We start from the raw sequence: 72,089 nt of genomic DNA on the forward strand, positions 1-72,089 counted from the left end.
TCTCCAATATCTGAGTTGGTCTTTGCATTATTGTCTGTGACAAATTCTCACAGGCTGGACAGCAGAAATGTGTTTATTCATTAAGAATCATTAGGTGTGAAATTCTCACATATAGGAAAGCAGAAAAGTTTACTCCACTATAATTTGCGAGCTGTGTTGTAAGGTGTCCTCAATGTGAGAAATTTTCATATGCTGGACAGCTGAAGAGTTTTCCGAAGTCTTAACTCTGAAATGGGTTCGGAGGCGTTCTCTCTCTCTCTCTCTCTCTCTCTCTCTCTCTCTCTCTCTCTCTCTCTCTCTCTCTCTCTTTCTTTCTCAGAATTTCTTCTCACAGCAGAAAGGCTTGATTCGACTATGCATTGTGGTCCTTTCTTTGAGAAATTCTTACAGGTTGGAGAGTTGAAAGCATTTTCTCCAGTATGAATTCTGAGATGGTTTTGTAGTTCTGCTGTTTAAACGAACTATTACAGGTTGTGGAGCTGAAAGACTTTGTCTACTATGATTACTGTGGTGTGCTGCAAGAGCTCCTCACTGTGAGAATTTCTCCTCACTGGTTGGAATGTTTTTTCCACTATGAATTCTGAGATGCCTCGAAAGGTTTCCACTCTGTGAGAACTTCTTCTCACAGGTTGGGCAACTAAATGGTTTTTCTCCAGTATGAACTTTGAGATGTTCTTGGAGGTGTACTCTTATTGAGAACTTTTTCTCACAGGTTGGACAGCTGAAAGGTTTTTCTCCTGTATGAATTCTAAGGTGGTATTGGAGGTGATTTTTCAGCGAGAACATCTGCCGACAGGTTGGACAGCTGAAAGGCTTTTCTCCAGTATGAACTTTGAGATGGGCGTGGAGGTGTTCTCTCCTGGAGAACTTCTTCTCACAGGTTGGGCAACAAAAAGGTTTTTCTCCAGTATGAATTCTCAGATGGGTTTGGAAGCCTATTCTCGTTGAGAACTTTTTCTCACAGACATTACAGATGAAAGCTTTTTCTGTGCCATGAAATCTGAGGTGCGTTTTTAGGGTTGATCTGTATGGGAACCTCTGTCCGCAAGTTGGACAGTTGAAAGGTTTTTCTCCAGTATGAACTCTGCAATGGGTTTTCAGTTCTTGTCTCCTTGCGAACTTCTTCTCACAGGTTGGACAGCTGAAAGCCTTTTCTCCACTATGAATAATGAGGTGTATTGTGAGATTTTGTTTCTGTGAAAATTTCTTCTCACAGAATGGACAGCTGAAAGGTTTTTGTCCAGTATGAAGTCTGCGGTGTTTTGCGAGGTCTCCGCTATCTGTGAACTTCTTCTCACAGGTCGGACAGCTGAACGCTTTTTCTCCAGTATGGATTCTGAGGTGTTTTGTGAGGTTTCCTCTCTGTGAGAACTTCTTCTCACAGGTTGGACAACTGAAAGGTTTATCTCCAGTATGAACTCTTAGATGGGTTTTGAGGTGTTCTCTCCTTGAGAACTTCTTCTCACAGGTTGGACAGCAGAAACGCTTTTCTCCAGAATGAATTTTGAGATGGTTTTGGAGGTATCCACTCCTTGAGAACTGCTTCTCACAGGTTGGACAGTTGAAAGGTTTTTCTCCACTATGAATTGTGAGATGACCGTTCAGGCTGCTTTTACCTGACAACTTCTTCTGACATGTTGGACAGCTGAAAGGTTTTTCTCCAGTATGAATTCTGAGATGATATTGCATTGCGTGTTTACTTGAGAACTTCTTGTCACAGTTTACACAACTGAAAGGCTTTTCTCCAGTATGAATTCTGATATGGCCTCTGAGGTTCGCTAACTGGGAGAACTTCTTCTGACAGGTTGGACACGTGAAAGGTTTTTCTCCCGTATGAATTCTGAGGTGACATTGCAAGATCGTTTTACATGAGAACTTTTTCTCACAGTTTGGGCAACTGAAAGGCTTTTCTCCAGTATGAATTCTGACATGGCCTCTGAGGCTCGCTGACTGGGTGAACTGCTTCTGACATGTTGGACACGTGAAAGGTTTTTCTCCATTATGAATCCTGAAATGTTTTCTGAGTTTACCTGCCTTTTGCAAACTTCTCTTCCAGGTTGGGCAGGTGGACGGTTCCTTCTGAAATTCATCCTCAGGTGATTTTTTGGGCATTTTTCTTTGTGAAAACTTATTGGTTGAAGAGCCAAACTGTTTTTCCCACCTATGAATTCTGAGATATGGTATGGTATCTCGTTTGCAAGTGAGCAATATTTCACAGGATTTGGACACCTGAAATGTTTTTCTGCAAAGTGACCTTTGAGATAACTTTTAAGGCTTCCTCTTACTGAGAATTACTAAGACTTGTTGGTCAGGTGAAAATCTCATGAATGTATTATCTGAACGACGAGAATTTCTTCCACGTAAGCTCATAAATGAAACATATTTCCTTATGGTCTGTATTTGATGAGTTAATGCTTTTTTCCGATCACAATCATTATGATGTAATTTAATTATAATCTGATGGTACTATGACTTATAAAGTTTCTTATTTCTTTTGGGCAATATTTCTCTTTGATACTACGCACAATATTTCATTTATTTTTCTTGTTAAGTTCTTCAGTTGTGCCAATGTGCAGAAAAAATCTTCATACAAACCTTGTTAGAATTAGCGAAGCAGATTCTAACCATATAGTTTCCGGTTTGCCATTTCAATTATATCGAGTTTTTCGATTATCAGAAATTTTCAATCGTTTAAATATTTTCGAAATGAATCCGTTAAAACTGATAATTCAGCAGTGATTCAAGTTCTTATGATATTTATTTCTTTCCATTAAGAACGCTCACCTTAACTCTGTTTTCTATTCATATGTTCCCTAAAATAAACGGTAAAAAGTCATAAATACCATGTTCAGTAATCAAATATATACTCAGTGTCCAAAAATTTTGAAACCTTTTTACAATACATAGGTAGAGTTACCCTTTTCTCGAAATACTGTCCGTAAACCTTGTCAGCTGCTGTACTGTGGTTGACATAATACTGCGGTTGACATGCCCATTCCAACAATTCTAGACATCCCCAATTGGATTCAGATCTGAAAGATTAAGCAACCAGAGTAGATGTTTAATATACCGGTAATGTCCCTCGGACTATTCAGTTATAATATTTGCAATGTGCATAGCTGTGCAATTGCACTAAAACAATTCATTGCAATAATGTTAAAAGTGAAGCAATACAGGATGAATTTCGTCAGATACGAGAAAAAAAAAAAGATATTTATTGCAGGTAACCTGACCATCTGAACATGCCCAGATCGAAGCAACAGAATATAACGAATATTATAGTATACATATCTCCATTCTTTCAGTGCTGGACAATTAAGTCTGGATGCACGGATATACGAGGCTCACGCCATCGTTTCACACTAACACTCGTTCAAAAAAATGTTTGATTTTTGATTGTTATACCACACGATCTTTTTTTTTTTTTTTACTATTCGACAGTTCAGTCTTGGCATTGGTAGCACTGCTCAATTAATTTTTTTTTATCCCATTTTAAATACAGCATGGGCTTTTGTGTGAGCACAAAATTGAAAAATCCCACACTTCTCAAATTCTTGTGCATAGTTCCTTGGAAATCGGCATTTCTTTGCCCAAATTGAATTTTTCAGTAATTCGTAACCAACTGGACTCTACTGTGAAGCACAATTGGAATTAAACTTCTGTGGCCGCATCCTTAAAGTATCGACTTTCCGCTGTATTCCTTCGTTTTAGAGCTGCATTTTTATTTTTTCATCCAATCTTTGCACGCTTTTGATATAACTTCTTCTAACACGCTAGTGATTTACATTTTCGAAAATTCCACTCCTGCAAATCGCTCTCCAAAAACAACTTTCTGAAAATTGAAAGAACCTGTCTTGCTGATGACTGGATTGAGTAAGAAACTACAGGAAATCTTACAGTATTTACCAGATAATGAGGAACTTTTGTTCACATGAGAGCAAATGCAAAAGGTTTCTAATATTTTGGCTACTGAGTGAAAATTCTTTGGGTTACTTTTAAAATGGATAACACAATATATTATTTTTTCTATATTTAAAAGAGATTTCGTTCAAATTTGTTTCAACGTTTTCATAACTATTCTGTATTCATGCAACCACAATAATAAACTAATAAACAGAAATACAGAAGTGATCTTACCAATGACTTCAGACAGATTACAATAAAATCTCTTAAACGTATTCATTAACTCAAAAAATTTTGTGGCCTGTCAGGGCATTATTAGTGTGGGCATCGTTTTGATATCAACTTTAAAGTCAGGCCTTACTCTTCACAGAAGAAGAACAAAATAATTAAAATAAAAAGAAAAAGGCAAACACAACAAGATTTCGATTTCATAAGAGAAATTCGAAGATATTCTGCGTATAACGCAGTAAGAGACAAGACATATTACACTGAAACTTTCACTGTGCAATATGAAAGAGGGTTCCCTCCCGCAATTTATATCGTTTTATTGATGATATCCTGAGATACTAATTGGAAAATTTAAGGTTTAAATGAAAACTTGCATTTAAACGAGATAAAGACCATTGGCAGAAGAAAACATCTCCTGGCTCTTTCTGCGATACTCATAATTTTAGAAACTAAAGAAGGATTTAGCAGGATTCATCACAATGGTGAGATGGAAAGAGTGAAGCAATGGTGGTAACAGTAATAAGTTTTGCAACAATCAGATAATTTTGCAAGAATCACAGATCAGATAAATAACAAAAACCACTTTTTGAAATAAACAAACCAAGTTGACTCACCTTGGTATAAAAGATTTGATGATTATTATACAAATGTTCGTGTTCATAAATATACACAAATAGCCAATAGATTAACAAAACTGCTTTTATTAAATCTGCATTGAAAACATCATGACTGCCTTTATAATAGTGGTAATATCTTCGTCTTTCTAATGGTACCCACCACACAAACTCGCTAAGCCGCTGGCAAACTCAATGGCAAATTCAAATTCTAAATTTGCCAATAAATTTGCCAATAAACCCAATTCTGGAAATGTTCAATGGGATTCATATATGACAGCGATCGTAGTATCTGGAAGTCACTTTCGTGCTCGGAAAAAAACAAAACTCGAACAGTATTGGTAACGTGGTACAGCGGATTATTCTGCTGGAACGCATCTGTGCCATTTGGATAGAGAGGTGTACCTGATAAGTCACAACAGACGATAGATTTTGGCATTCAAAGTGACGTCTGAGGATATTCCTGTTCAAGTGAATTACCAGGAAAACATTCCCTCAATATTTTGCCAAATATTGCCGTTAGTTACTTGTGTGATATTGCTTGTCTCTGTTTCACCAGAATACCCTAAAAGGACAGACTTTATGGAATATCTGGTTCCTGGCTAACACAACGCTGTCACCCCTCTCACTAGTGGACGAACATGCTGCTTGGCAAATATATAGGTACACTTCATTCACGTAGATGGTAATTCGATGTCACTATGGATAAACCTAGTGAGTTAACTGACTTCGGAAGAGGGATGATAGCGGCTGACTGACGTATTGATCGTGTATCGCGGTGGTGGCACAGAAATGGCACTACCCCTGTTCGAAATCAACGCCAACTTCAACGAGGTCGGTTCCAGAAACGTCTCCACCAAGACATTCAGATGATCATTAGCTGCAATAGGTTATCGGAGCTGCTGTGCCACCAGAATCCCATTGCTAAAACGAAGACACAGGACGATATATCTTAACTGGGGGAAAGGGCACTGCACCTTGGAACCGGGTCTCCTAGTCCGACAAGTCCTGCTCCCAGTTAATTCGAGGGGACTGGAGGATGCGTATGTGGAGGAAACTGCGCGATGCTCTGCACCCGTCATGTGAACAATGAACTGTTCAGGCAGGTAGACGGGCGGTAATGACTGGGGATTTGTTCAATTGCCACATATTGGGAACTCTGAGACGTCCAGACGCATCTCTAAGTGGTCCAGAATTCCTGGTTGTTTTGTTTTTTTTTTTATCACAAGGCATTTTAAATAGAAATCATAAAAATGAAGACAAATTGTCAACAAATTAAGATCTCAATTTTATAATAGACATTCCAAGGTAACTTCATATAATTCAGTTCGAGTGAAAACATTGAAAATTGTTGATTTTCTGCTTTATGTAAAACAGAGGAAACATTGAAATTCCAACAGAATTTCTCGTTGTAATAAAATTTGAACTGTGTCGTTTGATTAAATTTACAAATTCTTTTATTGCTCCTGTCATCAAGGGAGTACCGTGGGTACAAATGCCAACACACGATCTCCATAATACACCACACATTTGCAAATAATTATTCATTTCTTTGAAAATATCTTGGCATGTTGTTATTTCGGTTCATTATAACAACAAAAGATTAATAATTATATCGTTTTCGATAAACTTGACAAATGCTATTATTTGGTTTTTCAGGCTAATGTGTATGGAATTATCTACTTGCAATGCAAACAGCAGCTCAAGATTATTAATATTTCGAACAAATTATCATTGAGTATCATTTTTTATACCTGCTAATTGTCTGTTCGAAAGTGGTACTGCCATTATTTCTTTTTTTTCCAGCTTCCTCTTCCCAAAATACATTTCACGATTGCCATCATCCTGGTAAAACCAGACTTTTTGCAATCAGGTAAGATTTTTTTTTCTTTGCCACCAGTTCGGCTACTAAACAGCTGGCTTCTTGCGCTTAATCAGATATTTTAGCCATATTATAAAATTCTGTACCTTGTTTTCTAATAGAAGCCTAAAGTCTTTTAAAATATTCCATGCTTTTGACGATAAATTGGTGTTTCATAGAAAAATGATGCTGCAATTTACTCGGCACCATTGATTCATTCGACAATTTTAAACCACATGCCACACATAAAGGTGGAACACAATCTTGGGGAATCATCATCGTATTTACGACAACACATTTTCTTCTTTTTTGATGTTGATGATTGTTCATTTTTGTTTTTATAATTTTCTCCAAGCTCTTTTGATTTCTCTTCTTCTGATTTCCTTTCGCTAAAAATTTATCTATCTCTAATAATTTCTAAAAAAATTAAAGTTACTTCTAGAATGTACTATTACAGTTCATTGAAAAAACACCTGTTCTATGCGAATTAACTGGATGTGACGTTTTAGAGATATAAAAACACAAAGGAAAGTTCTTACTATGCTACTTACAAGTTGCACTTATAGAACTGCAGGGTGCCGGGAGAGTTTCTCAAATGATAAGGATGGCTGAATAAAGGTGAAGAGATCTACTACTACGAATGAAAAGGTGAATAAGGTTAAAGGTGAACAGTTGTAGTAGTAGGAATCAAAACGTGACATTACATTGGTCGTAGGAAGGGGCTGGGATCGGTGCAACGAAAATAAACGATTTTTTTAAATTAATTTTTATTATAAAACTTGGATTTATCATTATTTTTTTTTTATTTGAGTAATAAACTCTATTTTTAACTTCTTGCTCTACCTTGTGTTCGACCTGAAGATGTATTTAAATATATTTTGGCCATTCGACTAGACATCTGGCTAGTTTTTGACTTAAGATGATACTTCTTGCATTTTATGAGTGCATTTTATAACCTGTTAGAAATTGTATTAGGCTTAGAAATATTGTTGATTGTTCTGTAGATAATTCTGTCTAGTTACATAGTTACTCTGCTATAACCACATGGTGTTAAACGGCGGCTAATGGGGAAAACCCTAATGGGGGTCTGTCAATCAACAAACGAAAATGAATGTAGCTTTGTTCCGTTTCTCCTCTTCCACAGAACTCTTCTTTCCTCCGTTCAAGTCTTCTCACCTCGATTCCACTTTTGCTCTCTGTCCCCCTCTCCAAAGAGCCCGCCTTTTCTTTACGACTCCTTAACTCTCACATTTTGGAGAGCCTTGGCATTCTGTTGGGTCCTCAGGATAGGACTCGGGTCTCTATTACTTGTATAACAAATAAAGGTCAGAGGGTAAAGGGCTGGTCACATAATCTACTCCTCTTCATTCTATACCTTCACAATTCCTGTGCGACACAGAATTCAGAGCGGGTTCAGATCGTATTTTCCCCTCACCCACGTTGCCTCCGAGGGCCAAAAGAGGTGCAACGTGATAACTATACGGGTTGCAACACTTATATAACAAATCGTCTATTGCTACATTATTTAGATATCTACCTCTTACTTGATGTAGAATTGTTCCGCTGCTTCGTTGGACGCATTAAATTCCACTGCCCCCCCCCTCTGGCCTTGGAGTTATTATTTTAAGAAATAGTTACAAACAAGGTTTGTTATGAGTTAGGTTACAAAATTGTATTAATTTTCCAAACATATGCTTCTTTTTATCAGTATGGGTAAGTATATATGTGTGTTGTGATGGTTGTTGTTTGCCGGCCCTGGAGTCTTAGCAGCCGGGAGGCAGGGAGCAAGCTACCTGCGTCCCGACTTCCGTCCCCAGCCACGTGGAGGCGCTCCAGGAACTATCTAAATTACACTTAGTGGGATTCCAACAAGTGGAATCCCGGTTATAATAAATAAGGAATAGGGAGAATAAAATAGGAGAAAAGAGAGCAAAACACTCTCTCAGGAAAAAGAAGAAAATGGAAAATCTAACAAGCGAGAGAGCTTGAAGAGGTAAAATTTTGAAGCCTGAAGGCTTGTAATTTTGAAAGAAGGATTCCCCTAGCCGGGAAGGAAGCCCAACTTGCACCGACAAGGGGAAAAAGAAAAGTCTCAAGGAAAGAACATAGTTAATGTACAAGTGGCTATTAGATAGCCACTTAAAAAATAAATTAAGATAAATAATAAATACTTATGTCACCGATATGAAACATAGCAGTAAACATATTAACAAATTACACTGCATAAGCAGAGAGTAAAATATACAATATTTACAAAATAAGTAATTAAAATCTTGGCTGAAAAACTAATCAACCAAGAAATTAATAGAAATAGTCAACCAGAAGAAATGCAGAAACATATATACAAAACACAAAGAGACAAACAGAACTCACCCAAGGCAAAGATATGCCAAAGGCAAAACCAATAAATACTGTACAAATAAATTAGTTAACCGAATCAAAAGCAATTCTAAATTTAAATCTAAGTATAACAAATTAATGAATATGCAGAGAAAACGTCTCTGCACAAGTAATCTAATCTATAAACATATGTACATAACCAGCTGCGAAAAACAAAACTTGTTTCAAATAACAAGACACGTAGAATTAACAATAATGCATAGGTAAGCAAAAAAAAAAAAAAAAAAAAAAAAATCAACCTGCAGGGCTGAACAAAAGCTAAAACTATACATTTCCAATGCAACTGGCAGTAGAAAAGAAAATAATGGCGAGACTGGAGGAGGAGAACGACGCCTCCAACCAGTCAGCCAACAAAGCAATTGGATCTGAGAGGGCGGGGAGAGGTCCATCCCACCCCTCAGAACCAAAACCCATTTACAACTAAAAATGCTAGACCAAGAACTATATGGTACTAGCAAAAAACCAACTGAGTGCAGCTGCAATCAGGCAGGAAAGAAAATACAACAAATAATCAGCCCCGCAGGAAAAGAAAATTAAATCAAAACACAAGCAGCAAGAGAAGCAGCCAGCAGTAAAACAGCCTAGAGAGGAAAATCATTTCACTCAACCAGAACAGCCAACTGAAGGTTGGATCTGAGGGAGCAGAGAGAGGTCCATCCCACTCCTCAGAGCCAAACAGACAACGCAAGAAGAGAAAAACTGTCTCTTCAACATAATAATGAGCTAACTACACAAGTAAGGTACAATATGAACATTTAAGATTAACAACTGCTGATTCAAAAACACAATAAAATCGGTTACTCGCAATTTTGAGAGCAAACAGCAAATCAAACAAAAGCACCATGATATTAACAAGATAATTACAGTATTTACAAAATACATACAATTTAACACAGAAAATCATTTCAGGCAACCCGGACGGAGTTCGAAGTGGGAGAGGGGTGGTCCATCTCTCCCACTCGGCCAGACGAAACCGGAAACAAGTCTCCAGAAAAAGATGCAAAAACTCTGCGTCCAAAACACAAGACAATTTAGGCAAGGAAGAAACTCCTCTCAAAAAAAAAAAAAAAAAAAAAAATCAATACAGTAATATATATAAATATTAAGAACAAATAACGAAATCAAGGGTTATTCCTTGATAAAGCCGCACTTCTCCGGAAGACACTATTAGCAAAAGAAGAGAAGGCAGAAAGAGAGTCCGCCGATCCAACCAGGCGCCAAAATTCATCTAAATTATATACATTTGTACAGATAGACAATTGTTGTCTTAAGTCCACATATAAATTACAATGTAGGACAATATGTTCAACCGTCTCCTGAGAGCCACAAGAGCAGAGAGGGGAGGGGACGAGTCCAAATCTATATAAACGAGAATTAATTCCATGTCCCGTGATTAACAAAGTGGGAAATAACCCAAGTTGGAGCCAATTAAAATTTTTATCTTTAATAAAAACACGAAGTAAAAAGGAAGGAGGAGGAAGAGAAAAAAGGAAGGAGGAGGAAGAGAAAAAAGGCGTCAACTGCGAACACTATTTTCTTCGCTTTAAACGTTTGAGTTAACGCAATACTTATGCTGAACCAGCCAAAAGAAACATTTCTGAATTACCCTGAGAGAGATGGAAATCACCAATAAAGCAAAAAAAAAAAAAAAAAAAAGGAGAGAATTGTGATATCCAGCTCAGGACCCTGGGTTTGCCAAGCCCATACTCACCAGGTGTGAGACCTAGGGTCTTCTTTGGCTTCCACTAAACTTTTGCGTCTTAAGTGTTTTGTAAAAGAAATGAAAGTGAGATGAAAAAGAAAAAAAAAAGCGAGACAAAAAGTGTTAGGTGACTAAAAAAGTTTGGGAAACGTTGCCCTAATCAGTTCCATAAGCTCTGAATCAACTGAAATATTTTGAACGGCTTGGCATAATTCCTCTCTTGTATTGTAGAGCATTTTCTAAATTGATGAAGACAAAGAAGGTATTGTTATTCTTTGATTTTCTTTTTCATGCTAGCCTAGAGAAAAACGGCATTGCGTTAATTCAAACGTTTAAAGCGAAGGAAATACAGTGTTCGCAGTTGACGCCTTTTACCCACACCTTTTAACTATCCTTCTCAATAATGCTCCTTCTGTTTTTTCGTTTTTTTTTTTTTTTTTTTTGTTCTCCGTCAAGCGATGCCTTACAGAGAGAACCGTGGACAGCTTGGCTCACCTCCCAGCGGTGGTGGCGGACAACGTGCAGTTCCACTTGGGGCTCAGCAGCCAAGAAGCCAGATCAGAATCCGACACAAAACTACACATACAACACTTTGCTGGCTTTTATAGAAGTTCTGTATTAATCACAAGGGTACTGATGGCGCCTGAACCAAACACTATGCCACAACACACAGAATTGGCTCGGCATGTCCCTTTGAACTTAAATTTAATCGAATTGTATACCCATTAAATTTAAGTTCAAATTTAAGAATCAAGTCATTATAAGTGTTTTTTTTTTAGAGATGAATCATTAATTAACCTAACTGCCCTCTTCTGAATGGAATCAAGAAGCCTGAGAGAGGTTTTGGGGGCACCACCCCAGATGTGGGAACAATATTCCTCATTAAGTTCGTACTTCTCGTTCAGCATTATCAGAATTAGCCTTTCACGCCATTAACGAAAATCATTTTTTTTTTTTTTTAACGAGACCAAAATGCATAATGTTCAAGGTAATTATACGCGACTGTTAATTGCAGAAAGCGTAGAAATTAAATTACACGAAAATTCTGTTAATGTTCGCCGACCATATATCATCTCCGATTCGTGGTTTTTACGCGCATGCGTGAAGACAAATCAATCCTATTTAAGTTCCATGTTTTCCCCTATTCGGCAATTTTAATTCCAGTGATCGCAACATACGATCGAAAAACATTGTCAGCTTCAGGTAGGAAAATCGTTTTGCAATTTCCTCCTTAAATTAATTTTTTCTTAATTCTTAATTGCGTTAAATTGATTTTTAATTGCGTTCATTTGATTTTTAATGATTTCTTACTGTGAGGTAAGATTTTCGATTTTTTAACTGTTTTAATTTCTGAAGAGTATCATACGTAGAACACTTCCGTATATTAAGGTAAACTTCTCTTATTCTTTTATAAAGATTGATATCAACGTAGAACGCATTGAACATCACAGCACTGGTTCATACATTCCTTTTCCCAAAAGATATTGTCATTCAGATTTTAACCGCATAACAATTTCAACTGGTAGGAAATCTAAACAGTTCGTTTTTTCTAAAGAATTCTTACCTGTTCCAACAGCTAAAAGGTTTTTCCTTCGAACGCATGATGTGCTGTTTTCATGAGTGTCCTTTCTGTTCTTCTTAGCAATGAATACCAAGTGAACGATTTCTCTCTTGTATGCACACTGCGATCGTTTGAGATATATTTCTCAGCACTCTCCATTGGACGTAACGATGAATCGTATTCTCCAGAATAAACTGAAAGATCTCTTACGAGAGGTCCATTTCTTGAAAACATTTTATGAAAAATTGGACAGGTGAAAGGAATTTTCTCATTAATAATCCACACACGGGTTGTTAGTTCTATTTATCACGCAATTTCTTCACAAGGTCCAGAACTTGTAGGATCTGATAATTAAGAATTGCTACAGAAATTTCTTTTAATGAAAGCTTCACATTTGAAATTTTATTATCGATATGTACAATGACGTGACCTTCATTTCTTTGTTCAAACGTGCTAAGACGTGTGACTCGAAAACCAATAGATACAAGGCTATTGGTTTTAAGTTTTCTCAAACACTGATGGTTTCTGAGTTTTCCTCAATCTGAAATCATCTTCTCGTAGATTGTATAGCTGAAAAGGTTTGCTCAGAATGAACTTGGAAATGCCTTATCAAACTTTCTTTTTGAGGAAACGTGCCAGGTCAGGTGAAATATCTAAGATATTTCTCATAATTAAGTATTCTCAGAATAGAAAAATGAAAGGCTCTTTTTTTTTCCATTATGCCTCCTCAAAATGTATTTGAGGATTTTAATCAATGAGTAGTTCTCAATTGTTAGACAGCGGAAACATTTTTCTTCAATAGGAATTCTGAGTAGATCTTTGAGGATTTGTGTCCATGAGGACATATTACAGGTTTCTCAGCTAAACGGATTTTTTTGCGGTATAAATTATGAAATGGTTTTGGAGTAAACATATTCTGGAAAAACGTTTTCCCACAGGTTGTACAGCTGAAAGAATTTTACAATATCACTTGTGAGATGGATTTTAAGGTATCGTGACAGTGAGAACTCAAAAGTTTATGCAGCTGAAAGGTGGTTCCCAGTATCTGAGTTGGTCTTTGCATTACTGTCTGTGAGAAATTCTCAGAGGTTGGACAGCAGAAATTTGTATATTCATTAAGAATCATTAGGTGTCTTTTAAGGGTTCCTGTCCTTGTGAACTTCTCACAGATAGGAGAGCCGAATAGTTTACTCCACTATAGCTGTGTTGTAAGGTGTACTCAATGTAAGAAATTTTCACATATTAGACAGCTGAAAGAGTTTTCTGAAGTCTTCACTCTGAAATTGGTCGCAGGCGTTCTCTCTCTCTCTCTCTCTCTCTCTCTCTCTCTCTCTCTCTCTCTCTCTCTCTCTCTCTCTCTCAGAATTTCTGCTAATAGGAGATTGGAAAACTGAAAGCATTTCCTCCAGCATGAATTCTGAGATGGTTTTGTAGTTCTGCTGTCCACCCGAAAGCTTACAGATTATGCAGCTGAAAGATTTTGTCTACAATGAATATTGAGGTGTGCTGCAAGACTCTTCTCTGTGACAATTTCTTCTCACTAGTTGGAACGCTCTTTTCCACTATGAATTCTGAGATGCGTTGCAAGGTTTCCACTCTGTGAGAACTTCTTCTTGCAGGTTGGGCAACTAAACGGTTTTTCCCCACTATGAACTCTGAGATGGGTTCGGAGATGTACCTTCACTGAGAACTTTTTCTCACAGGTTGGACAGCTGAAAGGTTTCTCTCCTGTATGAATTCTAAGGTGGTATTCGAGGCGACTTTTCAGCGAGAACTTCTTCCGACAGGTTGGGCAGCTGAAAGGTTTTTCTCCAGTATGAAGTGTGAGATGGTCTTGGAGGAGACGTTTGCTTGAGAACTTTTTCTCACACGTTGGGCAACAAAAAGGTTTTTCTCCAGTATGAATTCCCAAATGGGTTTGGAAGCGATCTCTCCTTAAGAACTTCTTCTCACATGTTGGGCAACAAAAAGGTTTTTCTCCAGTATGAATTCTCAGATGGGATTGGAGGCCTACTCTCGTATAGAACTTTTTTTCGCAGACATTACAGCTGAAAGCTTTTTCTGTGACACGAATTCTGAGGTGTGTTTCTAGGGTTGATCTGTATGAGAACCTCATTCCACAAGTTGGACAGTTGAAAGGTTTTTCTCCAGTATGAACCCTGCGATGGTTTTTCAGTTCTTGTTTCCTTGAGAACTTCTTCTCACAGGTTGGACAGCTGAAAGCCTTTTCTCCACTATGAATAATGAGGTGCCCTGTGAGGTTTTGTCTCCGTGGAAACTTCTTCTCACAGATTGGACAGATGAAAGATTTTTCTCCACTATGAATTCTGCGGTGTTTTGCGAGAGATCCGCCATCTGTGAACTTCTTCTCACAGGTCGGACAGCTGAACGGTTTTTCTCCAGTATGAATTCTAAGGTGTATTGTGAGGTTTCCTCTCTGTGAGAACTTCTTCTCACAAGTTGGACAGCTGAAAGGTTTATCTCCAGTATGAACTCTGAGATGGGTTTTGAGGTGTTCTCTCCTTGAGAATTTCTTCTCACAAGTTGTACAGCCGAAACGCTTTTCTCCAGTATGAATTTTAAGATGGTTTTGGAGGTAACAACTCCTTGAGAATTTCTTCTCACAGTTTGGACAGTTGAAAGGTTTTGTCCACTATGAATTGCGAGATGACCTTGCAGGCTGCTTTTATCTGAGAACTTCATCTGACATGTTGGACAGCTGAAAGGTTTTTCTCCAGTATGGGTTCTCAGATGATATTGCAGGGCTAGTTTTGTTGAGAACTTCTTTTCACAGGTTGGACAGCTGAAAGGCTTTTCTCCAGTATGAATTCTGACATGGGCTCTGAGGCCTGCTGACTGGGAGAACTTCTTTTGACATGTTGCACACGTGAAAGGTTTTTCTCCGGTATGAATTCTTAGGTGACATTGCAAGATCGTTTTACATGAGAACTTTTTTTCACAGATTGGACAGCTGAAAGGTTTTTCTCCAGTATGAATTCTGAGATGATATTGCAGGTCATTTTTACGTGTGAACTTCTTTTCACAGTTTGGACAGCTGAAAGGCTTTTCTCCAGTATGATTTCTCACATGGGCTCTGAGGTTCGCTGACTGGGAGAACTTCTTCTGACATGTTGGACATGTGAAAGGTTTTTCTCCGGTATGAATTCTCAGATGACATTGTAGGCCGGTTTTACATGAGAACTTTTTCTCACAGTTTGGACAGCTGAAAGGCTTTTTTCCAGTATGAATTCTGACATGGCGTGTGAGATTCGATGACTGTGAGAACTTCTTTTGACATTTTGTACAGCTGAAAGGTTTTTCTCCATCATGAATCCTGAAATGTTTTCTGAGTTTCTCGGTCTTTTGCAAACTTCTCTTCCAGGTTGGGCAGATGAACGGTTTGTCCTTAAATTCATCATCAGGTGATTTTTTCGACATTTTTCTTTGTGAAAACTTATTGGTTGAAGAGCCAAACTGTTTTTTTCCCACTATGAACTCGGAGATATACTATGGTATCTTGTTTACACGTGAGTAATGTTTAATGGAATTTGGACACCTGAAGTGTTTTTCTGCAATGTGACGTTTAAGATAACTTTTAAGGCTTCCTCTTACTGAGAATTAGTAAGCACTGGTTGGTCAGGTAAAAATCTCATGAATGTGTTATCTGAACTATGAGATTTTCTTCCACATGAGCTCACATGAATTCCACATAAATAAAAAATAAATTTTCTGTTTATACTCCGGCACGACAACCAAGTCAGTAGAGTTTACAATAAATCGTCAATACAAATATTTATCGTATTTAGTAGTCACGGGTTTGAACCCCGGTCCACTCAAGGAACGCGTGCTATGCACTCTCGCTCCTGACCACTGGGCTACGTCAGGCCTTAAAAAATTGCTTTATTTTTTATTAAGATGGTTATTTCATTATTATTAATTGATAATAATGATGATTATTTCAAATTTACGATTTTACTAGTTTGATGCTTCCATTAAATAAATAATAAATTTTCTGTTTATACTCCGGGACGACCAAACGGTCAGAGGAGTTCACAAATAGACAGAATACAAGAAACAGCACCGTATTCAGTAGTCACGGGCTTGAACCCCGGTCACTCAAGGCACGTGTACTTATGCACCAGCGCGCCTGACCATTAGGCTACGGCGGCCTACCAAATGAATGTGTTATCTGAACTATGAGATTTTCTTCCACATGAGCTCACAAATGAAACATCTTTCCTTAAGGTCTGTATTTGATGTGTTAAGGCCTTTTTTTCCGATCACAATTATTATGAAGTAATTTAATTATAATCTAATTGTAGTATGACTTATAAAGTTTTTTTTTTTATTTCTTTTCTGCAATATTCCTGTTGGATTCTACACACAATATTTCATTTATTTTTCCTGTTAAGTCATGCAGTTGTGCCAATGTGCAAAAAAAGATCTTCATACAAATCTTGTTAGAATTAGCAAAGCAGATTCTCAGCATGTAGTTTCCCGTTTGCCATTTCAAATTATATCGAGTTCTCGATTAGCAGAAATTTTCAATGTTTTAAATTTTTTCCAACTGAATCCTTTAAAACTGATAATTCAGTAGATTCAAATTCTTTTGATATTTAGTTCTTTCCATTAAGAGTGCTCACGTTTACTCTGTTTCCTAATCGTATGTCACATGTTCCCTAAAATAAACGGTAAAAAGTCATGAATACCATGATCAGTAATCAAATATATACTCAGTGTCCAAAAATTTTGAAACCGTTATACAATACTTAGTTAGAGTCACCTTTTTCTCGAAATACTGTCCGTAAACCTTGTGCCAAATATTGCACTAAATGTTTATGGACATATACCAGTAGATTTGCCCATTCTTCCATTAGGATATTTGGCAGCTGCTGTACTGTGGTTGACGTAATACTGTGAAGTTGACGTGCCCATTCCAACAATTCTAGACATCCTCAATTGGATTCAGATCTGAAAAATTAAGAAGCCAGAGTACATGTTTAAAATACCGGTAATGTCCCTCGGACTATTCAGTTATAATATTTGCACTGTGCATTGCTGTGCAATTGCACTAAAAGAATTCATTGCAATAATGTTAAAAGTGAAGCAATGCAGGATGAAGTTCGTGAGATTCGACAAAAAAAAAAAAGAAGATATTTATTGCAGATAACCTGACCATCTGAACTTCTAAGGGCATGACTTGTGACAGTTCGAAGCAACAGAATATAAGAATATTATAGTCTATCCCCATTCTTTGAGTGGTGGACAATTAAGTCTGGATGCTCGGATATACGAGGCACACGCCATCGTTTCACACTAACATTGTTTAAAAAAAAATTAAATTTCCCTCGTTATACCACACCATCTTTTTTTTTTTTTTTTTTTTTTTTTGACAATTGGACAGTTCAGTCTTTGCGTTGGTGGCACTGCTCAAGTAAAATATTTGTTTCAATTTTTAAATATTGCATGGGCTTTTCTGTGAACACAAAACTAAAAAATCTCTCAAATTTCTCAAATCCCTTTGCATAGTTCATTGGAAATCGGCATTTCTTTGCCCAAATTGAATTTTTCAGTAATTAGCAACCAACTAGACTCTATTGCGATGCACAATTGGTATTAAACTTCTGTGGCTGCATCCTTAAAGTATCGACTTTCCGCTGTATTCGTTCATTTTATTGCTGCATTTTCCTTTTTTCTTCCAATCTTTGCACTCTTTTGACATAACTTCTTCGCTAGTGATTTACTTTTTCGCAAATTCCACTCCTGCTAATTGCGCTTCAAGGAAAACTTTCTGAAAGTTGAAAGAGCCTGTCTTGCTCATGACTGGATTGAGTAAGAAACTCCAGGAAAGCTTACAGTATTTACAAGATAGTACGGAACTTTTGGTCATATCATGTGGAAATTTATAATCTCCTAACTTAAGTTCGACATGTATTGAGAGCAAATGCAAAAGGTTTCTAATATTTTGGCCACTGAGTGAAAATTATTTGCGTTACTTTTAAAACGGATAACACAGCACATTATTTTTATATATTTAAAAGAATTTTCGTTTAAATTTGTTTCAACGTTCTCATAACGTGGTCTGTACTCATGCAACCACATAAATAAACTGATAAACAAGAAATACACAGTTCTCTCTTACGTTTTCCAGAAATTTTAATCTAGGCCTGCTGTGTAGATTCATGGTGCTGTGAACACTTATTAATGTACAGAAACGATCTTACCAATGACTTCCGGCAGTGTTACATTAAATCTCTTAAATGAATTGATTAACTCAAAGTATTTTGTAGCCTGTCGGGGTATTATTGGTGTGGTCTTCGTTTTGATATCAAGAAAGCATAAGATGGAAAAACGAAGAATCTATTTTTTTGTTGTCAGCTTAGGAGTCAGGGCTTACCGTTCACAGAAGAAGGACGAAATAATTAAAATATAAAGAAAAAGGCAAACACAACACGATTTCGATTTCATACGAGAAATTCGAAGATATTCTCTCATAATTATGCAGTCTCTGAAAAAAAATAATAATAACAATTCTTGATATTCTGGATTCACTAACAGACCAGACATTAAATAATAAACTGAAAATTTCTTTCTCTATTGAAGATGAAAGAGGGTTCCCTTCCTCAATTTATATCGCGGATTATCGATGGCCGAGGATTGAAATTCTTAATTTGGCAATAAACGTAATCCGGGGAATGTTCAATGGGATTCATATTGTAAGCTTAAGGCTTATTTTAAAAAAATAAATAAATAAAATTAAAAAAAGCACTCTGGGAACGAACGCTTATACATGCAGTAAGAGTAGTTTTAAGTTACTATGGAAATTCACGAGTGAGTCCATGATACGCGAAATTACGGAGAATATTTCAACTTACCAGAGGAGAGGTCAGTCAATTTCAGGGTATGCCGGGAAACATAGCGGATATATAAGGACCGGTTTCAAAATCCTATGGTTAAGTAATATCGTTATAGAAGTCGGGAAGTTATACAGGTGGTGTTAATGGAGGAGGAGGAAGAAAGGAAGAGGAAGAGGAAGATGAAAGAAGAGGAAGAGGAAGAAGAGGAAAGAACAGGAAAGAAGAGGAAGAGGAAGAAGAGGAAGAGGAAGAAAAAGGAAGAAGAAGTAGTAGTTCTGGAGGGTAGTCTTGGCTTAGTAAGCATGGTCCTGGAATTATTGGAGATAGAAGTTAGTCAGGAAGGGGCGAGATTTTGCTGGATTTCGGAAAAGAAAATTTGCCAGCTAAAGAAAAGGGGTTATTCGGAGTCAACTAAGTTAAAAGCAGCCAAGAGGAGTCGATTTGGGTCGAAGGGAATTTCGGAATTAAAAGCCGGATATTAGATGTGGAAGTCGTCACAGAAAGTGCGGGAAGGTCAAGGAGCTGATCCTAAAACACTGAGAAGTAAAACTTATTGTAAGTACTGTTTTGTGTTATTGTTTCTAGTCATCCTAAATGGAAAGGAAAAGCATTCTGAAATTGTAAGTTCGATTAATTTGTCTAGCTTAAGAAATAGCTGGAATAACAAGTTGAAGGTTAGAAAGGAACTTTTAGTTAGTTTAGAAAAGAGGTATACTGAATGATATAAAGATTTTAAAAGAGGTATAAAGATTTTGTTCATAAATCTTTGTATGTATCTAAGTCAATTTTCTATAATTAAACATGTTAAATTTGTCCTGTGTGTTGTTCATTGCCTCACTCAGATTCTAGCTAAGAATAATAGTAATCCTGAAATTTTCTGAAGCAATCAGTGGCCCAAAAGGATAACAAGACTTACCTATTAAAGTAGGCATTCGCCCAAAAATTAACGTAAGAAGGGAACAAAATAAGAAAACCGGGCGCATAAAATTGGTGAGCCGAAACAAGGGAGAAGAGCGCCTCTTAAAATTAAAGAGGGTGCTTACAATTGGCGAGAAAGCTACTACAATATCTAGTAGCAACCGTAGCATCTGGCAGTCACTTCCGTGCACGGAAAAAAATCAAATCTCGAACAGTATTGATAACAGGGCACGGCGGATTATTCAACTGGAACGCATCTGTGCAATTTGGATAGAGGTGTACCTGAGAAAACAGAAAAGACGTTAGATTTTAGCATTGAAAGTGAAGTCTGAGGATATGCGTATTCGAGTGGATTACTAGGGAAATATTCTCTCAATATTTTGCAAAATATTGCCGCTGGTTACCTGTTTGATACTGCTTATCTGTTTCACCAAAATACCCTACAAGGACGGAATATCTGGTTCCTGGCTAACACAACGCTGTCACCCCTCTCACTAGTGGATGAACACGCTGCTTGGCAAGTATATAGGTACACTTCATTCACGTAGACGGTATTTCGATGTCACTAGGGATAAATCTAGTGGGTTAACCCACTTCGAAAGAGGGATGATAGCGTCCGACTGACGTATTTATCGCGGAGGTGGTACAGAAATTGCATTATCCCTGTTCGAAATCAACGCCAACTTCAATGAGGTCGGTGCCAGAAACGTCTCCACCAAGACATTCAGATGATCATTAGCTGTTGTCCCACCAGAATCCCATTGCTAATGCCAAAACACAGGACTCTACACCTTAACTGGATGAAAGAACATCGGCACTGCACCTTGGAGGTGGGTCTCCTGGTCTGACGAGTCCTGTTCCCAGTTATTTCGAGCGGACGGAAGGACGCGTATCTGGAGGAAACCGCACGAAGCTCTGCACCCGTCATGTGAACAATGAAATGTTCAGGCAGGTGGACGGTCGGTAATGTGGGATGTGTTCAACTGCCACACGTTAGGACCTCTGATACGTCTGCACGCATCTGTACATGGTCCAGAATTCCTGGGTGTTTTTTTATCATTCTTGTATGATCCGTGTATTTTATCAGTGTTAACCTGTTATAAATTGTATATAGACCTACAATAGAGCAAAGAGTGCAGCATTTTCTGGGACTCAACACCATTAACTAAATCTTGAATTTAATAAAAACAGCAATAAACGTTTCTATTGAACTCCTAAATTTTTAAAACGATGCGAATAGGACAATAATACGTTATTGAGAGATTTCGTTGAACTGAATAACGTAGTGTAGAAGAAAATAATATTCTCATCAAATAGTGGCCTTACTTTTCAAAAATATACATAAATTCCCACACCATACGTCAGACATCTTGCTCGCATTTCTCGACAAAAATCTATGCATCTGGAAAGAAAAACACGATCTCAGCAATATCTTTGCATATCTCTAAATAGCAGTAGTGTACTTTAAATTGCGTGCGTTCGTTTAACTGTTTTTATTAAAATCAAGAAAATCGTCTCCAACACTTGATATTCTGGGAGTTAGAAATCTAAACTTAAACCATATTCGATATATCAGATGTGTTTTAAGGCTGACCTGCACAAAACAAACACTAATGGACGTTGCTTGAGGAAAAAATGCAGATGGCCCGTGTTTAAAACACCAGTTTACGAGTGAGGGAGGAACACACACGAAATCAGTTGTTTTTAGACTCAGATAATCAATAAAGGAAACTCCTCTTGAAGAAGAAGAAAATAAACTGTTATTCCAAATCTACAGAAAATTGCGAATAAACACACCAATGAATTGAAACGAGTAGCGTACACTGAAGAGGTCGGAACTTCCAATCACTGCAAGTCAACGTGTAGAAGGTGTAATAGGTCTATCAATCACTGCTCGTTGCAATTTTCCAGGGGATAGTTCAAAAGCCTAACCAAACTTTCAAAAATTACGATACCTCTTACTACGCTACTCGTTATAAATACCATATTCTGATCTGTTACTGAAAAATTATCTTATTTTTGAAATTCACTATGATAAATGGCCATATAGCTCTCTGCTTACAGCACAACCGCGTTATAAGTAGGGAACTACATAATCGTTTCTCTATATATAAATCGTGCAACGTGAATTTTATCGTGAATGGTGCAACGTTATAGTTGTATCAATGGAAGTCCCACTTTCTTGTTCCGCAGATCTGATCAATTTACTTTTCTTTTTGTTTACAAAATGGTTGTTAGATTTTTTTTCAGTTCCTGTTTAGCGTACGGTACGTTAAATAATGTAATGTTTTTTGTGTTAAAGGCTAAAATAATGGAGTGATGCCAGCAAGAGGCATATAAACTTCAAGAAAAATCCGATAATAGAAAATTAATATTAATTTCAAGGCTGGACAGTATTGTTTAGATATTTTAGCTTTACAGAATAGATTCCATTGGGTTCAGTTGCTCTGTTGCGTCGTCCATTTAATGCTGATTGGAGTTAAAATAGATTAATTTGTTCATTATAGGCAAAAATATTGTGTACTGCAGCTTTGATTTGGTGAAAAGGGTTGTCCTATCCTAAAGTGGCAGTGGTTTGGGAGAGAGTCGCTATAAGGGCGTTAGCGATTCCTTTTGAGAAGATATTTCTTATCCATTCTTCGTTAAAATTCGAGAAGGAGTTAGATATTTACCGTTTAGTGGTAAATATACCCAATCTTTTTCCAGATAAGTCGATTGCTAGTACCTTTGTGATAGTGGGTCAACGGTATGCATGAGAATTTTTTCGTCTGTTTCTCTAATTTGTTAAACTTATCTTATGCCTTTTATATTGAATTGGTTGTTGATGGATGGAACCTGGAGCACAGGTTCCAAGCTAAACTGTTTTCGTTTTTGGCATTGGTTCAAGCTACTTAGCACAAATTTTAAAAAGTTTATTGTGTTTATATGAAGCGGTCTGAGGTACTGCTTTGGAATTTCAAGTATTTTCTCGGTAATGTCTTTGCTATCATCATCATCAGTAGCCATTCAGCATGCATTTCAAAAGAAATGCATGCTGAATACTCTTCACAATCTGCTTTCTCTATAATTTCAATTTTACCCGATGATCAGGACCCCAGGTTTCTAGCGTTTGGATTCTGCATACAATTGGAAAGTAATCGCTATTGTGTGGATCATTTAAAACTGTACTTTCTGCACTCGGATCCATACATCTCGCTTTTATAGACATTCCAAGGGAACTTCATATAATCCAGTTAGAGTGAAAATGGGGTAACAGATAGTTAAATCAAATGCTGAATATATCCTGCTAGACAAAATTAACAGAACAAAATATTTTTCATGAAATTTCATTGTGAACAGCGTCTCCGGCGTCAAAATCGCCAAAGTCACTGTTCACAATAAAATTTATAATTTCTTTGGAAGAGTTCAGTGTATGTGGTGTGGCTTTGGTTGACAATCCGCTTATGGAGGATATTTTAAATAATAGGCCACAGTTTTAAATAATAGGCTTGCACGGTTAGTAAATCTCCGATCTGGAGTCGTTTTACAAATATTGGTGTACCTGCAGCATTTTCAAGGCTTCTCTGGATGAAGAAAAAAATCATAACAATTTGCTTTCCAGCAGTGTTTTAGGAGGCAACTCAGGCCACATTTCTTTGTGTATACTCTCTATAAATTGCGTTTGTTCGAAGATAGATTTGCCTGGTAAAAACCCTCGAATTTCTGGGAGAAAATAAACTCTACCCTCGCCCGAATAACTCAGTCAGGTTCTGCAAAATGCCCATTAAATTCATGACGTCATGGACAGTAATCAAACTCGGGTCTTTTCCACCTAGTGTGGGCACGAAGTCGATCCTACTAACTCTGCTACCCACAGAGACAGTATATTATCAGTAAGGTTGTTGGTTCTGATTTGTTCGAAGTAGTTCTCATCCTTTTCGGAAAACTGAAGCTATGTTTCATTTTGCGTGTCATGTCTGTGTATTGGGATTCTGTTGGCTCTAGTCGTGGATATTCATAGCAATCCATGATTTCGCCGTTTAGCCCTGAGAGGACTTTATTCTCCCAGGTGATCTGCCCAGCGACGTGGAGACAGGAGTTGTGCCAATCAGTGAACAAGCGATAAGAAGAGAGCAGTATGTTGCGAGCTGGGGTAGCAGTAATGATGCTAGTGAAAGTAGTAGTAACGTTGCAAGCAAGAGTTTTAGTAACGTTGCAAGCGACCAACAGTAAAGTTTCGAGTGGAGGAAGACTTAACTACATGAACCTGTGCGTTATAATAAATGGTTTTATTAACACAAAGCATGTTTAGTCTCTCATGGCAGGTCAAGTGTGGGCAACGTTTTCGAGTGATGATATTATAAGATGGAAAATCGAGCAATTTCTTATTAGTTGGCAATATTAAAAAGGTCTTATTACTCAAACAATTTGGCAAAATAGAAACCATGAAGATAAATGGTTAACATATTAAGATCTCGATTTTATAATAGACATTCCAAGGTAACTTCATGTAATCCAGTTCGAGTGAAAACATTAAATTGTTGATTTTATGGATTACGAAAAACAGAGGAAACTGATATTCCAACAGAATTTCTTGTTGCAATAATATTTGAACTGTGTCGTTTGATTAAATTTACAAATTCTTTCATTGCTCCTGTCATCACCGGAGTACCGTCGGTACATATGCCAACACACGATTTCCCTAATATACCACACATTTACAAATAATTATTCATTACTTCGAATTACCTAAAGTCTTGGCCCGTTGTTATTTCGGTTCTTTACAACAACAAAAGATAAATAACTGTGTCGTTTTCCCTAAACTTGACAAATGCTATTACTTTGTATTTGGTCTTTAACGCTGGAACTATCTACTTGCAATGCGAACAGCAGCCCAAGATTATTAATATTTCGAACAAAATATCCTTCAGTATCATTTTTTATGCCTGCTAATTGTGTGCTCGAAAGTGGTACTGCCATTATTTTTTTTTTTATCCAGCTTCCTCTTCCCAAAATACATTTCACGATTCCCCATAATGCTGGTAAAACCAGACTTTCTGCAATCAGGTGAGATTTCTTTTTTTGCCACCAATTCGGCTACTAAATAGCTCACTTCTTGCGCTTTATCAGATATTTTAGACATATTATAAAATTCTGTACCTTGTTTTCTAATAGAAGCCTAAAGTCTTTTAAAATATTCCATAGTTTGGATGATAAATTTATACGAAAATCCTATCGCAAAATCATCATCATCATCAGCCATTTTCAATCCACTGCAGGATGAAGGCCTCTCCAGCAACTTTCCAGTTCCTTCTGTTTTGAGCACTGGCCATCCATTTACTACTCAAAACTCATGAATTTCATCTATCCATCTCCGCCTTTGTCTTCCAGGTTTTCTTCTAGCTCCTCTTGGGTAACATTCTGTTATTTTCTTAGTCCATCTGTCATCATGTCTTCGAGCTATGTGTCCTGCCCAAGACCATTTTAGTTCTTTAGTTTTGATAAGAATGTCCTTTACTTGAGTTTGCTGCCTAATCCATGTGTTTCTCTTCTAATCTAACAGTCTGATTCCCAATATAATTCGTTCCATTCTTCGCTGTGTAGTTCTTAGCTTCTCTTCCATTCTTTTGGTGAGTGCCCAAGTTTCACTTCCATAAGTCATGGTGGGGAGTATACATTGATTCATTATTTTACGTTTCAGACAAACTGGGATATTGCTCTTCAGTATGTGACTATATTTCCTGAATGCTATCCTTCCAAAATTTATTCTTCTCTTGACTTCCAGCCATTTATCATTATTACAGCTAATAACTTGTCCCAGATAAGTATATGACTCCACCTTTTCAATTACTGCTCCTTCAATCATTATTTCCCTTTCCGTGGCATACTTGTTCATCATTACTTTTGTTTTAGCCATATTCATCTTTAGTCCAAAATCCTTACTAACTGTGCATAACTGATTAAGATTTTCCTCTAATTCTTTGGGATCGTGGCTTATGACCACAATGTCATCTGCAAATCGTAAATGGTTTAGGTACTCTCTGTTCACATTGACTCCTTTCTGCGACCAGTCTAATTTTCTGAAAGCTTCCTCAAGGGCAGCAGTAAACAGCTTCGGAGATATTGTGTCTCCTTGTCGAACTCCTTTCTCGATTTTAAATTTGCTACTGTCTTTGTCTAGTCTAATAAAGGATGTAGCACTCTCATATATTTTCTTCAAAATCATAATATATGGAGTACCTATGCCTTGTCTTTCCAGTGCCCGAAACATTGCCTTATGCTGTATGGAGTCAAATGCCTTTTCATAATCCACAAATGCCAGGCATAATGGTGTTTTATATTCATCCGCTTTCTCCATTAGCTGTGATATTACGTGAAGGTGATCCATAGTTGAGAATCCTGTCCTAAAGCCAGCTTGCTCTTTCGGTTGATTCTCATCAAGTATTCTTTCTAATCTGTTAGTAATGACCCTTGTGAACAACTTGTAGATATGGGATAACAAGCTAATTGGTCTATAATTTCCAATTTCTGATTTATCTCCTTTCTTATGCAGCAAAACTATGATTGCATTATTCCACTGCTTAGGCATCACACCTTTTCTAATGCACTTTGTGAAGAGCCTTGCCAGTTTTTGTGTTATGCCTCTTCCTCCCAATTTTAACAACTCTACAGTAACTTCATCTTCCCCCGGGGCTTTCCGATTCTTCATTTTCTTCAATGCATGTTCTACCTCATCAGGAAGAATATCGGGTATGTCGTATGTGTTGCTACTTTGCAATCCATCTTCCCCACTGCTGGTATCATTCCCTCGCTGCTTGTATAATTCCCTATAGTAGTCTCCTGCTATTTGAATTATGCCTTTTCTGCTGTTTATAAGTACACCATCGCTATTCTTCAGTTTCAGTATCATTTGTCTTTCTGTATTACTGTTCATGGCTGCTGATTTAAATCCTTTCTTTTCTCTTAATGCTTGTTCTACTTTTCTTGTGTTAAATCTTCTTATGTCCTCTCTGAGTCTCTTTCTAATGGCTTTGCATAACTCAGTATACTCAATTTTCTCCCTGTCAGTGTTTTTCTCGCTCTTCATTTGTCGTCTTCGGTTCATCATGACAAGTGTTTCTTGACTAATTTTTTCTTCTTTGGATTTCTGTTTCCCTATAGGTTTCTTGGGCTTTATCACTTTCAGAAAGTTGTAATATTCCTCGTCGATATCTTGGTCCTGAGCAGTCTGCAGAAGCTCAAACTTGTTCTTAAGTTCCAGTACATACTGCTTTTTCTCCTCCTCTGTTATTTCAAAGACCTTTGTATTATTTACTGGAGTCAGTTTTTTCCTTTCCTTTCCTACATCTATATCAAGTGTACATCTTACCATTCTGTGATCACTTCCAACATTTACCTTATTCAGGACGGTAACATCATTCACAATATATCTTCTGTTAGTGAGGATGAAGTCGATTTCATTAGTTGTTAATCCATTTGGACTCTTCCATGTCCACTTTCTGTTCACCCTTTTCTTGAAAAAAGTGTTCATTACTGACATTCCTTGAGATTCTGCAAATTCCACAAGTCTTTCACCTCTTTTATTTCTTTCACCAATTCCAAAATTTCCTGTAGTTTCTCTTTCTGCGCTGTTTTGTCTTTTTCCAACCTTAGCATTGAAGTCCCCCATAATAATAGTGTAGTGGGTTTTCTGCTCATCTAGAAGACTCTCAATTTCAGTGTACATTTCTTCAACCTCTTCATCATCATGGCTCGATGTTGGTGCATAAATCATTATAATCTTTAGCTTGTACCTCTTAGAAATCTTGAGTATTAGTCTTGACACCCTTGGTGATGTACTTTTGAATTCCAAAATGTTGTTTTTAAAATCTTTATGGACCAGAAACCCAACTCCACCTTCACTCCTTTGACTGTTTCCATTGGTGTACAGCAGATTTTCACTTGATAAACTTATAAGTGATTCATTTCTTCTTCTTGTTTCAGCCAAACCGATGATATTCCAATTCACATTTTCTAATTCCTTTTCCAGCTCTAATATCCTGTCTTCACCGATGAGTGATCGTACGTTATAACAGGCCAAGTTCAATTTCCGTGCATGTCAGCCTGGTCGTACCCAGAGATTCTTAGCACCCTCTGCTTCCACTCTGATCCTCTCGCTGCCGTAAGAGGGAGAGTGAAAGCTGCTGGGAACTGAGGGCCATTTATATTGTTGTGCTCTCATTGCTGGAGGGTTTGGTCTTTTCCTCTTCACGCTGACCAGGCGTCTTGAAGAGAACCACTCTACACGTTCGTTGCCACCTAAGTGACGTAACAGGGCTTACCATCGAGAAGGTGTGCATGAGTGGATTTTAGGGAGGCAGGCCAACCGGACTTCTAAATCTTCTGTAATAGAGAGATATTGGATCCATCAGTGTTTTAGGCTGAGTGTCTGATAACACACAGGATACCTGTTCCCCTCTAAGCCCCATCGCAAAATAATCATCATCATATCTACGACAACATATTTTCTTCTTTTTTGATATTTGTTCATTTTTGTTTTTTTAATTTTCTCCAAGCTCTTCATTTCTCCTCTTCTGATTTCCTTTCGTTAAAAATTTATCCATCGCCAATAATTTCTAAAAAAAAAATTTAAATTACTTCTAGAATGTACTATTACTGTTCATTTAAAACAACTGTTCTATGCGAATTAACTGGATATTACGTTTTAGAGATATACAAAGGAAAGTTCTTATTATGCTACTTACAGTTTGTACTTATACAACTGCAGGGTGTCTGAGAAATTTCTCAAATGATAAGGATGGTTGAATACAGGTGAACAGATCGACTACTAGGAATGAAAAGGTGAATGAAGGAATAAAGGTGAACAGATCTAGTACTAGGAATCAAAACGTGACATCACATTGCCCGCAGAAGGGGCTGTGATCTGTGCAAGGTAAAAAACGATTTTTTTAATTAATTTTTATTATAAAACTTGGATTTATTATTTTTTATTTTAGTTTAATAAACTCTTTAACTTTTTGCTGTACCTTGTGTTTGACCTGAAGATGTATTTAAATATATTTTGGCCATTCTACTGGCCATCTGGCTAGTTTTTGACTTAAGATGATCCTTGTATTTTATCAGTATTAACCTGTTAGAAATTGTATTAGGTTTACAAATATTGTTGATTGTTTTGTAGACAATTTTGTGTAGTTACATAGTTACTCTTTCTCCACATGATGTTAAACTGCGGCTAATGGGGGAAACCCTGGGGTCTGCCAATCAACAAATGAAAATGAATGTAGCTTTGTTCCGTTTCTCCACTTCCATGGAACTTTTCTTTCCTCCGTTCAAGTCTTCTGACCTCGATTCCACTTTTGCTCTCTCTCCCCTCTCCAAAGGGCCTGCCTTTTATTTATGACTCCTTTACTCTCAAATTTTAGAGAGCCTTGGCATTCTGTTGGGTCCTCAGGATAGGAGGACTCAGGTCTCTATTACTGTACTTGTATAACAAGTAATGGTCAGAGGGTAAAGGGCTGGTCACATAATCCCCTCTTCGTCATTCTATACCTTCGCCCCCCACCCCCGTGCGACAGAATTCAGAGCTGGAACAGATCCAATTTGGTCCTCCCCCACGTCGCCTCCAGGGGCCAAAAGAGGTGGAACGCGATACCTATAGTGGTTGCAACCCTTACATAGCAAATCGTCTATTGCTAGGTGATTTACTTATGTACCTTTTACTAGATCTAATTTGTGTAAGTATCTTCATATTTCGCCATAAGTATTTCCGTTGCATCGTTGGACGGATTAAATTCCACTGCCCCCTCCCCTCTGGCCTTGGAATTATTATTTTGAGAAATCGTTCCGAACAAGGCTTCTTAGGGATTTTAATGTTGGGTTACGTTAACAGTTTATTATCTATATAATATCGGTGTATGATAGGCCAAAAGCCTTGAAACGGTGCCGTCTGGTAGTGGTGGTACTCACCGAGAATAAGTAACAATTGTCTTCTCTATTAGTGAAGCGTTAGTTATTCCAGGTAGTGCAATATCATGGCAACTCGTCGTGAAGGCAGAGCACAATATGAGAAACAGAGCAAATGATGCCTACAACAACTACTTCGTAGTTTCTAAAGAGTTGTCTATGGTGTATCTATACACCGATATTATATAGATAATGGTCTACTATACACCAATGATAAGACAAAACACGGGCTAACTTACAGTAGAAAGACTTAAGAAAAACAAGAGCGAGAATAAGAAAGATCAATTAATTGTAACTGTAGAACGGAATCACCATTTCTCTTCTTAAAAGACGATCGCTGCTCTACAATATATTTTGCCCCTGGCAGACATACCTTGCTACTATTGCACCTGTCCTTTTTGCAGTATACATTCAACATTTAAAATCTTATACAAACAAAAAAAGGTAATCCTGTACTTTGGTGTAGTGAGTCACGGTCAGTCATCCTGTCACCGCAACTCGGAACTGTCGTGAATCGTATTAAAACGGGCAGTTCCGACTTGACTGAGCATGCGCAACACTCACTATCTCCCGATTGCTGCTGTGTCTGCCAGTCTACGTGTTGGGAAATGTCACGGAGCATGCGCAACACTCTCCGTATCTGCCGGTCAATATATTCTAACCGAGAAGTTCCAACTTCACTGAGCATGCGTGCCCCTCACTGTACACTGGCTATGCACTACGTACGCGCAGTATTTTATTTTTATTTTTTTCGTTTTCAGAAAGAATAAAAACAATTTCCTGACTACATAACAAGAATTTGATTTTAAAAATGAAAGTACACAGCTATAAACGAAATAAGTAATTATTTTCAGAGCCCCCAAGTGGAACGCCACCTTGTTCGCCACCCCCACTTGCAGTTGAGCCAGGCTGTCCCCAGTACTCTGGTTGCTCTCCGTCAGGGATCGCTTGAGCGTCCTGGTGGAGAACAAAAAAATAAATAAATAAAAAACAAAACAGACAGCCTTATTGAGGGAGTACCTGAAAGATGGGGGTAAAAAAGGAAGGAGGAAGAGAAAAAAGGCCTCAACTGCGAACACTATTTTCTTCGCTTTAAACGTTTGCGTTAATTCAATGTTTATGCTGCACCAGCCAAAAGAAACATTTAGTATTAGTAGTATTAGTATTAGTAACGGCCGTATGGTGCAAGAAAGCCTATGGCTTATGCTGCACCAGCCAAAAAAAAAAAAAAAAATCCGAACAAAACAATGATAAAAACAAAAATTAAATAAATAAATAATAATAATTAATAAATAAATAAAAATAATAAAATGAAATTAAAAATTAAATAAAAAGGAAATTAATCCTATCATCCTTTGCGCTTCCCTTACCCGAAAGTACTATCCAGATGACCTTTGAATTTCCCCAAACTGTCGGCCTCTACCACCCATGAAGGCAACTTATTCCAGTAATTTATAACTCGCTGGCTAAAATAAAACTTCCTGCAGTCCAATCTAAACATTTCCCCGCGTAACTTGAATTTATGTCCCCTAGTTCTAGCATCATTTATAATCTTGAAAATTTTGTCCTCATTCATTTTACTGATGCCTCTCAGAGCCTTAAACACCTCAATCAAATCTCCTCTAAGGTGTCTAGTTTCCAAACTCTGCAACCCACATATTCGAAGTCTTTCTTCATAAGGACGCCCTTTTGCCGATCTCACCAGGCGAGTTACCCTTCTTTGCACCCTTTCAAGAAGCTCGATGTCTTTCTTTAGGTGCGGTCTCCATACTTGAACACAGTATTCCAAGTGTGGTCTAACATAGGCCTTATATAATGGGATTATCACGTCCCTATCTCTACTTGCAAAAGTTCGATAGATCATCGATAGGACACCATGGGCCTTCCTTGCAACCTGTTTACAATGCTCAGAGAATTTCATGTCTGACCGTATCGTAACACCCAAGTCCCTTTCCTCCAGTACTGGGTTTAGTTGAACTCCACCAAGTGAATAAGTTATTTTGGGATTACTGTTTCCCAGGTGTAATACCTTACACTTTGTTGGATTAAAGCACAGCTGCCATTTTTCTGACCATTCTTGAAGTCTATCTAGGTCTCTCTGAAGAAGCTCAGCTTGACAGTGATCATTAACTACTCTACCAATTTTAACATCATCTGCAAATTTAGACATCACGCCCTCTATCCCTTCATCAATGTCGTTTATGAAAATTAAAAACAACAGTGGTCCTAATACTGATCCTTGGGGAACCCCACTTCTTACATCAACCCAATCTGAGGAATAGCCATTTATCACAACCCTCTGCCTCCTGCCCTGAAGCCATCCTTCTATCCATCTAAGGATTTTCCCAGTGATTCCAACCTGTTCCAGCTTATAAAGCAACCGCTCATGTGGGACTGAGTCAAAAGCTTTGCTGAAATCTAAATAAACAATGTCGAAATTATTCCCTAAATCCAACTCGTGAGTGACCCTTTCGAAATAGCGAACCAGATTTGTTAAACATGATTTTCCCTTTACAAAACCATGCTGAGTATCCTTGAGAATTTCAATTCTATCCAAATGATCCTGAATTCCACCCTTGATCAATGCCTCCATGATTTTCCCTACTACTGAAGTCAGACTGACAGGTCGATAATTTCCAACTTCACTTTTAGAGCCACCCTTATGTATGGGAGATACATTTGCACTTTTCCAATCCAAGGGAATCTCCCCAGAGTCTAGTGATGCTCGCATAACCAGCCTCAGTGGTTCAATGCACTCGCTTGCCGCCTCTCTCAAGATTATAGGGTATATTCCATCAACTCCAGGAGCCTTACTAGTCTGTAGGCTCGAAAGTTTTTTCATTAAATAATCTTGGGAAATTTCAATATCATTAATTACATATTTTTTAACTTCGCTCCCACAATTTCCCATTGCCACAAAAGGCTTTTCATTTGTAAATATCGATGCAAAATAACTGTTGAGTTCATCTGCAACGGCAGCTGGTGTATTTATTACTATCCCCTTTCCCTTACGTAAAGGTCCGATCTGGTTTGTCCTGCTCTTCTTGGCATTTATATATGTGAAGAATTCTTTATCCCCCCTCTTTGCTCTGTTTGCTAGTGATTTCTCATAAACTGCCTTTGCCTGTCGAACCTTTTCTGTGGCTCTATTACACACCACCTTGTAGCTGTTATAGGCTTCAGTACTTTTTATTGCTCTGTAACGTTTCCATGCCACCTTTTTCTGCTCAAGTAATGTGGCAACTTCACTATTCATCCAACTTGGAACCCTTCTCGTGGAGTATTTTTTTAATGGTATATACGCATTCAAGGCATCTGTGATTAATGTTTTAAAAGCGTACCACAGTTCAATTGTATTCATTCTCTGCGCGATATCTACCCAGTTAATAGAGGCCATGTAGTACCTTAAGGCATCGTAATTTCCTTTTCTGAAATTAAAACCCATTCCTTCGCCTTTTACTTCTGCTACCTCTCTCGTCATCATCCACCGTAGAACTCCGTGATCACTTCCTGCTACTGGTTCCTCTACTGTCAGCCCTGTTATGTCATCTGATTCATGTGTGATGATGAGGTCTAGGATATTCTTTTCTCTAGTACTTTCCCTGACATGTTGATACAAATAACAGTCATCTAGTTGATTTAAAAATTTTGTTCCCCCTGTCGAGTTTCCTTCCCATTTACTCCAATCAATTAGAGGCAAATTGAAATCACCCATAATAAGGCATTGACGCTTACTTGCCCATTCCATTTGCATGTAGAGGCTTTTGTCATAGTCTTCACAATCACCTGGTCTGTAGATTACGCCTACTCGCATTGTACCTTTGTTTCCAACTATCTCACACCATACAGACTCTATACTAGCATGTGAAATGTCTGAATCTGGGAAAGCTATCGTCGCACTCAGGCTGCTTCTGATAAGAAGCATTACCCCACCACCCCTTCTATCTACTCTATCCTTCCTAAATACATTATACAAGCCGTACTGAAACTCATCATCCCCAATTTCCGGGTGGCACCACGTCTCCGTAAGCCCTATTATGTCTGCGTTACTTGTTTTAACCAGCAGTTCGAATTCGCTCATTTTATTGACGACACTTCTAACGTTACTGTATAAACAATTAAGATTTACTGTTCTTGTATATTTAACAACCCTAACACAACCCTTGAAATTTTTTAGGCTCTCTTCCCTGATATTAGCTACCTGCTCACGTGAAACGTCTTTGCCCCCAGAACATCTAGATAATACGTCCAGTTGGGGTAACAGATAAGAACTCTTAAGGTATGTGCAAGAGTTACATTGACCAATATTATCAGATAAACGCGTGTCAGTATTACCCACATCCCCCCTAACTAGCAGTTTCCCTGAACCTTTAAGGTATCCTCAATAATACTGGCAAAAACTTTTGCACCACCTTTGTTTAAGTGTATCCCGTCTCTACAAAACAAATTCCTTCTACCTACAAGTGTGGGCCATGCTGAAATTTCTGAATTACACTGAGAGAGAGAGAGAAGGAAGTCACCAATAAAGCAAAAAAGAAAAGAATTATGATATCCAGCTCAGGACCCTGGGTTTGCCACGCCCATACTCACCAGATTTTAGCCCTGTGGTCTTCTTTGGCTTCCACTAAGCTTGTGTTTCGTAAGTGTTTTGTAAAGGAAATGAAAGTGAGATGAAAGAGAAAAAAAAAGCGAGACAAAAACTGTTCGGTGACTAAAAATGTTTGGGAAATGCTGCCTTAATTAGTTCCATAAGCTCTGGATCAACTGAAATATTTTGAAGGGATTGACATAATTCCTTTTTTGGACAGCCTTTTTAAAATTCATGAAGGCAAAGAAGGTACCGATATTCTTTGCTTTTCTTTTCTCCGCTAGCCTAGGGAAAAACAGCATTGCGTTAATTGAAACGTTTAAAGCGAAGAAAATAGTGTTCGCAGTTGACGCCTTTTTACTCACATCTTTCAGCTCTTCCTCAATGCATTTTTTTTGTTCTCCGTCAGGAAACTCAAGCGATCCCTGACAAAGAACTGTGGACAGACTGGGTCACCTCTCAGCGGTGGTGGCGGACAACGTCCACTAGGGGCTCTGCGGCAAAGAAGCCAGATCAGAACCCGACACAAAACTACAGATAGAACACTTTTCTGGCTTTTACAGAAGTTCTGTATTAATCACAAGGGTACTGATGGCGCAGATGTTGGAGACCACAGGTGGTGCCTGACCCAAACACTATGCCACAACGCACAGAACTGACTAAGCTGAAATGGCTCAGCATATCCCTTTGAACTGAAATTTAATTGACCTGTATACCCATTAAATTTAAGTATAAGTAATTAAGTCTTTTTTCCCGCAGAAGGATCTTATGACAAAAAAGCAAGTGTCGTCCACGAGACCTTACGATTGAAAGGAGTGTCTTTTACGTTAATTGGTAACCTTGCAATGTCCGAAATGTACAAATAATCACATATTATTGTTTTGAGGCAAAACAAAACATTACCTGAAAATAATAATTAAAAATTAACAATAATTATTTCCTCATTTATAGTTTTATAGCTGTCTACTTTCATTTTTAAAATTGAATTCTTTCATGTAGTCAGAAAATTGTTTATTTATTCTTTCTGAAAACAAATAAAAATAAAATACTGGGCGTACGAGGTACATTGCCTGTGGCGCGCATGCTGCGTGACAATTCACAGCACATTGACCAACAGATAGTGTCGCGCATGCTCAGTGAATTCTGAGCTTCTCAGTCAGAATATATGGACCGGCAGATACGCAGAGAGTCGCGCATGCTCCATGACAATTCCCAGCAGGTAGACTGGCAGACACAGCAGCAATAGGGAGATTGTGTGTTGCGCACGCTCAGTGAAGTCGGAACTGTCCGTCAGAATATGATTCACGACAGTTCCGAGCTGCGGTGACTGGATGGCTGACAGTGACTCACGACACTATAAAGTGCAGGATTAGCCAAAAAAATATGGAAGAACAAGAGTGGCCGCCAAAATTACAACGAAAATAATTCCCCTGTTTTCAAAACGTGATTTATTGAGCAGTTGCTTGGAAATTTTTTGAATAGGCATTTTTAAGGGGTACTTTTTATCCATTTTTTTAATATGTTCGTCAATTTGATCACCATAGGGAATAATCTTTTACAATGTTGGGTATAAAATTACACTTGAAATCTTGGAATACTGTAATGCGTTTATATTCCATGATTATTCACATTAAAACACAATCTGTATCTGTTTTCTGTAGCATTCGGCTTTATTTCCTGTTAACCTACATTGCAGAATGTTTATCCTGGTGCGTATTCTGCAGTTGGTCATTATTACAACCCGAAATTCACTGGAAAGAAAGAATTTTAATAAATTTGTCCAAAAAGAGATGATAAATGTTAATTTAAAATTTACCTAAGAAAATTTTTCACCGTTAAATAATCTATTCTGTGGTAAACTATATCAAAAAATTACTATTAATCGATAATAAGAAACTGCAGTTAATACCTTAAATAATATTAATTAAAATCTTCGGGACTATATTTTTTCTATAAAAGAAGAAAAAAAAGACAAAATAACATAAATAAAACTAACAGAAAAACGAAAACCATGTGTGTGAAAAATAAATCTAGTCTAGAAACAGTCAATGAAAAACCACAATGAATGGTCAGCACCAGCAATCAACGTATTAACCTCTTAAATACAGTATCTAAATATATCAACCATATACAAAAATGAATTGGAACGCGTATAGAACGTGATGATATGGAATTTAATTCCACTAAGTTTTAAAATTTAGAAAATGGCAATTATCTATCAACAAAAATTAGTGGTAAATCTGTCAGAAAATAATCATAAAAAATAAAGTTGAATTTCGCTATAAAACAGCACACGTACACCTCTGCAATTCACTCTTTTATTCCATAAATTATAAATTTCTTACCGTTTATATCCACCGACTGAAATCTGGCATTATTATAACTGGAAATCGCAATACTGTTCCAGAAAAATTCACTGATTAAATTTTAAGAAATTCCAGCAGCAGAAGTGAAAAACACCACATCTCAACTGCATTCTTTCTTCAGAAACTGAACCGCATTGTCTACGGTGCTGCTCTTCCCACTCTGTTCTTTTCTGGTAATGGTGGGGCTTGTCATTCGTGGATATCATGTGCGTATTTGTTTATTAAAGACATCCTGAAGGCAATCTCCCCTACTTTACAAATGAAATGGTAATGTCCAGCAGCGAAATCAGGGAGTGGAAAAGAGGCAATTTGAAGAGTCATTTAGACAGTAGCTTAGCCAGGGTAGGGTCAGCAGGTACATGACTCAGAAATCTTGCATTGGGCCCTTTTTTCAGAAAATAATACCGCGCGATATACATTTTGCAACATATTTATTCAATGTTTTTAAAAATATTAACTTTTATGTCTTTAATTCATTATTCTTTACGATTAAATTTCAAGCAGCATACATTGTCGATTATTAACATGCTTGCGCCACTGCTATGGAGGCTACATGATCAATCCTGGACAATTTGCAATGTGTGGCAAATGATTGAAATACGGGAGTGTCCGGCAAAATCCGGGACGTCTGGTCCCTTTACTGTAGAGGCTAAGATTATGATGGAGCAAAAATAATGTCAGGCGAATGAATCCAGGTAAAGTTGCATCAAAGCAAACAAAAAAAAAAAAAAATTGGTACAGTCAACGCCATTTATACTTTTATAAAGAGTAGCTTGTTTCGTTTGAAAACACAGAAGGAGGAACAAAAGCTTCGCAATTGCATGCCTCATTATTCAACACTGAAAAGCCTTTCAGAATCGCGGTGGTCTAGCAGGATATCTAGCTTGATCGCAGTAAAAGAAAACTTACAGGCAATTTGCAACACAGTTGCACGTTGAGTAAATGGAGAAACTAACTTACCAGTAAAAGCAATGGCTTTGGGACGGGGAATACTATTACATATGAATACATTAGAATTTTTCGAATTATTATCGATGTGGATATCAGTTTTAAACACAACCAAAGCTGTATCAAAAAGTTTTAGTCTCCATTAATAAATTTAAAAGTTGCTGACGCTCTTATATCTTCCTTCCGAAAATCAATGAACGATAGAATGAAAAATTGAGAAATAATTTGGAGGAATCAAAACAACTTGGACCTTTATGGAATATGACTCCTGAATTTCGGAAATTCAGAGTAAGAATAAAAAAGTGTTTTTGCTGATAAAACTAAAGATGAATCAATAAGGGATACCATTGAAAAATTTAACATATGATGCATTCTGGACACAGGAATACAAAGTTTTACCGATAGAATCGAAGATTTCAGGTGGTCTACAAAAATGTTTAATAGTCTTAAATCACAACGTTTTCTGATAAAAGACGTGTTTCGGATAAAAAATAAATTGTCTCTCAGTGCTTACTGATTTTTACAGAAATGAGGTAATAAATTCCGCCGAATTCAAATCTTCGAAGTCATTTACTTTAGAAGATTTCCAAAGGGAAGAAATGAAATTAAATATAACTGCATTTAAAAGACAAATAATTGGGAAGTACTTTTGTAATAATTTATTAATGTTTTATGAATTTTTCTAACAATCCCTGTTACCAGCTTTTCAGCTTACATAAATTTCAGCAGATCGAAACTGATTAAAAATTATCTTCGAAGCACAATTGGTGAAGAGAGGTTATCTTCGAAGCAAAAAAGGGTAAAAACAGTTTATCTTTCTAAGCTCTGGGCGTGATTTATCATTAGAGTTAAATTCCGATGAAGTTCTGGAAGTTCTCAAGTATGCAAACGAGACGTAACAATTTTAAGCATTTTTTTTTATTTTATTTAAAGGTTTCTGCCTTTTGCAAAAACTTTTGATGTGGCCGAATACAAATTTTTCGTAATCCAAAAATAGCATGTACATTTGGGGTGGAGTAGATGTGCGGAATACATTTAGAAGAACTAAAAATGGCAGAAGAAAGCCGTTATGAAATTAGGATAAAGGCATACAGCGGAGTTCTTTATGATATAGACACAGGTGGCAAAAAGAATATACAGTATGTGGTGTCCTGTCGATAACTTATTGAACAATTTGTTTCAGCGAAAGGAATGGGTAAAATTCCACTATATGATTGTATATGAATATACGGATAGTTCTCGACTTTACGACTTAATTCGTTTCTAGCGCGCCCTCGTAAATCGAAAATTTATTTCACAGAGACATAGGGTTAAAAATAGGGGTTACGTTCTCAACAATGAAATTAGTTTATGTTTAAACATTGATTGATTTATCGAAAGAAATAAAAACGTAGCCTGTAAAATCAAGTAAATTAAAATAACAGAGAAATTATTTACGACTTACAAATGTTAAAGAATATTTATTATTCATCATCATCATCATTGACTAAATGCGCCCGCGTTGATCCCTCATTAGTGGCTGGGCACTCGTTAGTTTATTGCACAAGGTCTTCAAAAATTTTCAAGAGGTGTTTGTTTCCAAGATAAATTTCTCTTTTAATTACAAATTTCACGATTGCATGCAAAAGCATTTTTTAAAGGCACACACAAATGTGCGATTCGCGTGGAGTTACAAGTTTACGAAGCTTAAAAAAAAAAAAAGAATGAAGAAAAGATTCTGAAAATTTATTTAAATTTTTTTTTACGATTTAAGATTTAAGTAAAGATTTTATATTTCAAGAAACACATTTCACCATAATAACATCAGAACCCACAATTTCAGCTATCGGTATTTTCGCAAATGCAAGAAGATAGTTTACTACCCGTTTATAATTGCAGTAAGGAACAGAAAAGCCCAATAAACTGGAAAGTGCAAATTGTTTTTATCGTATTATGGTCGTGACCTCCAGAAATGTGCTTTAGAATAAAATCATAAAGGGGTTTAAAATTGATTCTTATAACAGAACATATGGTGGTTATGAAAGTGTAGTGCGTTTAAATATGAATTGGTAATTAATACAATTTACAAATCACACTCACGAGCTTTTATTTGGCCTTAAAGTCACGCTTCTGATCTTAAAAACGACATTTTAGAGAGATAAATAGATTACTTATATAGCGATATTTCGATATACAAGATCTTGAAACGAATTACAAAAACACAATGCGTTATTGGGTTCACATTACGATATTCTAACGATACGATGTTGTTTCTAGAACTGATTAATATCGTAAAGTTGGTAGCATTGTATTATATAGCTACGCACGTGGTTTGAAATGCGGTATTTGTGAATGTTTAACATTGATTTTTTTGTAATTAATGTTCATATTTTCGATTCTGTTGATACTTTATACTTAGGGAAAAAAACCCGAGAATTCGTAAAGCGAGAACTGCCTGTATATGGTTCGTTGAAACAGCCAGAATTTACCCAGGAAAATTCAAGGCCCCACGAAATTCTGTTTTTTTAATTAGATTAAAAAAAATAATCAATTTGTCAAATGAAAAAAAGTACTAAAATATATGTGTAACGGAATGTTATTTTAAATCAAAAATTCATCAAAATATGGAGAGATTTTAGCTAATTACAGTGCGTTTATCTTTAATTTAAGCAGCAACAAAAAAATTCAAATATTCATATGGCTTATTTTTGTTTTTATTCAACGAATTTCTCTTTTAAAAAGGAATTCATTGCCACAGCTGTTATCGATATACGAATTTTGATTATACCATTTTAATACTATTAAACCTAGAATTGTTCGTTTTTCTTACCGGTGACTACGGATAAAAGGTTTATCTTTGGAACGAATGCTGTACTGTTTTTATGAGAATATTTTCATTCTAGGAGCTTTTTAGCAATGAAAACCTGCTGAAAGATTTCTCTCTTGCATGCACATTGAGATGGTTTGAGATATACTTCTCAGCACTCACCGCTGGCTGTCGGCGATTAATGGTTTTCTCCAGTATGAACTCAAAGACCTCTTATGAGAGGTCTATTTCTTGAAATGTTTCGTGATAAATTGTACAGCTGAAAGAGTTTCTCATTACCAACCAAGACATCAGTTTTGAGTTCTATTTATCAATCACTTCTTTCGTAGGTTTCACAACTGCAAGATCTGATACCTAAGAATTGCTACAGAAATTGACTCATTTAAACGACTTCACAGTTTTGATATTTACAAGATTATTCGTTAGTGTGTGCTCTTAGATGTGATTGTTGAATTTTCCGAAGGAACTGTTTCTTACAGTATGAAGAGATGAAATGTGTTTCTTCATTGTGAATCCATAAATAAATTTATGCCCAAAACGTCCTCTCACAGGTAGGTCAAAAGAAAAGTTTTCTCTAGTGTGAACTCCGATGCTGTTGGAACATTGTCTTTCTAAAATTATTTCACTAAGTGGACAGCTCAAAAGTTTTACCCCAGCATGAACCCAAAAATGACTCATGAAACTTTCTTTACTCGAAAACGTGTTACTATAAGTAAAACATCATATGGTTTCTCCTAAGAATGTACTATCGGATGATTGTTGAGGTGTTCTTTCTATGAAAACTTTTTCACACAGATTGGACAACTGGAAAGCTTGTCTCCAGAATGAACCCCGAGATGGAATTTTAGGTTTGCAATCAATGAGAACTTCTTATCGCAGGTTGGACAGCTGAAAGATTTTTTCTCCACAATGAATCCTAAGGTGTGTTTTAAGGTGTCCTATCCTTGAGAACGGGTTTTCACAGGTTGGGGAGCAAATGTTTTCTTCGCTACGAATTCTGTGGTGCCTCGTGGGGTCTCCATTCAGTAAGAATTGATTCTCACAGGTTGGACAGCTGAAAGGTTTTCTTCACTCTAAATTCTGAGGAGTCTTTTTTTCACAGGTTGAACTGCAAAATATTTCTCTTTGGTATGAACTCTGCGATGGATTTGGTGATCTTTCTGTGAGAACTTTTCCTCAGGTTGGACAAAAAAAAAATCAAATTATTATATTAAGGCCACCCGTTTTTCTAATATATACCCATATATATATTTTGTTTGTAACTTGCTTATGTTCTCTGGTAGATTTGCCTCTTTTGCTGGACGAAAATACCCCAGTTTAATTATCTATTGATATCAATCGCAAAATGTTTCTAATTTTTTGGCCAGTTACTGAAAATTTTCTCTATTCCTTTTTTATGGTAATTATATAATGTATTAGATTTTACATATTCAAACTAATTTTTGTTTAAATTTGTTTACCCCTTCTCAAAACAGGGTCTGTATTCATGGGTGTACAAGAAAAAAATACTTTTAATTCTGATTACATAAATTGCGTTACATCATCACTTAAAATGTTACGTTATCTAGAATAGTATTTCTCGCAATTTACCTGATGTTGTATTTACATGTATTTGTCAATATTTATTAAAGTACAGAAGAGATCTTACTAATGAATTCAGGTGGAGCCTCGTTGACCTAGATGAATCTTTAAATTAACAGAAACAATTTTGCGGCTGGCATGGCAATTCTGGTGTGTGCTGTGTTTCTATGTCATGATATTAAAAAAGAAAAACATCAAGAGCACAAAAAGAGATTTAAGGGCGTGCTACTCACAAACAAAACGGAATAAGCATTGAAAATAACAGAGATGAAAGAAAAGGTAACCACAAGGTAGACAGTTCATAAGAGAGGTTATAAATAAACGACGTAAATCTTATACACTGTACAGTTCATGAGCTATTAGGGTAAGGGATCGGCAACTTGCTGGGCGCAAGCTGCATGCGGCTCTTTAACTTTTAGCCCACATGAATGAAAGTTTGAAATGGAGTTAAGAGTACATGTACTTAAAAAATCAAGGACATGTGGAGTGCAAGAATAAAATGCCTGAAACTGAAATTGAGAATTTGAAGAGGCAAAAGGATGCCCTTGCAATTCAACATAGAGAGATACCGATATATCAGTTGAAAAAGCAAGACCAAATTGTGTTCCATGCATTGTGTAGCTTATGTGACACGTATATAAATTTGAAAATATTTGTGTTTGGACTTCTCTCAGTTTTTGTTTGAAGAATTCCTGCGGGAATTTTTTTTCGAACCTTAACTATATTAAAAAAAAATACATCAAGAAACAGTCTAAACAATGCGAGTCTCTCAGCATCTTTAAAGATAAAAATTACGGCATACTTCCCTGATGTTGAGAGACTCGCTCAATAAGTTCAGCAGCAAAGGTCACATCAATTAGAAATATTAATAAATAATCTTTCAAAATATATATTGTTTTAATTAGTAAAACACCTTCCCACTCTATTCCATTTCTTAAAAAACTCCCCCACCCCCCAGTTTGAGCTGAAATGCGGCTCTTCGGACTCACTTTTTTTTTTTAATTAGACCCAAAAATGGCTCTTCACTGAAAAAGGTTGCCGACCCCTGTATTAGGGTATATTCGCCTTTTGCCCTTGTTTTACAATGGTCTAGAACAGTGATAATTCCTCCTGCATTCATCAAATATTAATAAAAAATCATCGGGAAAATAATCGTTCTATAAAAGAAGTAAATGAAAAAAAAAAAAAAAACGTTTTAAACTGCTGAGATCTAGAAATATTATCTACAGATGTAATAATGAGATGGAACACATATAGAATCTGATGATATAGATTTTATTTCAAAGGTTTAAACTTTCCAAAATGACACTTATATCAAGTGCCAAATCTATTTGAGAAAATAATTATTAAAACTAAAGCTCCATTTCGTCACTACACTTTACCTGAACTCTGCAATTCACTATTTTATTCCATTGTATTGTAAATTTCTTACCTTGCTTTGTAAGAACAAAATTCTTACACTTATCCTAGCGAATGTTATGTTATAAATATTATAACATAACAAGAAAAAAAAGATGTAAATAGTAAATAATATTATTTACATAGGATGATCTTCAACCAGATTTCGATCGCTCTGTACCTTACAGTCAAGTAGGGGAGGATTAACGTAACAACGGGAGGTAGCAGGACGGTACACAAGACAATGGGAGCACTGGAACACTAGTACAAAGGGGGCACCGCAAGGCCAGTTCATGGTCGCATAAACAGAAAGTGAGCAGCTCTTTGGAAGGAAAGAACAAGGGAACCGACTCCCCCTTGTGGAGAGGAAGATTTTAAGAACTAGGAGGGTGAAGAAAACCCTGGATGCGATATACACTATGTAGAAATGGCTGCCGCTATTTGAAACAGACCGACTCCTTGAGCACTTACTAATTTCAAGGAGCGGTAGAGAAGAAACAGAGTGGACTAATGGCGGTAAGTGAATCGGGAATGATCACAAGGAAATATCTAGAAATTTCTAGACGCCCTGTAGTTCATCGAAGTTGATGAAAATTTCGTAAACAGGAAGTTACCCCAGTAGAGGGAGGGCCAAGAAAAAACGGAAGAAGTGGGAGAGAGCGAATGAGAATAATGAGATGATGGAGAACGAACGACGATTGGATTAAAATAGAATGAGCGGCTGAAACAAAAGGCAGATGCAAGAGGGAAGTGAGGAGTTTTATTGGGAGAGTTAGGAGTTTGTGGGAGAGTTGTGAGTTTTGGCAGTGTGGAAGTTTGGAGAGTTCCCGTGGAGATGCCTGAGTGATGTGCGGCTGGAAAGAAATCCCGAGAAGTGCCGGGAGAATCGCCAGAGTAATGAGTTGTGGGAGATGCTGTTTAAGAGTTGTTGAAATAGGAAGGAGATAATCCTTGAAAGATGGAAACACCTATGCTGGAGCTGAGTAAAAAAAGGATCGAAAAGCCTCACCATAGAACGATAAGGAAGAGCTACATAGCCAGGCTTCTTAATAAAGCAGTAAGAAGAGTCCTGATAATCCTATTATGCTTCCCAGTTTCGTCGAACTGATCAGACGCCCAAAAAGCAGGCCGGAGCAACTTATTTAATAGCCGTATGGAAAGAAGAGCGAGTTCCTGAACGTAGGAGAATCCCTGTAGAAGAGCAGCAGTTCCTTTGCCGATGAATACTTCCAGTTGGAGCCTGATGATGGCCTATGCTGTCGATGATGAGTCGCCCCTGAACTGAGAAAAGGTAGTGTAAGGAGTGATTCCCTAAGTTAATATGTAAGTACGAGATAATAATTTTAAACTAGATTTGAAGAGAAGGACTTTAGAAAAATGTTTATTTAGTTGATAGTAGATTTGAAGAGAAGGACTTTAGAAAAATGTTTATTTAGTTGATAGTAGATTTGGTATTGATTAGTATAAAAGGAAGAAAAGGGTTCATAGATGTATGTACTTCATCTCAAGGATAAGTTAAAGCAAGGAAGAATTAGATACATGTACTTGAGACTGGTATGTTCTAAGTTAAGATGTAAAGGTGTTCTATGTACTAGAAACGTTACAAGATATTAAGATTGAATTATTTTGGAAGGGATAAATTAATGAAAGATTATAGCGGGGATTTATAAATCTAGGACAATATCCATAGAGGTGTTAAGCCCACTGAGGTAATTCCAGTTGGGAAGTTTAACTGTTAGAAAGTAAAAATAATGTTATGAGATGTAACCTAAACCAGAAGGAGAAAAAGCAGAAAGACACGAAGAGACATATTATATCATTTGCTATTAATTTTACATCTTAACACACATATAATGCCAGTTATTAACATTATACCAATTGATGTTGTATGATACAATTCTTTAATGTATATACTGTGAAATAAACAAATTTGTATATGGTTATCATGTGTAGTATTGAGTCATTCTGAATACTCAGCCAGTCCAGAGGAGACATACACGAACTATTATTCCCCCAGAATCTGTGATCTTCTGTGCAGTATACAAGTCAGGTGTTAACGTGGAGGGGAGGTAAATTAAGGGGGAAATTTAATTGAGAAATACAAAGTTAAAAGAGGTGGGTCTGGAAGGATAACGTGAGATAACGAGATTTATGATTACAGAAATAAATAAATAATAAATAATAAAAGAAAAAATATTATCCCCCCAGAATAATCATCCTCAAACAAACCATCCCCCACAATTGGCGAGCAAAGCCAGGATATATCCTCACGACGGAAGGCTGGTGTTCAGAACGACAGATTAAAAAGTAATTCAGTTGCTGAAACTGAGGAAAAAATTCAGCTGGCGAGCCAGAAAAAAGAATAGTAAGTATAATAGGTTGATTAATTTGAGGTAATGTGCATATAGTTGTGAATTGATTAAGATATATATAATTTTGGAATTAAAGAGGAATTAGATTGTTAGTTAAGTTAAACCCCCAAAGATAAGTCATGGCTACCAGGAGAGCGAACAGCAGTAGGGATAGAGAAATGGAAAATAATAATGGACGGGAGACATCAGTAGAAACTATTATTTCCAGTGTAGGGAACGATAATAGGGGGACACTCAAACTAAGTAAGTTTTTAAAAACATTTAGGGGCGAGCCATCAGAAAGCATAGACTATTTTCTACGGAGACTAAAACTGATTAAAGAAAAGGAAGGCCTGTCTGAACTGGAAATAGTCATGATGGCGGAATTCAAGCTAGAGGGCAGGGCCCAGACTAAATATTTAGAGGAGACCCAAGCGATGGAGGTGGAAACCCTAGATGAATTTGAAAAGATATTAAGAAAGCTATTTTCCCCGAAAAACTCTTTTCTAGAAGGAATAGGTATATTAAATAACTACTCTCAAACAAGTCGGGAAACAGTAGAAGAGTATCATAAAAGATTTATAAATGTAAAATTAAATACAGAAGTATCGGAAAAAGAAAGTAGCGCTTTTGACAAAATCCTGATGGGGCAGTTTTTGATGGGGATCAGGGATGAATACAAAAAAGAAATTTTGAGGAGAAAACCAAATTCATTAGCAGAGGCCCTGGAACTAGCCGTAGAAGAGCAAAAATTAGATTTACAAAGTCAGGGGGCAATTAGAAGGGACATAAATATAGTATCAACGGGAGAAGAGACAAAACCAAGCAGTACTAAAGAAAAAGGGGGCGAAAATAAGCTAGAGGGGCTAGAGAGACAGATAGCTGGGATGGAAGTTAAATTAAATAGATTATTAGGAGAATTGAACACAAAAAAGAACGCTCAAGATCAAAATAATAGACAGTGGGGCGAAAACACTCAAACGGGGCAGATCACAAGAGGTGGATACAGCAGGGGGTGTAAAGGAGAAGTCAAAGAAGTTAGGCGAGAAAGATATGGAAAGAAATGCTATATATGCGGGCGAAGCAATCACTGGACTAAGAACTGCTGGTACAGGGATAGATATCACGGGGACAGAAATAAACACTGCCAAGACAGGGGCACAAATCAAGGGCAGCATATAAGCATGAATGCTCTGCATCTTAGACGCTGGAAAAATAATTCCTGTGGAAAAGGGGGGAATAAATCAGGCAGCACAAGGACGATGCCACACACACTTAGAAGTAAGTTTATGAATAAAGAACCAATAGTTTTGGCCACCCTAGAACATAAATGGAATCATCCAAGGCAAGTGAAGTGTTATAGGTGTAGCAGATATGGGCATATAGCCAGATTCTGCTGGACTCAGATGGTGGATCAGGGAGTCAAGTATGGGAATACTGATCCCAGAAAGTCATGGAAGATCAAGACAGGTCGATTTTATCCTTGGCGCTCAAGAAACTTCATATTTGGTCCAATAGAGTGCAAGGATAGGCCAGAAATGAGAGAGATGAATTATGGAAGTCCGGTAGGTGAGAGAAACGATAAGAGATCAAGCTCGGAAATTGAAAAGAAAGAAAAGAAGTGGAAAGAGACTGAAAAAATTGATGTGAAAGGGCGAAAGAAGGGACCCAGACGGCGGAATAGAACCAAAACACTACACGTAGGAACATTAGAAGTAAAGGAGAAAGATAAAGAGAAACATGAAGATAGCGAAATGTTAAATAAAGTGGAAGAAAGTGGAGGTGAAAAGAATGACAACTTGGTAAATGAATCAACAGAGCAGAAAAGAATCGAATGGCCATGGAACCACATAACTGAAACTTCCTATGGGAAAAGGGCCCTCAAGTTGAAAGAGACAAACAGGCTACAACAAATGTGTCTAGGAGCAGCATTTAATGAGAACATGGGATGGGAATAGTTTTAGTGAAGCCCAAAATATACACTTAAGTAGTGTACATGTATATTATAGTATTTAGGATAATCTAGAAGGGCAATTAAAGGTGTTGGCATGTACTTGCTTAAAGACAGATCAAAAGGGAATATAGAGTTGTTGTTAATAAGTAGGCCATGGAAGTAGACGCACAAGCAGGGAACCTGTAAAAAATTTATAATGGGGATATAAATTTTAGAGGGAGGCGGAAGGAATGTAAGAACAAAATTCTTACACTTATCCTAGCGAATGTTATGTTATAAATATTATAACATAACAAGAAAAAAAAGATGTAAATAGTAAATAATATTATTTACATAGGATGATCTTCAACCAGATTTCGATCGCTCTGTACCTTACAGTCAAGTAGGGGAGGATTAACGTAACAACGGGAGGTAGCAGGACGGTACACAAGACAATGGGAGCACTGGAACACTAGTACAAAGGGGGCACCGCAAGGCCAGTTCATGGTCGCATAAACAGAAAGTGAGCAGCTCTTTGGAAGGAAAGAACAAGGGAACCGACTCCCCCTTGTGGAGAGGAAGATTTTAAGAACTAGGAGGGTGAAGAAAACCCTGGATGCGATATACACTATGTAGAAATGGCTGCCGCTATTTGAAACAGACCGACTCCTTGAGCACTTACTAATTTCAAGGAGCGGTAGAGAAGAAACAGAGTGGACTAATGGCGGTAAGTGAATCGGGAATGATCACAAGGAAATATCTAGAAATTTCTAGACGCCCTGTAGTTCATCGAAGTTGATGAAAATTTCGTAAACAGGAAGTTACCCCAGTAGAGGGAGGGCCAAGAAAAAACGGAAGAAGTGGGAGAGAGCGAATGAGAATAATGAGATGATGGAGAACGAACGACGATTGGATTAAAATAGAATGAGCGGCTGAAACAAAAGGCAGATGCAAGAGGGAAGTGAGGAGTTTTATTGGGAGAGTTAGGAGTTTGTGGGAGAGTTGTGAGTTTTGGCAGTGTGGAAGTTTGGAGAGTTCCCGTGGAGATGCCTGAGTGATGTGCGGCTGGAAAGAAATCCCGAGAAGTGCCGGGAGAATCGCCAGAGTAATGAGTTGTGGGAGATGCTGTTTAAGAGTTGTTGAAATAGGAAGGAGATAATCCTTGAAAGATGGAAACACCTATGCTGGAGCTGAGTAAAAAAAGGATCGAAAAGCCTCACCATAGAACGATAAGGAAGAGCTACATAGCCAGGCTTCTTAATAAAGCAGTAAGAAGAGTCCTGATAATCCTATTATGCTTCCCAGTTTCGTCGAACTGATCAGACGCCCAAAAAGCAGGCCGGAGCAACTTATTTAATAGCCGTATGGAAAGAAGAGCGAGTTCCTGAACGTAGGGGAATCCCTGTAGAAGAGCAGCAGTTCCTTTGCCGATGAATACTTCCAGTTGGAGCCTGATGATGGCCTATGCTGTCGATGATGAGTCGCCCCTGAACTGAGAAAAGGTAGTGTAAGGAGTGATTCCCTAAGTTAATATGTAAGTACGAGATAATAATTTTAAACTAGATTTGAAGAGAAGGACTTTAGAAAAATGTTTATTTAGTTGATAGTAGATTTGAAGAGAAGGACTTTAGAAAAATGTTTATTTAGTTGATAGTAGATTTGGTATTGATTAGTATAAAAGGAAGAAAAGGGTTCATAGATGTATGTACTTCATCTCAAGGATAAGTTAAAGCAAGGAAGAATTAGATACATGTACTTGAGACTGGTATGTTCTAAGTTAAGATGTAAAGGTGTTCTATGTACTAGAAACGTTACAAGATATTAAGATTGAATTATTTTGGAAGGGATAAATTAATGAAAGATTATAGCGGGGATTTATAAATCTAGGACAATATCCATAGAGGTGTTAAGCCCACTGAGGTAATTCCAGTTGGGAAGTTTAACTGTTAGAAAGTAAAAATAATGTTATGAGATGTAACCTAAACCAGAAGGAGAAAAAGCAGAAAGACACGAAGAGACATATTATATCATTTGCTATTAATTTTACATCTTAACACACATATAATGCCAGTTATTAACATTATACCAATTGATGTTGTATGATACAATTCTTTAATGTATATACTGTGAAATAAACAAATTTGTATATGGTTATCATGTGTAGTATTGAGTCATTCTGAATACTCAGCCAGTCCAGAGGAGACATACACGAACTATTATTCCCCCAGAATCTGTGATCTTCTGTGCAGTATACAAGTCAGGTGTTAACGTGGAGGGGAGGTAAATTAAGGGGGAAATTTAATTGAGAAATACAAAGTTAAAAGAGGTGGGTCTGGAAGGATAACGTGAGATAACGAGATTTATGATTACAGAAATAAATAAATAATAAATAATAAAAGAAAAAATATTATCCCCCCAGAATAATCATCCTCAAACAAACCATCCCCCACAGCTTATCCATCTACACTAATATGGCATTATCATGATTGGCAAATTACAAAAGCGTTCCACAAAAAATTCACTGATTGATCCCAAGAAACGCCATTACAAGGGCAACAGAAGATGATAAGATCACTTTTGAACTGCATTCCCTCTTGAGAAACTGAATCGCTTTCTCTACTTTGCCTGTAATCCAACACTCCCTCTCCCACTGGGTCCTTTTCCGGCACTGGTGGACCTTGGCTTTGGTGGATGTCATGTGATTTCTTTTATTACTTCCTATGGCAGTCTGGAGACAATGTGCCTCCAGATGAAATAACTCTGAGAAATCCTAATTTTTTTTTTTTTTAATTCGAAAGAAAAGTTTGACGCCTAAAAATTGACCTCTCAATTGCGGACCAACCCGCCATAGAATGCTGAGGATGTTGAGTGGTTTCCAGATTAAAGAGGAGCAGGGCCGAGCAATAGGGGATGGGATGCTTCCCTTTCACTGAAGGTAAAATTTCCGAAAGGCGGAAATTACGGGTTACGAATAACAAACAAAACTATCGGGTGGGAACCGGAATGTAATATTTCCTCAGAGTCCCCAGTTGCTTTTGTGCGCTCTTGATCAAGAGGGAAACATTATAAGGGAAAAGAGAGCGTGTAATGAATTTACTATTTACTGTCTCTTTTAATGACGATTTAAAAATTAGCAACAAAAACAGTTTAAAATGTCAAAGTCTTATAGACCTGCCCAAAGAACAGTACGCCGTCAAAATTTCTACTGTGTCCTGTGAAATGAAAAGTGGTCACAAAAAAAAAAAAAAAAAAAGAAAAATTGTTAGTTTTTGTGTTAAAATGAAATGAAAAGCAGATCTTAGCATTAAAATTAGTAATGAAATATAATGCAAAAATTCAAGCTAATACAGCACCAGCTAAAAAAACCCACCATGTGTCCCTTGTTCATTAGCTACTACATTTTGTCCATTTATTCATTGAATTTATTTAAGATATCAACTAGCAAAAGGACACAAGTTTGTTCCAACAACCATTCACAGCTAGCTACAGGAAAATTTCCGCACATCTATTTTGCAAATATATTTCTTCAATTAAATTTACGCCGCTTCATGTGCGTAATCTGGGCAGGAGGAAGTAACCAATCAGCAATGAGCCTGCTCAAACCATTCAAGGACTTATACACCTCAATCAGACCATCTCACATGTGCCTAGTCTCCAGGCATGGCAATCTACAGAACTGAAGCCTTCCTTTTCATAAGAACTCCTTTGTAGTACTAGTAGTAGTAGTAATAGTAGTAGTGGCATGTGATGCAAGAAAGCAAGTGTATGAGCTTATGCAGCATCAGCCAAAAAAAAAAAAAAAATCACACCATTCCCTCCAAATGCCTGTCCAGTTCCTCCTTAAATTTATTCAACCTATCAACTTCCACGACAGATGGAAGTTTGTTCCAGCAATTAACCACCCGCTGGCTAAAGGCAAATTTCCGCACATCTATTCTACATCTGTCCTTTCTTAATTTGAATTTATGCCCCCTTACGTTCGTAATCTGAACAAGTGGAAGGATCCCATCAGAATTCAGCGTGCTCAACCCATTCAAGGCATGGGTTGAGCACGCCGAATTCTAAATTATACACCTCAATCAGATCACCACGCAGGTGCCTAGTCTCCAGGCACTGCAATTTGCATAACTTAGGCCTCTCTTGATAAGAGGATCCCTTCATTCCCCTCACCAATCTTGTTGCCCTTCTCTGTACACGCTCAAGTAAATCTACATCCTTCCTAAAATGAGGCCTCCTCACTTGTATGCAGTACTGAAGGCGTGGCCTGACCATTGCCTTATACAGAGGGATAATCACCTCCTTTTCCCTACTAGCAAAATTCCTATATATCATTGACTAAACCCCATGACCTGCCCTGGCAGCCTGTCTGCATTGCTCAGAGAACTTCATATCTGACTGCACAATTACTCCCAGGTCTTTTTGATTTTCTACCACCTTAAGTGTAGTACCACACAGCTGGTACGTTTCTCTGGGGTTACTTCTACCCATATGCAGTATTTTGCATTTGTCAAGGTTAAACTTCAGTTGCCACTTCTTAGCCCATTTACTGAAATTATCCAGATCCTGTTGTAGTAGCACACTGCCATTACTGTCATTAACAACCCTGCCAACCTTTGTATCATCTGCAAACTTCAATATTAAGCTTGATATACCTTCATCAATATCATTGATAAATATACAAAACAACAGTGGACCTAACACCGAACCCTGTGGGACTCCACTAATAACATTAGTCCACGAAGAGCAGCACCCATTGATTACCACCCTCTGTCTTCTCCCACTCAACCATCCTTTTTATCCATTGAAGCAACTTACCCTTAATACCATTCTGCTCCAATTGGTACAATAGTCTTTCATGCGCAACAGTGTCAAAAGATTTCCTGAAATCCAAATATATGATATCAAAATTATTTTTTGCATCCAGTTCCTTTGTAACCACATCATAATATCCTATCAAATTTGTCACACAAGACTTTCCCTTAACAAACCCATGCTGTGTCTTAATTATTGCTGCAGTCTTGTCTAGATGATCCTGCAATGCATCTTTAACCAGTGACTCCATTATTTTACCAGGAACAGAAGTTAAACTAACTGGTCTGCAATTACTCGTGTCACCCTTCGATCCCCCTTTGTGAATTGGGCATACATTTGCACATCTCCAGTCCGTGGGAACTTCCCCTGAGTCCAAGGACGCTCTCATTCCTCATCAATCTCCTGGCTGTTCTGTTTTCTCGATACAGCAGCTCTAAATCCTTCCTAAAATAAGGCATCCAGACCGGAATAATTACCTCATTATCCCTGTTAGCAAAATTCCTGTATATCATATACAAGTCTCCAAGAGGTATTCTGGCAAACTGCTTGCACTGCCCTGAAAACTTCATACCTGACTTAACAAAAATCTCCAGGTGTTTTTCATTCTCCATTATCCCAAGTGTACTACCGCACAGTTAGTACCTTTCTCTGGGGTAACTGCTACACATATTTAGTACTTCGCATTTTTAAAAGTTACACTTCAGTTGCCGCTTTTCAGCACATTTGCTCAACTTTTCCTGATCCTATTCCAGTGGTCTACTGTCATTAACAACCCTTACAAACTTTGTATCTTCTGTAAACTTGGGCATTCGTCCTGGTATATATTCAACATCAGTGATAAATACAAGAAACAACAATGGGGTCATCGCCGAAGCTTGGGGGACTTGTCTGCCATGAGTCTCATTAGTTTTTCTGACCTCCATTTAGACCTAAACCTAGAAGAGTATTTCTTAGTTGGTATGAAAAGACTACTAGTTTCCAAGATTAATCAAGATAATTCTTTGAAAACTTCACATTTCGAATTTACTGTTGGTAAAATCATCGGTGGGTCCCACTGTATAGCAATAAAAAATTGTCCGAGACCACCACTGTCAACTTTTTGAAACCATAAAACTTTTCCCCTGATGGATTTTTTTTTTTATGCAAACCCCAAGCATCAGACGTATTAGAACCGTGCTTGGGTTGAAGGTTGAGAAGACGAAAGCAGATATTTGTTGACATTGGACTTGAACTTCTGTAGACTTTAATTTTCAGGAAATACGAAAGAAGGAAGGTTGTTCCAGAAAACGGCAGTTGAATGAATAAACGAGGAAGATGAAAAATTGGCTCTGTGAGTTTGAAGTTGGCCAGTAAATGGACGATGGCTGGTGGCGGCACGTGTTCGGACTGTTTTGAAAGAGAGAGCAGGAATTATAGAAGCCAATTCAGAAGAACAGTGCCCTTGGAAATATCTGTAGAAGAGGCAGAAACAGAAAGACTGTCGAAAAGCGAGTGGAAAGACTCTGTTAGAGATGAATCATTAATTAATCTAACTGAAAACTTTTCTGAATGGAATCAAGAAGCCTGAGGGAGGTTTTGGGAGCACCACCCAAGATGTGGGAACAATATTCCATGGTAGGGCGGATTTGCGATTTGTACAGGGTTAACAGCAGTTTCGAAGAAAAGTAACGGCGAGAGCGAATGAGAAAATAGGAAGCAATATATGTAATTTGCTTGTGCCAAGAGAGATTAAAAGCCAGGGTAATCCCCAAAAGAGATATATCATTTTGCCTAGAAATCAGAGTGTCACTAAAGATAAGCATAGGAGCAGAAGAATCCTTTTTGAGAGATATAAGACAAGACTAATTTTAGAAGCATTAAAATCAACTAAGTTGTCTTTACCCCACTGCAGAATTACCAGGAGATCGGAATTTAAGGAATTGGTAGCAGATTTTCGAGAAGTTGAAGCTGATTGAGCAGGACAAGGTTTCTCAAAATGGAAAGTGGAATGCAATGTGCTATCATCAGCAAAACTATGGATAGGATTTCCAGTCAATGGAAGAAGGTCATTAATACACAAGAGGAAAAGAGTGGGGGAAAGAACTGAACTTCGGGGACACCGGCATTAGTGGAGAAGTTATAAGACAGATAATCATCTACCATCATCCTTAGTGAGTGAACAGAGAGAAAACTGGATAACCAATTACAGAAAACAGTTGGAAAACCATAACATGGAAGCCTATTTAGAAGACCTTTATTCCAAACACGATCAAAAGCCTTTGAGATGTCAAGAGCAACTACTTGTGTTTCACCGAACCTTTCCATTGAATTAGTCCATAAATTGGTAACATAAGTCAGAATATCACCAGTGGATCGACACTGACGGAATCCATACTGGCGATCGTTGATCAGACGGAAGGTTTCTAGGTAGTTTAAGACTTGGCGGTTAATTGATTTCTCCATTACTTTAGAAAGAGTAGAAGTAATTGCAATGGGACGATAATTGGATGGGAGGGATTTGTCACCCTTTTTAGGAACCGGCTGGATATGAGCAAATTTCCAAGCAGAAGGAAAAACACCTTTGGAATAAGAAAGTGAAACAAGGCGGCAAAGAATACGAGTAATTTCAGGAGCACAGGTTTTGAGAACAAGTGGAGAAATACCATCAGCACCTGGAGCTTTCGTAGCATCAAGATTCGTCAAAGTCCTTCTGATATCCTTTTGACAGAATATCACAGGAGGCATTCAGTGGATCGTGTTGGGAACGGTGGGAGGTGTTTTACCAAGATCATTAATACATGAGTTGGAAGAAAAATAGGAGGCTAGCAGGTCAGATTTATTCTTGGCTGAAGTGACAACAGAACCACCTGGTTTTGACAGAAGTGGTGCTGAGATGGGCAAAAGTTGCGGCCAATAGCTTTGGCAACAGACCAGAATGTTTCTCTACCTTTAGGGCAAGAAGCAAGTTTTCTACACTTGGCCTGTTCAAACTCTCAGTTTAGACTGATTAATAATTGTCTTACGATTGTTGCGAGCTTTGGTGTAGGCAGCAGTGGCGGATTTGCGCACAGGCGCTCGAGTCGCGCTCCTATGGCCTCTTAAATCGAGGGGACCTCAAATTGCAGGTCCCAAAAAAAATTTTTCATTTTAAATTTTTACACTCATTTTTATTACCGTTACTGAATAAAACTATAATTTAAGATGAGAAGTTAGTAAACTCTTATGCGAATATCCCTACATATTATATGAAATATCTATGCGAACTAAGTGAATCTGAATTTGAATACATATTATCATTAATGCTTAAATTAAATACTTTCAGTTTTTTCCTAGTGGAGATAATTCCACGAGTGAAGAACCCTGTGACGATATTGCTCAAGAAACGATATTAGATTTGTTCGCGGTGGCAGTTCAAAACTATTCGCAACTAAATGGGAACCAATAAGCAAGCGCAGTAGTCTTTTAAAGCCTCTGAAATCAGTACTGCGCTGTCTCACATGTAACGAAGCATCGTCTTTTTTGATAGCTTTCGGAACTAGCATTTTATTCACGAATCTGTTACAAATTACTAGAGTTTGGTGTGGTTGGAGTTTTAGTGTGGGAGTATTTTTGTTTTGTTATCAAGTAAGTATATGTAATATCTTATGTATTGTTTATGTATTTATCAAAACTGAATTGTCTGACGAGGCGTGACATTTATAGCAAGTGATAATTGGGAATTAATTTTTTAATTCCCAATTAATAAAATTTGTATGAAAGAATTGCGCAACCAAAATGATTAAAACCGCAATACCAAATCTAGAGCGCGTGCTATAGTACAAACGTACGCGTAGAATGCACACTGTAGTGATACCGAAAATATTTAGAGTGGGGGAGACTCAAAATTGAATTGCGCCTGGAGCCTCTCAAGTGCTAAATCCGCCACTGCCGCCAATATATATTTATAGAAAACATAAAAGCAATACGTAGAACACTGCCATATGATACTCTATGGGAATATAAACGAAAAGAGTTAAAAAAATCGAAAATGTTATGTTACCGTAAGAAATAATTAAAAATCAAATGAAAACAATTAAAAATTAAGGAAAAAATTAATTTATCGAAAAAATTGCAAAACGATATTCCCTTCTGAAGCTGACAAGGCTTTTTTCAACGGTGTGTAGCGATCACAGGGATGAGAATTGCAAACCAGGGTTGTGGAACATCGAACATAAATAGGGATTATTTGTGGATCTTTAAGAATAGAGCAAACATTAAGTTCGTACTTCTCGTTCAGCAGTATCGCAATTAGACTTTCACGCCATTAACGAAAAACATTTTTTTTTTTTTTAAGGAGGCCAAAATACTTACTCTTCAACGTAATTACACGCGACTATTAATTGCAGAAAGCGTAGAAATTAAATTACACGAAAATTCTGTTAATGTTCACCGGCCAAATCTCATCTTCGATTCGTGGTCTTTTACGCGCATGCGCGAAGACAAATCAATCCTATTTAAGTTCCATGCTCACCTCTATTCGGTAATTTTAATTCCTGTGATCGCAACATACGGTCGAAAAACGTTAGCTTCAGGAAGGAATATCGTTTTACAATTTCCTCCTTAAATTAATTTTTTTCTTAATTCTCAATTGCGTGAAACTGATTTTTAATTGTGTTCATTTGATTTTTAATGATTTCTTACTGTAAGGTAAGATTTTGGATTTTTAATTGTTTTCGTTTTAATTTCTGGAGAGGTATTGAGGTAAACTTCTCTTATTCTTTTATAAAGATTGATATCAACGTAGAACTAGAACGTATTGAGCACAACAGCTCTGGTTCATACATTCATTTTCCCAATGGATTTCATTGTCATTCAGATCTTACACGCATAAGAATTTTAATCATACAATTTCAACTGGTAGAAAATCTAAAGTGATCGTTTTTTCTAAGGAATTCTTACCTGTTCCAAAAGCTATAACGTTTCTCCTTCGAACGCATGATGTGCTGTTTTTATGAGTATCCTTTCTGTTCTTCTTAGCAATGAATACCAAGTGGACGATTTCTCTCTTGTATGCACACTGCGATCGCTTCAGATATATTTCTCAGCCCTCTCCACTGGACGTAACGATGAATGGTATTCTCCAGTATAAACTGAAAGATCTCTTACGACAGGTCCATTTTTTGAAAAAAAATTTATGAAAAATTGGATAGATGAAAGGGATTTTCTCATTATGAATCCACACATGGGTTCTTAGATTTATTTTCCATGCAATTTTTTCACAAGGTTCAGAACTGCAGGATCTGATAATTAAGAATTGCTACAGAAATTGTTTCTTTTAATGAACGCTTCATATTTGAAATTTTATTATCGATATGTACAAAGATGTCACCATTTCTTTGCATAAACGTGTTAACACGTGTGACTTGAAAACCAATAGCTAAAAGGCTACTGGTTTTTGAGTTTTCTCAAACACTGATGGTTTTTGAGTTTTCCTCAATCTGAAATCATCTTCTCATAGATTGTATAGCTGAAACGTTTTGCTCAGAATGAACGTGGAAATGCCTTATCAAACTTTCTTTTTGAGGAAACATACTAGGACAGGTTAAATATCTAAGATATTTCTCATAATTAAGTATTCTCAGATTATTTTTGAAGTGCCTTTCTTTGAGAACTTTTTTTACACAGATTAGACAAATGAAAGGCTTTTTTTTTCTCCATTATCAACCCTCAAAATGTATTTGAGGATTTTAATCAATGAGTAGTTCTGAATTGTTAGACGGCGGAAACAATTTTTCTTCAATAGGAATTCTGAGTAGGCTTTGAGGCTGTCTCCATGAGGACGTATTACAGGTTTTTCAGCTGAACGGGTTTTTTGCGGTATCAATTATGAGATGCTTTGGAGTAGACCTATTCTTGAAAAATGTTTTCTCACAGGTTGTGCAGCTGAAAGAATTTTACAATATCAATTGTGAGATGGATTTTAAGGTATCGTGTGAGTGAGAACTCAAAGTTTATGCAGCTGAAAGGTTGTTCTCCAATATCTGAGTTGGTTTTTGTATTATTGTCTGTGACAAATTCTCGCAGGTTGGACAGCAGAAATGTGTTTATTCATTAAGAATCATTGGGTGTGAACTTCTCAGAGATAGGATAGCAGAAAGGTTTACACCACTATAATTTGCGAGCTGTGTTGTAAGGTGTCCTCAATGTGAGAAATTTTTATATGCTGGACAGCTGAAGGGTTTTCGGAAGTCTTAACTCTGAAATGGGTTCGGAGGCGTTCTCTTTCTCTCTGTCTTAGAATTTCTTTTGACAGAAGAAAGGCTTGATTCGACTATGCATTCTGTGGTGTGTTGTGAGCATTCCTCTCTTTGAGAAATTCTTACAGGTTGGAGAGCTGAAAGCATTTTCTCCAGTATGAATTCTGAGATGGTTTTGTAGTTCTGCTGTCCACACGAACTATTACAGGTTGTGGAGCTGAAAGATTTTGTCTACTGAGGTGTGCTACAAGATCGTCTCTCTGTGAGAATTTACTCTCACTGGTTCGAAAGTTTTTTTCCACTATGAATTCTGAGATGCTTTGCAAGGTTTCCACTCTGAGAGAACTTCTTCTCACAGGATGGGCAACTAAACGGTTTTTCTCCAGTATGAACTCTGAGATGGGTTTGGAGATATACCCTCACTGAGAACTTTTTCTCACAGGTTGGACAGCTGAAAGGTTTTTCTCCTGTATGAATTCTAAGGTGGCGTTGGAGGTCAATTTTCAGTGAGAACTTCTGCCGACAGGTTGGACAGCTGAAAGGCTTTTCTCCAGTATGAACCCTGAGATGGGCTTGGAGGTGTTTTCTTCTTCAGAACTTCTTCTCACAGGTTGGGCAACAAAAAGGTTTTTCTCCAGTATGAATTCTCAGATGGGTTTGGAATCCTATTCTCGTTGAGAACTTTTTCTCACAGACATTGCAGATGAAAGCTTTTTCTGTGCCATGAAATCTGAGGTGCGTTTTTAAGGTGGATCTGTAAGGGAAGCTCTTTCCACAAGTTGGACAGTTGAAAGGTTTTTCTCCAGTATGAACTCTGCAATGGGTTTTCAGTTCTTGTCGCCTTCCGAACTTCTTCTCACAGTTTGGACAGCTGAAAGCCTTTTCTCCACTATGAATAACGAGGTGTACTGTGAGGTTGTGTTTCTTTGAAAACTTCTTCTCACAGATTGGACAGCTAAAAGGTTTTTCTCCAGAATGAAGTCTGCGGTGTTTTGTGAGGTCTCCGCTATCTGTGAACTTTTTCTCACAGGTCGGACAGCTGAACGCTTTTTCTCCGGTGTGAATTCTGAGGTGTTTTGTGAGGTTTCCTCTCTGTGAGAACTTCTTCTCACAGGTGGGACAACTGAAAGGTTTATCTCCAGTATGAACTCTTAGATGGGTTTTGAGGTGTTCTCTCCTTGAGAACTTCTTCTCACAGGTTGGACAGCAGAAACGCTTTTCTCCAGAATGAATTTTGAGATGGTTTTGGAGGTATCCACTCCTTGAGAACTGCTTCTCACAGGTTGGACAGATGAAAGGTTTTTCTCCACTATGAATTGTGAGATGACCGTTCAAGCTGCTTTTATCTGAGAACTTTTTCTGACATGTTGGACAGTTGAAAGGTTTTTCTCCAGTATGAATTCTGATATACTTTTGCAGGGTAAGTTTACTTGAGAACTTCTTGTCACAGTTTGGACAGCTGAAAGGCTTTTCTCCAGTATGAATTCTGACATGGGCTCTGAGGCCCGCTGACTGGGAGAACTTCTTCTGACATGTTGCACACGTGAAAGGTTTTTCTCCGGTATGAATTCTTAGGTGACATTGCAAGATCCATTTACATGAGAACTTTTTTTCACAGATTGGACAGCTGAAAGGTTTGACTCCAGTATGAATTCTGATATGGCATCTGAGACTCGCTGACTTGGAGAACTTCTTGTGACATGTTGGACACGTGAAAGGTTTTTCTCCAGAATGAATTTTGAGATGATATTGCAGGCTGTTTTCATGTGAGAACTTCTTCTCACAGCTTGGACAACTGAAAGGTTTTTCTCCATTATAAATCCTGAAATGTTTTCTGAGTTTACCTGCCTTTTGCAAAGTTCCCTCCCCGGTTGGGCAGATGAACGGTTTCTTCTGAAATACATCCTCAGGTGATTTTTCAGGCATTTTTCTGGGTGAAAACTTATTGGTTGAAGAGCCAAACCGTTTTTTCCCACTCTGAATTTTGAAATATGCTATGGTATCTTGTTTGCAAGTGAGTAATATTTCACAGGATTTGGACACCTAAAGTGTTTCTCTGCAAAGTGACATTTGAGATAACTTTTAAGGCTTCCTCTTACTGAGAATTACTAAGCACTTGTTGCTCAGGTGAAAATCTCATGAATGTATTATGTGAACTACGAGATTTTCTTCCACGTAAGCTCATAAATGAAACATTTTCCTTAGGGTCTGTATTTGATTTGTTAATGCCTTTTTTTCCGATCACAATAATTATGAAGTAATTTAATTATAATCTGATGGTAGTATGTACTATAAAGTTTCTTATTTCTTTTGTGCAATATTCCTGTTTGATACTACGCACAATATTTCATTTATTTTTCCTGTTAAGTTCTGCAGTTGTGCCAATGTGCAGGAAAAATCTTCATACAAACCTTGTTTGAATTAGCAAAGCAGATTCGAAGCATGTAGTTTCCGGTTTGCCATTTCAAATTATATCGAGTTTTTCGATTATCAGAAATTTTCAATGTTTTAAATATTTTCCAACTGAATCCTTTAAAACTGATAATTCAGTAGTGGTTCAAGTTCTTATGATATTTATTTCATTCCATTAAGAACGCTCACCTTTACTCTGTTTTCTATTTATATGTCACATGTTCCCTAAAATAAACGGTAAAAAGTCAAAAATACCATGTTCAGTAATCAAATATATACTCAGTGTCCAAAAGTTTTGAATACCTTTATACAATACCTAGGTAGAGTCACATTTTTCTCGAAATAATGTCCGTAAACCTTGTGCTAAATATTGCACTAAATGATTGTGGACATCTATCAGCAGACTTGCCTATTCTTCCATGAGGATATTTGTCAGCTGCTGTACTGTGGTTGACATAATACTGCGAAGTTGAGATGCCCATTCTAACAATTCTAGACATCCTCAATTGGATTCAGATCTGAAAAATGAAGCAGCCAGAATAGATGTTTAAAATACCGATAATGTTCCTCGGACTATTCAGTTATAAAAACTTTGCAATGTGCGTAGGTGTGCATTAGGTATTGCACTAAAACGTAGGTATTGCACTAAAACAATTCATCGCAATAATGTTAAAAGTGAAGCAATACAGGATGAAGTTCGTCAGATACGATAAAAAAAAAAAAAAGAAAAAAAAAAGATATTTATTTCAAGTAACCTGACCATCTGAACTTTTAAGGGTATGACTTGCCCAGTTCGAAGAAACAGAATATAACGAATATAGGCTATCTCCATTCTTTCAGTGGTGGGCAATTAAGTCTGGATGCTCGGATATACGAGACTCACGCCATCGTTTCACACTAACAGTCGTTCAAAAAAACGTTTGATTTTTGATCGTTATACCACACGATCTTTTTTTTTACTATTCGACAGTTCAGTCTTGGCATTGGTGGCACTGCTCAATTATTTTTATTTATTTATTTTTTTCAATTTTTAAATATAGCATGAGCTTTTGTGTGAGCGCAAAACTAAAAAATCTTACATTTCTCAAATTCCTGTGCATAGTTCATTGGGAATCGGCATTTCTTTGCCCAAATTGAATTTTTCAGTAATTCGCAACCAACTAGATTCTATTGCGATGCACAATTGGTATTAAACTTCTGTGGCCGCATCCTTAAAATATCGACTTTCCGCTGTATTCCTTCATTTTAGAACTGCATTTTCCTTTTTTCTTCCAATTTTTGCACGCTTTAGACATAACTTCTTCTAACACACTAGTGATTTACTTTTTCGAAAATTCCACTCCTGCAAATCGCGTTCCAAGAACAGCTTTCTGAAAATTGAAAGATCCTGTCTTGCTAATGACTGGATTGAGTAAGGAACTCCAGGAAATCTTACAGTATTGACCAGATAATGAGAAACATTTGGTCATATGAGAGGAAATGCAAAAGGTTTCTAATATTTTGGCTACTGAGTGAAAATTCTTTGCGTTACTTTTAAAATGGATAACACAATACATTATTTTTTAGATATTTAAAAGAAATTTCGTTCAAATTTGTTTCAACGTTTTCATAACGTGATCTGTACTCATGCAACTACAATAATAAACTGATAACCAAGAAATACATAGTTCTCTCTTGAATCTACACCTGCTGTGTAGATTCAAGGTGCTGTTTATACTTATTAAAATACAGATGTGATCTTACCAATGACTTCAGGCAGGTTACAATAAAATCTCTTAAATGAATTCATTAACCCAAAGTATTTTGTGGCCTGTCAGGGCATTATTAGTGTGGGCTACGTTTTGATATCAACTTAGGAGTCAGGCCTTACTCTTCCCAGAAGAAGAACAAAATAATTAAAATAAAAAGAAAAGACAAACACAACAAGATTTCGATTTCATAAGAGAAATTCGAAGATATTCTGCGTATAATGCAGTCTCTGAAAAAAAAAAAAAATAATAACAATTCTTGATATTCTGGATTCACTAAGAGACAAGACGTATTAAACTGAAACTTTCACTATGAAAGATGAAAGAGGGTTCCTTGTCCCAATTTATATCAAGTATTATCGATGACATCCTGAGATGCTAATTGGAAAGTTAATGTTTAAATGAAAACTTGCTTTTAAACGGGATAAAGACCATTGGCAGAAGAAAACATCTCGTGACTCTTTCTGCGATATTCATAATTTTAGAGACTCAAGAAGGATTTAGCAGGAGTCATCACAATGGTGAGATGGATAGAGTCAAGCAATGGTGCTAACAGTAATAAGTTTTGCAACGATCAGATAATTTTGCAAGAATCACAGAACAGATAAATAACAAAAACCACTTTTTTGAAATAAACAAATCTAGTTGTTACTTGACTCACCATGGTATAAAGGATTTGATGATTATTATTCAAATGTTCATAAATATACACAAATAGCCAATAGATTAACAAAGCTAGGTTTATTAAATCTGCATTAAAAACATCATGGCTGCCTTTATAATAGCGGTAATATCTTCCTCTTTCCACTGGTACCCACCCCACAAACTCGCTAAGCTGCTGGCAAATTCAAATTCTAAATTTGCCAATAAACCCAATCCTGGAAATGTTCAATCGGATTCATATCTGTCAGCGACCGTAGCATCTGGAAGTCACTTTCGTGCTCGGAAAAAAAAAAAAAAAAACTCGAGCAGTTTTGGCAACGGCACTGCGGATTATTCTGCTGGAACGCATTTGTGCCATTTGGATAGATAGAGAGCTGTACCTGATAAGCCACAACAGACGATAGATTTTGCCATTCAATGTGTCGTCTGAGGATATGCCTATTCAAGTGGATTACCAGGAAAACATTCCCTCAATATTTTACTAAATATTGCCGCTGGTTACTTGTTTGATATTGCTTGTCTCTGTTTCACCATAATACCCTAAAAGGACAGAATTTATGGAATATCTGGTTCCTGGCTAACACAACGTTGTCACCCCTCTCACTAGTGGACGAACATGCTGCTTACAAAGTATATAGGTACAATTCATTCACGTAGACGGTAATTCAATGTTAATATTGATAAACCTAGTGAGTTAACCGACTTCGAAAGAGGGATGATAGCGGCTGACTGACGTTGATCGCTCAATCGTGGAGGTGGTACAGAAAATGCACTATCTCTGTTCGAAAACAACGCCAACTTCAACAGGGTCGGTACCAGAAACGTCTCCACCAAGACATTCTGATGATCATTAGTTGCTATACGTTATGGGAGCTGCTGTGCCACCAGAATCCCATTGCTAAAACCACGACACAGGACGATACATCTTAACTGGGTGAAAGGGGACTGCACCTTGGAAGCACTGCACCTTGGAAGCGGATCCCCTGGTCCGACGAGTCCTGTTCCCAGTTAATTCGAGGGGGCAGGAGGACGCGTATGTGGAGGAAACTGAGGAAACGAACAGCGCGAAACTCTGCACCTGTCATGTTAACAATGAACTGTTCAGGCAGGTGGACGGTCGATAGTGACGGGAGATGTGTTCAACTGCCACATATTGGGACCTCTGGGCCATCTAGACGCATCTCTAAATGGTCCGGAATTCTTGGGTGTTTTTTTTTTTTTTATCATTGTTGTATGATCCTTCTATTTTATCAGTGTTCACCTGCTATAAATTGTATATAGGCCTACAAGTTAGTAAAGACTGTATCATTTGTGGTGAATCTTCACCATTAACTTAATCTTGAATTTAATAAAAACAGCAATAAACGTTTCTATTACAAAACACTGAAATTTTTAAAACGATGCTAAGAGAACAATGATATGTGACTGAGAGCTGTCGTTGAACTGAATAACGTGGTGTGTAGAAGAAAATACTATTCTCATCAAATAGTGGCCTTCCTTTTCAAAAATAAATACATATAAATTCCCCCACCAGGTATTTGTGACCCCCCGCTCGCATTTCTCGACAAAGCTCAATATATATCTGGAAGGAAAAATACTATCTCAGCAATATCTTTGCATATCTCTAAATAGCAGTAGTGTACTTTAAATTTCGTGCTGTCGTTTAACTCTTTTTATAAAAATCAAGGAAATCGTCTCCAACACTTGATATTCTGGGAGTTAGAAATCTAAATCTATGTAAATATGAACACCAGAAGATATATCAGATGTGTTTTAAAGCTGACTGGCACAAAAGAACAAACTCTGTAATGGACGTTACTTGAGGAAAAAATGTAGATGGCCTGTGTTTAAAACACCAGTTTACGAATGAGGGAGGGACACACACGACATAAACACTCAGGGATACGAAAAACAGCTGGTGGCTCTTTAGATTAATTGGTGAAGAAAGTAGTAATTAACTGACTGGGTGTTTAATATTTGTTTCTTTAATTAATAGTTTTTATTAAAATCAAGAATCTCGCCCCCAACTTGTTAAATGAATTAGAAGAACCAGTTATCAAAAAGAAAACAAAAAAGTTCAAGTTTCCATCAATATCACCTAATTGTTCAACTCAGGCATTCTCTCTGGATTGCTGCTCTAATTTTGATTGAACAGTATTCACTCGACATTTGAAAATCATCAGAGTTTCTTTTGCACGGTTCAGTAAAAAAAAGTTTAATATGCAGCTATTGTAGCACAAGTACATAGTACATCGCTATTCCAACAAGTAGGATAAAAATTTTATCGCATATTTTATTTTAAAGAGTTCTTGAAAGCATTTATATATGCTATTCCTTCGTACTGAAAACGATTCCCCAGCCGCCATTTATTATTATTATATTATTTATTTTTTTTTTGCATTCCGCCCTGAGGCTGGTGTAAGACTTACCCCAGAGCCGTCCTGGACTTTGAAATCAATAGTTGCTTACTTCATCGATGTACGCCTGAAAGTCCCTACAGTCCTTGCACATAGTTTCCATCTTTAGTGGTATTTATAAAGAGGAACACAAAACAAGAAATCAAAACTACACTTCTAAAACCCACTTACTAACACATGGGTTTTGAGATATCCTCTCCTTGAGAATTTCTTCTCAATGGTTGGACAGCTGAAAGGTTTTTCTCCAGTATGAACTCCGCGATGGGTTTTGAGGTCTGCTGTGTTCGAGAACTTCTGACAGGTAGGACAGCTGAAAGGTTTTTCTCCACTACGAATAATGAGATGTGTTGCAAGTTGTCCTCTCCGTGAGAACGTCTTCTGGCAAGTTTGACAAATGAAACCTTTTTCATTAATATCATTGAGTTGGTTTGTAAGCATTTCTTTCCCTCTCTGAAGTCTTTTTACAGCTTGGATGAGCGAAATATTTTTCCCTAGTGTTAACTGAGATGTTTTTTTGTTATATCTCTTTCGGCAGAAGTGCATACCACAAGTTAGACAGTTGAAAGTTTCTCAATCAAGTAAACAGGAGAGTACTGTTATGTCTTCCAATCGCTGTGAATTTTCTTTTTTATCAGAGATTGAACAGCTGAAATATTTCTCCTGATAATATTCTCTCAGATGCGTTGCATGAAAACTTCTTCCAACAATTTTGGCAAATGAAATATCTCTCCTTGTTTTGAAGACGCAAATGCGATTCAAGTTCCCTTGTTCATTTGATCTTCTTACCACAAGTGTTACGGCACGTATATATTTGAGAATATTGCGAATTACCAAATGTCCTGAATGAGAAATGACCAACTCGCATGACAGAACTTCTAGCTTCCTCTTAGAAAGGCTTTTAGCACCGTTTTATTCTACTGATGGTCGGTAAAACCCCTTTGCCGATCAGAATTCCCTTAACTACATTGTTAAAGCTTTCACTCTTTTATGAAAATTTCTGAGGATATTTTACTTCTGGAAAAAATGTATTCTGTTTCATTTTTTTACGATTTTGGCCGAAGCCTTGTTTAGATTAAATTCAAATTAATCCTCATAGTAGGTAACGTCGTACATAAGTTTTTGATATTATTGTCTAGACATATGTGTTCTACACATGGTCCTTCAGCATATTTCACATTTTAGTTGAATACCTTCCGAATAGTTCATAAAGCTATCTTCTCTTTAAGAAAATATGTATAAAGGTCTTTTAATGTCCACATTCTTTAAGAAGTGAATTTATTATCACCAGATTGTAGTTTGACTCTTACAGCTTTGTTAATTTTGCGTGATATATTCTTGAACGGTGCTACTTATATTGCGCCATTTACGTTTCATTTGTGTTAGGTTCTGCTGGCTGTACGACTGTCAACAAAAAAATCTTCACAGAAACCTCATTAGAATACGCGAAGGTGAAACTAAATTTCGAATCTTTCATTTAGGGTTTTACGATTATTAGAAATTTTTTTTAACATTATTTCGAATCTCTCATCTAGGGTTTTATCATTATTAGAAATCTTAAAGAAACTATAGCAATAAGTGCAACACTGAGGGACTGCAACGCGGAGCTGGCTCGAAACTAGAAAAATCCCCATATATTTGAGGTTATATCACTTGGTAATAATATGACTGGATCTAGTTCTTAGCAAAGAGAAACTCTCAGAATATCATACTGTCACCTCGATCTGCCTGAGAGGTGAACAAGAGAAAGACTGGATGCTTGGCTGCATGATGCTCGAGCCATACCTTCACACTACTATTGGGGCTAAAGCAAAAAGTGTAAATTGACACTCAGCAGACATGTTTTTCTGCACCTCATCACTCCAGTGTTAGCAATGGCAGGAAGTTAAATCGCTCGACATTTGCAAGAAACAAGTCGGTTTCAATATGCGCATACCAACCAAATCTCCCATCCTTCATTTCCTGCCGCAAATTTTGGTTGGAAACGGGTTATTCTTTTTATTCCATTAATTTCTCTGACATTTTCTGAAATGGACCTTCATTTCTGACACACATTTCGCTAAAACGTCCTGTGGTCTCTCTCTTAGACTACCGAATTTCTGTCCCATGTATTCCAATTAATGTTGCTTTTTTGCTTTTGTCTTCTACTCACTGTATACTTTTGAGATGATTGATTCCAACGCATTAGTGACTTCTTTTGTTTTCTGAATTGTGACTACTGCTAAACGGGATCCATGAAAACAGCTTTCTGCAAATCGGAATGATCACCTCGCTTGCCCATGCTTGGATCGTCTATGCGAACCCAGGTAAGCGTAAAGTATAGCATGTATCAGATGTATACTTTTGTTCATGCCATGCGGCACTTTCGTTCTCACAACTTAGGGTTATATATATATTGGTAACAATTGCAAAAGGTTTCTGATTTTTTGGCCAGTTAGTGAAAATTTTCCCGATTGCTTTTTTCTTTCTTTTTTTTGCAGTAACCCCAAACACGAGAGGTATTAGAACCTATAGTACTTGGTACCGTGCTTGGGCTGGAGATTGAGAAAATGAAAGAAGATATTTGTTGACATTGAACTTGAACTTCTGTAGACTGTAATTTTTAGGAAATACGTACGAAGGAAGACATTTAGAAAATTATAAGTATGTCTTAAAGTACTGTTTTATTGTACTAAATTCAAGAATTGCAAAAGCTTAATTTTCCAGTACTCACCTAAGTCAATCTGCAATTGTTATAGTTTTGAAGAGATTGGCTAACTTTAAGGTGATGGGTTTTTCTTAAAAATTAAGGGGATTAATAGATTGTAATTATAATGGAACGGGATTAAAATATGCGCAAGGAAGTAGAAGTGCACTAACTCCGTCCTTGGTTGTCATAAAATTGATTAAAATTGAAATACTAAACAGTGAATAAGCCAATAGTCGTAACGGCGGACTTTCGTTTAAAACGTCTTCAGTTGCAAGTTAAATGAAACGCGTGCTGTATTTAACAAGAATTTTGTAATCTCGTGATGCACTTTTTCACTTGCGGGAATCTCAAATTGGTGAGTTGATCCGGAAGCCTCCTAAAGAGTTACGAATAGGGTCGGTCCAGTGTACTAACTAGCGACCGGCCTGCGAACACCGTTTTAGAGCTGTTCCCCTCGAAACGTAATGAATATTGGATCTCGCCACGATATTCACCATAAAGTGAAAAGTCGTCAATCATATTGTATGATGGAAGAGATGGGGTAGGGTTAACCGGAACTTAGCTCTGAAGAGATGGGGTAAGGTTAACCGGAACTTAGCTCTGAAGAACTTAGCTCACCGGTTCCACCACTTCAAGCCTCCAATAAAAAAGTTGTGGTATTTCACCGGTTGATGAGAGTCATCTACCATTTAATACTGCCTGTTAACGCAGAGGGTTGGCATTCCTTCATGCGGTGTGAGCGACACAACCCGACCCCTGCTTTCGTTGATTCACACCTGGGTGATAAACCACCATGTGTTGTGCATGGAGGTTATAACCAGGATTTCTAACAGTCCCACCACCGTGAAGGTGCAAGCAGGGGATTTGGGTGTCACAGACCTTCCGGACTTCGCCGAAATTGGGTCCACTTGATTTGAGTGTCACCCGAATATCAGTGCCATCGGCGCTTTAGACTTCGAGGTAGCAAGTACAGCTTGTCTGGCATATCTCAGAGAATGTCTATGACAGCTTCATGGACCAATTTTTTTAATGTTATATGCTTTGTTTATATAATATATATACTTTATTTGTATACAACATTTAGGTTTCTTGACTTTTGGGACAGTCTTGACATGATAAGATCTCCAAATTGATGGAACATTTCCGGATTGCAAGATTCCTCTGAAGATGTAAAGAAGTTCATCCATCTATGTTGTATATTTTAATTATATTTTTAATTATAAAATACAGTATAAATAAAAATATATATATTCCCCCAAACATTGTGTTTTTTTTTTTCATAAGTTACACAATATTTTCTTAGGTTTGCATTTTTACGTGGTACAATTTTTATCATTTCTTTATATGGTGGTCAATTGAGAGCAGTACAGGAAATGAACATTGAACTGTTGGCACAAAAACAAATATAATCTGTTACATCTACAGCATTGGTCTTCGGAAATTATCTTTATGATTTTCATCGACCTTGAAAAGGCATATGACAGTGTTCCAAGAAAATTCTTACGGGAAAAACTGAAAGAGGCAAAAATTTATGGACAACTGATTAACATTATTAAGACAATTTACAGGAAAATAGATGCAGAATTAAAGTGGGATCAACATTGCCACCTGAATTCCACACTTCAAAAGTCTTATTACAAGGCTGTTGCATGTCAACAACACATTTCAATATTTATATCGACATCTACCTAAGATCCTATTAAAAAAATGTAATAAAATGGGATTGCCGATTAATAAGAACCCCTATATTCACAATTTACTTTTTACATCCAATCAGGTGGTTAAAATACAAGAGTTTGAAGATGCGCACCATGAATGTCGTCATTTGTTTGAGGAATATAAACGACTGGGTCTAAAAATCAATTTTAGCAAAACTGAAATGCTGTCTTCAGGATCAGGACACATTCTAAATATTGCAGGTTTTAAAATCAAACAAGTCGAGAGAACAAATATAGATTATAACCCAGTTTAATGTAAAATATACCAATACGTAACAGGCAGTAGGTTTCGAGACTAACGAGTCTCTTTATCAACTGAAATTCAAATACAAATTCAACGGATAAGTGCAATGAGCTCAGTGAGGCACGTTATTCATGAGTTATTGTTGTTGCACGGACTTGCGCTGTTTTTACTCCACTGATCATCTAGCTAGATGATCAGTGATCATCTCCACTGATCATCTAGCTAGATGATCAGTGGAGTAAAAAAATAAACCTTGGTTTTCCAATAAATGTGCTAAGGCTGTTCAAGAATGTTGCATATAATTGGCTTGTTTCTAATTCTCCGGTTTCATTTTCTGCCTACACCAAAGCTGGCAACATTTGTAAAGCAGTTATTAATCAGTCCAAACTAGAGTTTTTACAGGCTAAGAATGAAAGAAAAGTGTCTTTTACATTAATTGGTAACCTTGCAATGTGTACAAATTATTACAAATAATCACAAAATATACTGATATTATTTTCGGGCAAAACAAAACATATTACCTGAAAATAATAATTAAAATTAAAAATAATTACTTATTTCCTTCATAGTTTTATAGCTGTCTACTTTCATTCTTAAAATCAAATTCTTTTATGTAGTCAGAAAATTCTTTCTGAAAATGAAAAAAATAAAAATAAAATACTGAGCCTACGTGAGACCATTGCCACTGGCTTGCATTCTCCGTGACAATTGGCAGCACATAGACCAGCATATACAGTTAGTGTCGCGCATGCTCAGTGAAGTCGAAACTTTTCAGTCAGAATATATGGACCGAAAGACACAGCAGCAATTGTGAGATAGAGTGAGTGTTGCGCATGCTCAGTCAAGTCGTAACTGTCTGTCAAAATATGATTCACGACAGTTCCGAGCTGCAATGACTTGATAGCTGACAGTGACTCACGACACTAAAGTGTACGATTAGCCAAATAATATGAAAGAACAAGCCAAAATTACAAAGAAAATAATTCCCCTGTTTTCAAAACGTGATTTATTTAGCAGTTGTTTGGAAATTTTTTGAATATGCATTTTTAAGGGGTACTTTTTATCCATTTTTTTATATGTTGGTCAAGTTGAGCACCTTTTAACAGTGTTGGTAATAAAACTACACTTGAAATCTTGGAATACTGTACTGCGTTATATCTTAAGTCTTATATGCTTATTCACATTAAAACCCATAATCTGTTTTCTGTAGCATTCGG

General features: G+C 37.1%; 2 protein-coding genes across 2 annotated transcripts; both read right to left on the reverse strand.

Moving 5' to 3' along the window:
- Nucleotides 1-528: 528 nt before the first annotated feature.
- On the reverse strand, nt 529-15,707 carry LOC150079732 (uncharacterized). Its single transcript, XM_090383200.1, has 6 exons — nt 14,942-15,707; nt 14,559-14,834; nt 13,866-14,198; nt 1,688-2,030; nt 1,215-1,645; nt 529-1,082 (listed from the first exon to the last, which is right to left on the reverse strand). The coding sequence occupies exons 1-6, from the start codon at nt 15,705-15,707 to the stop codon at nt 529-531; spliced, it is 2,703 nt and encodes a 900-aa protein (XP_090239326.1).
- Nucleotides 15,708-59,260: 43,553 nt separating this feature from the next.
- LOC150079733 (uncharacterized) lies at nt 59,261-66,767 on the reverse strand. The gene is given in 2 exon segments (XM_090383201.1): nt 59,261-60,770; nt 66,400-66,767. Coding segments are annotated over 2 exon segments (1,878 nt in total).
- Between the last annotated feature and the right edge of the window lie 5,322 nt (nt 66,768-72,089).

The sequence above is a fragment of the Mastigoproctus giganteus genome, chromosome 10, assembly GCF_048544385.1.
Source record: "Mastigoproctus giganteus isolate SK-2022 chromosome 10, ASM4854438v1, whole genome shotgun sequence".
In the NCBI taxonomy this organism is placed as follows: Eukaryota; Metazoa; Arthropoda; class Arachnida; order Uropygi; family Thelyphonidae; genus Mastigoproctus; species Mastigoproctus giganteus.

Coding starts and splice junctions, on each gene's coding strand:
- LOC150079732 (XM_090383200.1), bottom strand. CDS start 15,707: ATGTCGAAAAAATCACCTGATGATGAATTTAAGGACAAACCGTTCATC. Junction 14,835..14,941: donor AGATAAAAGCAGCCTGCAAG/GTCATCTCGCAA, acceptor TTCATACTGGAG/AAAAGCGTTTCGGCTGTACA. Junction 14,199..14,558: donor ATCTTTCATCTGTCCAATCT/GTGAGAAGAAGT, acceptor TCTTAAGGAGAG/ATCGCTTCCAAACCCATTTG.